Here is a 72,089-nt window from a genome sequence, read left to right on the forward strand (position 1 = left end):
GATGCACACACACACACACACACACACACATTTTTCATGCAAATAGTTGTTCATTGAATTTAGATCACATGGGCTAGGCATATGGTAATATTTATGATATACCCTGTTTTTCTCTGGGCTGGTGGGGGTTGGTGGCAACCACACTGGCTTACCTTTATCCTGTGGTATTCCTGAATCTTTTTATGTATTGTCATAATATGTGACACTCAACATGCCACAGTCTTGTCACTGATTTTTACAGTAGCATATATCAGATATCCGTCACATTGTTAAGAAAAAAAACATATTTCAAAGTGTGCAAATACAAGCTTATTTATGTTGCAGGACTTATGCTTTGTAAGATCATATGCTTTATCTCCCTCTGATGGGACTCTAAAAAGGTGCCAAAAGCCATGGATAGAGGGACAAGCTACACGTCACAGCAGTTGGTTATTTAGAAGAGTGCTGCTCAGAATGCCTGGTTAAGGGCACAGTCATGCATAAGTGTTTGGTGTACCTCTCAACCTGATGACATTGAAAATAGATATGAAAAACCCTTAAAAGTATGTACATCCAGCCCAAAATCTGGACATCTAGTTAGTACTCCATCATTCCCCCACTCAACCACTACCACTGTACTACACTCACACCACCACTCATGTCTCACCCTCACTCAGCTCCCCTCCCACCAACTCAAGAACCATCCCTATGCACCCCCCAAATATTCTATCAACTATATTACTCAAACAAAAAACGTCACTACAACTTAACATAGTAACCCTCCCACCATACCTATTACCCACAGAGCACAATCATAAAGTTTCCCTCATAAACAAACACATTCAAAAACTGAGAAAACTAATCTAGCCCTAAGTGGAGACATCCACCCCAACCCTGGCCCTGCCATCTCCAACCCTACTCCTCATTATCAGACTAGAAATCACAACTTCTCCCAAATCACAGCCAATAGAAAGCCAAGTGACCTCCTTCTACTAAGCCTAAATATTAGAAGTATATCCAACAAGGTCCATGAACTCCATGCCACCATAGACTTGTACTCCCCAGATATAGTCAACCTGACAGAAACCTGGCTAAAACCTCACATTACCAGTGAGCAAATACTCCCTACCGGTTATAGCATACTAAGAGTAGACAGACTAAACAAGAAGGGAGGTGGTATAGCTATAATATTTAAACAGCATCTAAACATCCAGATCTTAAAATCATCAGCTCCACAAATAGGCAATGAAGAAATAATATATACTAACCTCAAAATAAACCAAAATAAAACCATCAACATAATTGGATGCTACTTCCCACCTGGTCAAAACATCTCTCCACTAGAAAACCTCCTCAGCTGGACTACCCACCATCTCCCCCCAAGAAACTATAATTTTAGGTGATTTCAATATTGACTGGCAATCCTGTTCTGGCAACCATCCAACCCATCATCCAAACCTTCATGGCTTCACCCAACTAGTCCAGTCGCCAACCAGGATAAATAAAAACTCCAGCAAGCACATTACCCTGGACTGGATACTAGTCAGTAAGTGCCCCCAGTCATATATAGCAGGCTGCTTATCGGATAGCCTCAGTGATCACTCCCCAAAATTCCTACTCAAAAAACACCTATACCAAGTTAAGCCTGTCATCTACCAGCAAATACATAAAAAACTAAACTTTAACCCACTCACATTCACCTCATCCCTCAAATAATGTAACCGGCATCCTCTAAAGTACCTCAGTCTTGATGATGCAGTTTAATTTTTTAATACTACCTTCCTAAGCATCCTTAATTACCACGCCCCCATAAGACTTTCCAGAACCAAAGCACAACCCTCCCCATGGCTACAGAAAACCATTAAGTTAGAAATGAAAAACAGGGATAAAGCCTGGGAGCACTGGCGCAAAACCAAAACCCCCTCAACTAGACAGAAATTCCTAGAACTATGCAACAGAGTCAAAAAGCTAATAAAACAGGACAAATTCCAATACTACCACTCTGCCCTAGACTCCTCCCAACACAACCCCAAACAATTCTGGTCCTCCATAAACTCCATCCTCCAACCAGGTAAAGACAGTACCCCTCCTCCTAACATCCCTCACTCCTCAGAAAATATTGCTACCTCATTCAACACACACTTCACACAAATCATACTATCACTAGCTAGACAACACAACCCCCCCTCCCCTCCAACCCACACCTTCAGCTAGTAATCTCCCCACTGTCTTCTCTTTTTCTCCTGTTCCTACCTCCAACATAAAAAACTCTTAACTAAACTTAAGCCCACCAAATTAGCAGCGGACAACCTCCCAAGTGAATGCCTACAAATCGCAGCTGATGCTCTAACCTACCCAGTATCCATCTTGATTAACCAATCTCTGTCAGAAAGTTACATTCCCACACTATGGAATGTATCCCATATAATTCCCCTCCACAAAGATGGCCCCTCCACAGAAGTAACCAATTACCACCCATAGCTATTCTCTCTCCACTCTCCAAAATACTAGAGAGATGCATTCACTCTCAGGTCTTAGACTACCTCCTTACTAACAACCTCCTTTCCAATACTCAGCATGGTTTTTGACCAAACTGTAGCACCACCACTGCCTTACTCTCCTTTACAAACACTATCCTTCAGCATAAAAGCAATGGCTATCTCTCCTCTGCTACTTTCCTAGACCTATCTAAAGCATTTGACATGGTCCCACACAAACAATTCATCTCTGTCCCAAATAACCTATCCTTCTATCAATCAGTCACCAACTGGTTTCAGAGTTACCTGTCTGACTGCCAACAATCCGTTGTATGGCAGAATGACATATCTCCCCAACTACCTGTCTCTATAGGGGTTCCCCAAGGATCCATCCTTGGGCCCCTACTCTTCTCTATTTTCGCTAATAATCTAGCCTCTGCCACCAAACATGGCACACTCATACAATACGCAGATGACTCAAGCATCATCTGCTGAGCCCAGTCCCTATCCAAACTGCAAAAAAGTCACACAGGAAGCCTTTTCCTCTGTTGAAACTTGGTTATCCAATGCCCAGTTAATACTCAACCCAAACAAAACTAAACTACTCATCTTCCAACCCACCAAAGATACTCAAAACAACTCTCAATTTAACATCACAGCAAAAGACATCACCACTATACACCCAACAAAACACACCAAATTGCTAGGAGTGGAAATAGACAATAAACTAAAATTTGACATTCACATATCCATGACCATAAAAAAAGTTCACAAAAAACTAGGAGCGTTATACAGAAATAAGCAACTTCTCACCAAAGCAGCAAAGATTTCAGTAGCAAATTCCCACCTTATCTCTACCCTACTTTATGCCTCTCCATAATATACCAAACTAAGGCAATGCGATCTAAACAAGCTCAAGACCTGCTACAACAAAATTGCCAACTTCACCACAGGGGCATCCTAACATAGTCACCACTGTCTCTCACTTGCTGAACTGGGCTGGCTTGAACTCCCTCACCTCCTTCAATGGTATCAACTCACACTCGCCCACAAATTAGTAAACCATCCAGTAAAAGTCCCATCCCTCCAGAATCTACTCCAACCATATCGCACCACCAGACCACTAAGATCCAGCAACAAAAATCACTTACAGATCACTAAAGCCAATAACTCTGCTGGAGAAGCACTATTCGCTTGCGCCATAGCCAAATTATGGAACTCCCTCCCACCCACAATTACCTCCATACCATCATGCACAAACACTTCAAAACTTTATTAAAAGTGCACCTAAAAATATGCTGGCTATGCCCTTGCAACTCCCCCTCTATTATCACCCACCCCATCCACCCACTACCTTTCATTCCACCCCACTAACTACCTTGGTTATAGCAAGCTCGGATGTGCATAAGCCTAACTACTTATTATACAGCAGGAACTTCTTATTGTAACAATTGTTAATGTCTGTTATGTACTTTGTGGATGATATTCTAGTTGTCTACTGATGCACTATGTTCTTCATCTGTAACTATGTTTGTAATTGTTAATTGCTATGTTGATCAAATTGTTAATTGCTATGTAAATCCAATTTAACTACTGTCTGTATATTTTAACTGTGGAGCTTTTCTCCCCGGGCCTCCGCTGAAAATGGACCTACGTCCAGTCGGACACTCCCGATCAACAAATGTAAATAAATAAAAGTATAACATCTGAATATCAAACAACATTTAACTCTTCCTGTTATTATTAGAAATGTGGGACAGTAATCATAGACACATTTAAAAAGCAGAGTGGAAAAATTATGGAAAAATATAAGCACATTATCAAAGAGATGGTGTAAAATCTTCAGTCTTTAATGAACTGTATTGCAAAATTCTACTATACAAGGTCATTTACTTTTGCTTCTGAAAAAGGGATATGTAGGATGTAGGATATGTGTCCTCCTTTAAATTATTGGTGGCACTCATATGTTGGTCATGTAGTGTGTTTTTTACTATGCTGTACAGCTCTAAAAATCATGTGTAATGAAAGGGATTCGGAAAATTATGTGAAGGGGTAAATTAAGCTTGAAAATAGAGACATACCGCCACAAATTTATCCATATTGTGCAAATGTAAATCAGGCCTGAAAATATAAACATTCTTCCAAAGAAGGGACAGCTGAGAGGTCTGTTGGGCGTGTATATTCATTGTACATCCTCCATAGTCATGTGTCATTTCCTCATTCATGGAGTGGTAACCTATGCAGTTCATTTCTGTTCGCATAAATCCATTTGGCTTGCAGCTACATTTGACTTAAAGTCATACTTTTCTTTTTGCATGTTCTAAGTGAGAGTAGAAAACAGGACAAAATAATGCAGGAGGCAGAAATGTGCATTGAGAAGATGATTCAGACACTGAAATGATGTGGATATGTTCAGACAAAGAAAGTGTGGCATGCAGTGCATGCAAATGAGTGCATAATAATATTAAAATAAGGTTCGGCATGCAAATACTGCAGAGTGACTATGTAAATTATATCATCAAACATAATGGAGCAGTTCAGAGATGTGTAACAGATGCACATCGTCATGGTGCAGCCATATTTTGAACACAAAGAGTTATGTGCAGGCAATCTAAAATATCTGCAAAAGGAGCAGCTCTAGCTGAACAGAAAGTTAGTGGCCACTCTCACAGCCACTGACTATGCAGTGGAATGCCATGGCCCTCCACACCATAGATGGCATCACTGGCACCTTACCCACTAACACAAGACTGACCAGCAGATAATGGAATGCTTTTTCCATGTGCATAGGAAAGGCCATACAAGAGCTTGTCAAATGATGCTCCTACCAAGCAGAATCAGGGGGAATGCATGGTTAGCTGATCCTAGTGGAATTAGGATATGTGTAGCTTTAACCATCCCAACTACAGGTAGAATTCAGTGACATATGTGGGATACACTAAGAATAACACAAGTATCAGCATCATGTATCCTATGCCACTTCCTAGACATTATTCTGCACCATATGGAGGAGTATATATGGTTCCCAAGAACTGCCAAGGAGAGAACCATGCAGGCATTTTATAAAACAGCCCATTTTTCTGAGGGCTTTTGATCCTTGGTTTCACACACATTGCCATCAAGGTCCCAGCTAGTTAGCTGGTCCACAGGATGTCAGATACTTCAGAAAAGATGGTTTCTACTCCGTCAACTGCCAAGTGGTGTGCAATGCCCAGGACATTAGCTATAACATATCTGTGCTCCACCGTGGCACTTCAGATGATTCACACATATGGCATAGGTATGAGCTATACCAACTGCTTGTGTGTGGGAGATTCTCTGGAGTCATCTAGTTGGTATGTGTACACAACTGGGTATAGCACCAGTATATACAGTTACCATGAAAACAAGGCAACCATAGATACAATTGCCATAAAAACATGTAGCAAATCACTGTTGTTCTCTGTGATGTATCAGTTGTTTATCAATGAAGTAAATAACTATGATGTGCAATAGAGTTTTCCATTCATTGAAATTTAAAATATTGGACGAATAGAACACTGAATGCTTATGAGTAAGGTACATGTGGGTTTGGAAAACTAATGCAGAAAGTTTCAGATATTATGAAGGTTTCAGCATTTGGTGGCAGGAAAGTTTATGCAAGTGTTGGCAAGTTAGGATTAGACTAATGGTTAAGTAAGGGGAAAGATTTAGTGTAGTACATATGTGGGGTAGCACAGTGGTGCAGCAGATAACCTTGTCGCCTCACAGAAGGAGGTTCACCAATTCGATTCTCAGCTGAAGTAGCCTCTGTTTGGAGTCTGCATGTCCTCCCTGTGTTTATCCAGGTGTTCGGGTTTCCTTCCACATTCCAAAGACATGCAGTAGGTGGACTGGACACTCTAAATTGGCCATATGTGTGAGTGTGTGGTACGAACGAACAGCCATGGCAGGGCTAGCCACCCATCAGTGTGACCCTTAGCTGTAGATGATTGACACTGTTAAAGTAACACCTCAACCCATGTGTAAAAATAGAAAAAAGAAGCTGTAGATAGGTGCACGTAAATGTCTCCTAGCGGTCTTGTGTAGTAGCAGTTTTATGGAAAGGTTTTTCAAACATAAGCTGCAAAGTTAGTGTTGGGCATAGTGTTATGGTCAACAGGTATAAGAATGGTGGGGGCGGTTTGCCTCCCTCTTCACCATACTAATGGCTGCTAGCCCTAACCCTACACCATACCATTAAGGAAACCCTTTCAATAACACTACTACTACTACTATTTAGACAAATTACTTCTGAATGTGTGTGTGTGAGTGTGTGAGTGTGTGAGTGTGTGAGTGTGTGAGTGTGTGAGTGTGTGAGTGTGTGAGTGTGTGAGTGTGTGAGTGTGGAGTCGGGGGGTATTGATCAGATCATAAAAGAAATGTCTACTTCCTGATGCAATCTGTTTTATTTTTTCATTATGCTGATTTTCTAAATGCCGGCATTGATCACATCAGTGTCTTTACTTTAACATATTGACAAATCAACATATACTCTAGACAACGTATGACAGTGTGACTGCTGTATATTGCAGATGATGTCAAATATGCACTGAAGACATGGCTGATGACCCTTGTTTGAAAATGCCAGACCATGGCTTTGATGGCATATAACACTGCACATGCAGAAACATAGAACGCATTGGGCATTTTTGACTATCAGAAAGGATGCTTCGGCTGCCTTCATGTATCCACTGAGGCAATGCATTATTTATGAGGGATGTGTAAACTCATTTTTGCTTTGTCTGCCATGTTGCATAACATGGCTCTGTTGAAATAACTAAAGCAGCATGTAGACATCTTAGCAGTAAACACCATACCTGTAGGAGTAGCAGCTAAGGAGCAAAGTGGCCAGTCTGAGGATGAACAGGAAGCAATATAACCACATGCAAGACAAAGATAAGTGCAATACATCATGCCACTGTCAAGGAGATGGCAGCTGGTTCACAACTATGGCCCATAATATGGACAATACAGAATAAAATGGAGTTTGCAGTATCACAACCAGGCTATGGGAGGAATTGTATGGACTCCATACTGTGTGCATCGGACTTTGCCTTACCAATGTATGTTAGGGTTTGAGTAGGGCATTCTCATAATCACTTCCACAGCTGGGGCATACCTTTTAAATGTCCAGAAATTCACAGAATGTCCAAATTGTTGCCTCATATTTTTGATCTGTTCTTCCTAAAATTTGGTAAGTCACTGAGCAGTTAAGTCTCTAAATAATGACAAGTATTTTAATGTCAGTCTATATATCCTTCAGGAAATGCATGTTAGTGCAAAACCTGATATTCTCGCAACTTTCTAAATTTAGGACAGCAATATCTAATGCCTGTCCTTGCTTGTGAGCTTTTGTCCTCCATTATTTTTGGCTGTGTCAAAAATTCTAACTTTAAGACATTAAGAGATATACAACTGGTGGCTTAGTGTCAGGCAACAACAGAAGTACCGTATGGGTGAGGATCGTGGAAGGTGAATGTGGTAACCAAGCAATTGGTAACAGGATATAGGCAGTTAGGGATCATACGTTCTAGTGACAGAGTGGTGCTGCTTTGTCTACAAAGAATTCTAATACAAATCTACATTTACATATAAATTTCTACATTGAAAATGAGCTCTGTGGTGACCTACAGCCTCTGGGCTTCATTCAGTCGATGGCAAAAATGGAGTAGAACTTCAGCAGTATGCATGGATGTGTGTACATCCTGACAGGGTATACCCTATTGGGAGCTAACAGATATATGGCTTCCATGACTCAAATGATGGCCATAAACAGGAGTGATGTTCAGTCTCTCCACAGAGGATATAGAAGGTGTAGGACTATGAGAGTGAGTGATGATCTGGAGAGGTATTCCAGATGTGCAACCTGAAAAGCATCACTGGTCATTAACAAGAGAATGGCCATGCTCAAGATTAGTGGCCTCTGTGGCCACAGCAAGCAATAATGCTGTCTCAGGAATGATCTATTACTGGCCACCTCTCATTCAGATTCTCCCATAGACAGCATGGCTTACTCAGGTAAATCAAAGAGTAATTATCATGTGCCACATGGAAAATCACCAATGTTAGCCACTAGTGACCTGAATAGTACTGTCTACTCCATGTCATTGTGCAGACACTGCCACATACCATGCAGGTTTGCATATCTTCCCATGGACCATGCAGCTGTCTGTCCTGGATCACTGATGTGTACATCAATTGCTTAATACCAAGGTCAAGAGCAGGCCTGGAGTCAGGTCAGTGGCACAAGCCACCCCAACTTTCTCCTATGGGTTCATACTGACATCATTGAAAGTCCAACTTGCAGATATTGTGTGGGCTGGGAACTTGCATGTAACCTGTGTGGGGTTCACAGTTACAGGATGTCTGCCAAACAATGTTGAGGTTGTGGGCTGAGCCTGTCCCTCCACATGGGGCTTTTATGCAGCAGCTGTGTGTGAGCCCTCCTATGTTATTCATAGTGACAGTGCCATATGTGGCATTGCCCGCATTGTTAGGCATAGAACCTATGAAAGCATAAAGACAAGATTCCTGTGGCAATACTCAAACACTACTCCCACCATGGCAAGTGTAATGATGGAGGACTGCAGACTGCAAACCACAAATTGAAACAATAAGAAACAAAAAAGCTGTGAATAGCTGAAGAGCACATACATTCCTTCTTGACAAGTATGTTGCAGTTGAAACTGTAAGGTACCTGGATGACAGTTATGCAGAGGTATCGGGCTGAATACTCTGTGTCATATATGTACTACACTGTATAATATGAACATGTATTAGTTATTAATAAGTCGATTAATCCCAACTCATAATCATGCAGTTGTCGCCAGCCCAGATCCCATATCTAAGCCACAACCAGATATGAGGTTCACTCTTTCCAGACTGGGACACAAGGAATTCTTCAGATCTGTGAACTGCTTCTAGCTTTGTGCTTCACTTCCTATGGTAGTCATGTCCTACGCAGTAACCCATGCCTTCTTTTTTCCCATGCAATATCATGTCAGTTCCCCTTCATCTCACCTGCTGCAAAGACCTATTATGGTTGTCCACATCACTGATGTCATGAATCAATTGTCCCAATAAACCTAAACCACACTACCTTTACACAGGAAGTGTATGCTAATTTATGCACAGTGTCTGCAGTAACACCTCCATATCATGGACACCTACCAGCTATTGCCTCTGTTGTGGGCCCATGGCAAGATGTGTACATCGGTGGATTGCACATGCCAGTCACTGTGAGTGCATGGTATCCTGTAGATCTCATGTATGTATGAGTGCTGCCCCTATCCTCCAACTTACAACCAGCTGGCTGACCACTGTAGTGCTGTGACAGTTCTTCACTTTCCTATACACATTGCAGCTTAGAGCATTTTGTCAAAATACCCATCCCTATCATATCATAATGAGCACCTGTAGAACTCTGAACACCCTGTTTCCCTTCCTCATGAAAATACATTGCCATTCCTCAACCTGTGTACAGGGACCATAGTATCCTATGTCACATGGTTTCCTTAGGTGAACATTGACCGCAATGTGCCCCCCACAGCTGGACATTAGTGTCATGACACTACACTGTGTTCCCCAATTAACATACACCACTTTATGTGACATCTTGTCTTCTAAACAGTCCTAATTCCATAATTCCTCATCTTCAAGCATTCTTACACAAAATGGCACCATAGGTTCATAGGTATGTACTACTCTAATGACCATTATGGCCTTTTAAGCCTAGCCATAAACCCCAAATCTCTGACAAGTTATAATACCCCTGATAAGTATAAGCAGGGGCTGGGGAGAGGAAACATTTACATGATGTCTGTGTCCATTAGAGACATAGGTGCCAAACCAGGGATGAATTTCCTGCTCCCCATCCAATTTTCCAGGTTACATTTGAATTGAGTTAGTCTGGAACTCTGCTTCACATGAATGAGAAGCCTGTTCCAGGGAAAGGGTAGTTTCTGGGATACAGATCTGTCTCTCCAGCAGGTCCTATTTATTCCACAGGTAAGGGTTAAGTCTTTAGAATGGGTAATTCTAAAGTGCTTTATAGCATGCTAATAAGGGTCTATTAGAGTAGCAGTTTTGTTAATAAGGATGTGCAACCCACACTGAAGGTACTGCTATACTCATCCAAGGGACAGGGACAAATACACAACCTATCCTTCTGCAAAGACCCTCTGCTACTCATGGCGACATGGCTCTGCACATGACAGGGTTTTGGCAACTCCCCATTGTTGCACTATAATGCATATCATGTGACATCCATACATGTATCCTTACACATGGAGCTACCATTTTCCTTCTCAGTTCAACTTGTGTGAATGAGCATGGCTTCCTCAGGAGCTGGAAAGAGCAGAGCACCTTCCTGGTATCCAAGGATGAGCAAGATTTTCTTGTTCTACCTCCACTAGGACTTTGAGGAGCACCTGCTGGACTATTATGATGATCTGTTGTACAAGGTGGTGGCCTGGCACAAACTTACAGAAATGGTGAGTGGTGCTACCCAATTCTGATGAGCATTGCAGGCGTCGATATATGACCTCCAGTGGTGCCACTCTGACCTGCTTTGACAGTGGAAGGTATAGGTTAAGGAGTGAGAGTTAGAGTTGTATTATAAGCATTATTATTATTATTATTATTATTATTATTATTATTATTATTATTATTATTATTATTATTATTATTTCCTTTAATGTTAAAAGGTCTACCATTTTACTAAGTTCCTCCTACTTTGTATCTCAGTGGCCAGGGAGTGATGTGCCAACATGAAGGTGTGTTTCAGGAGGCAACACACCTTTCCTGGCATTAGGATGTATATACTCTGTGAACTACTACACTGTGCAGCTGCAATTTTATGGACTGTATATATGTGTGCTAGTGTGTTCTCTTGTTTTCAATTCCTTCTGCATGTCCAGGTGTGGTTGTGGAAAAGAAGAGTTAGCAGTCATTTAAGCCTTTACCATTTGACTATTGAACAGATCTAATGTTACATCTGCTCATAATGCAGCTCCACTTCTTTAGTATGCAGTAGTTTTATTGGATTACCAGCAGTATGCTGGCCAATTTGCATATCTGAGCAGCAAAGGGCCATGTGACATCATTGGCTGCTTGCTATTTAGTCTTATGCAGCCAGAAAGTCCTTGTCTGACTCCCAGCCACATAGTTGTTATGCAGGTTGCCATTAAAAACACTTATTTTTGCTCATAGACCACCTTACTTTGCCTTGCATGAAATATTAATGCCGGGTTGAAGAGAACTGTAGTGCTAGAGTTCTCCTTGCAGTTTACCTCCACTTACTCCAAAGACTTTCAATAAAGGCAATGTGTTTATGCAAAGATATGCTTGTTGTTTAGGTCAAAGATGCCTTAGCTTCCATAAACCAATATATAAAATTACTGGTTTACCAACTTTATCTGAATTCCATATTTTTTTTTGTCATAAGGTTTATAACTAGAAGATTTCTGTTATGACAAGTTGAGGATATTTATTTTATATAAAACAAATCACTCAAATGGTTTGCAGAGTAATTTAATACATCATACCTCTCAACTGTCCCTGATTTTCAGGGACATCCCTGATTTTGACTCAAAATTTAGCTCTGTCCCTCTTAATCCCTCCTAAAACTAGTGACTTTTGGAGGAAAGGTGGTGAATTACACTTAATGAATAATGACAATAATTAAGAGTTATAGACTTCTTTTACTTCAGAAAATGTGTATTAATTTATATGCTCTGATGCCGTCAATGTTTCAAGTTAATAGCACTAATATTTTAAAAGTGTCCCTGATAATCCTGATTTTCCCTTGACTTGTCCCTGATTCTGTTGAAATTTGTCCCAGAGTGGTTGAGAGGTCTGATACAGTTTGTAAAATATTATTAAAACAAGGAAAATTTTGTATTTTGCTTTTTTTGTTACTATTGCTAATATTTTGAGGGGGAGGGTGCTGTGTTGGGAGCCAGATTACTGAAACTATATTCCTTAATTACAATTAAGGAAGGAAAAGCTTTGTACAGGAAGGCAAAAGATGGAGCGACAACATTTAGCATACAATGTCAGATGAAGTCACAGTAGACATGTCACTCAGTCAAGATGAACCAAAGATTATGTCAGCAGATTGTAAGATAAACTGCAAAGTGTTGTGTGTAGTGTTACAGTGCATCAAATTAAGTTCAGTGGGCTTGTGTAAATCCTGACAAGGAAGTTAACATGCAAGCTGCTGTGTGACACCACTGAGACAGGATTATTCTTAGCAGGAGCTGCTCGACTTTTAACTCTAGGTACTGTTTCATGTGCCATTTGAGGCCTGATAGGTATAGTATTATTGAACTGATAAAGGAACTTGTTCCATAGCAAGTGTAATTTGAAACAAATGACCTTACATCTGGTAAAGTTTGCATCCGAGGAACATGACAGCCTTTGGTTTACCTGACAGCATGGTATGTAACTACAAATTTAAAAATTCTACCCCATCTTAAATGCACAGGATTCTCGAGTGGTCCTTGATAGTTTTTTGCAAGATTTGAAATGCATCTATAGACTCAACAGAATTTTCAGGTGATTCCAGTCTTCCTAATGGATACGATTCAAAAAAAGAAACATGATAAATGATGTTCATCCTACATTTTGTTTTTGTTACACTTTGTTATTAGTTAAAATTAAGGAGTCTACATTAAATGGTTTGTGTGAACTAAGAAATGGTATGCAAGAGTGATGAGCAGCAGCAATTTAACATGTAGGTGTGTAATGTAAGATGAAAGAGCTGTACAAGACAAGCACATATACTGTACACTGAACCAAGTATTACATTCAGCATCAACTCACTTGTTCTAAGGCCATTAGGCACTTCACAAGAGGGCTGGCTAGCTCATAGGTTCATAGGTTCATAGGTTCATAGGTTCATACTAGGCTATCTGCCCGAGGGCATTTACAAGCCTAGCCCATAGTTTTGTGGCTTACGCCACCCCTTTAGTATGGGGAACTATACCCATTATTTTGCTGTGCCTCTGTTGAGCAGTGACACTGAGGTAATCCCTGGGGTATATCTGCGATCTCCCATCCATTGGTCAAGATTTCTCTTGAACAAGGCCAGCGAGGTGCTCTGCCTCACATATACCGGGATTTTATTCCACAGCATAGGGAGTCTTTGGGTGATGAATCTATCCCTCCAGCACGCCCTATTAATAGCCGTGTCGAGGTCTAAGTCTCCCGCCTTGTGGCTCTGACGGATCTAGATTTTTTGAGGTGAAGCATATTCATCAAATCTGGGTTTGACATGGCCTTGTATGTTAGGCAAAGGTCGCCTCTGAGCAAGCGGTAAGCGACTGAATAGAGCTGGAGTTCTTTCAGTCGGGCAGCATAGGACAGATGTTTGAGACCCTTTATCCTTTTGGTGAGGAACTTTGTGGCCTCTCCAGCTGCTGCAACTGTCGGGCCAGATACATTCCGCATGGGGCATTGTACCCGATCATTGGTCTGATGAGTGATGAGTATAGGGAGACTATGACCTCCCTTGATCTAGATGAGAATCCCTTCATGATAAGGTGGGCAATGTAGAAGGTCTTCCTAACTACTTTAGCTACATGGGTGTCGAATGACAGACTACTATCAACCTGGGTCCCCAGGTCCCTGATAACTTCTTCTGTACTCAGTGGATTGCCACCTATTTGGTAGCTAGGGTAACCTTGTTTTTCCCGAAGGGTATGACTATGCATTTTTGGCATTTAACTTTAGGCCATGGCTCTGGCACCAGTTATCCGCTTCTGTGAGACCCTTCTGAAGGATATCTGTGTCAGATGTGTTTTCTACTATGGCCCAGTTTGCAGTCATCTGCAAACTTTGTCAGCCATAACCCTCCTGTGTTTGCTTGTACTTGGAAAAGTAGATGCCAAACAAGAGTGGGCCCAGGACTGAGCCCTGTGGTACACCACTTGTGACAGGCTTTGAGTCTGACATGGCGCCAGCAACTCTGACCCTGTGGGTTCTGTCACTCAGCCAGTTTGCAACCCATCTTGTGATGTATGGGTTAACATTTAAGCTGATGAGTTTTTCAATGATACCCGAGTGGGGTATTGTATCAAAGGCCTTCGCCAGATCGAGGTAGGCTGTATGGACTGCCTTTCCCTCATCAATGGCTTTGGTGACTGTTTCGAAAGTCAACCAAGTTTAGAAGGCATGATCTGCCTTTGACAAAGCCTCTGCCAAAGCTAGAAAGAAGTGATATCTCAAGAAACAGTTATCACTAAGACAACAGGACAAAAGGACAAAATAGTATCTAGTGTAGCCATACTGCAATACAATATACTATTTAGTTGTGAAGGGGAAAAATGTGTGTGTGTGTGTGTGTGTGTGTGTGTGTGTGTGTGTGTGTGTGTGTGTGTGTGTGTGTCTGTCTGTCCGTGACAGCCAATTCTGGGCTGATTTTGTGAAGGAGGTTACACTGTAAGCTTTTCAAGGCAACCAGTGGGATTTGCAGTTTAAGAATTAGTGTGCAGAGCAGCAACAGTCAGCATCTGGATAAGGGAGAGAAAAGCAGACAGACGTGCTGTCAACAGCAAGCGTGTTGTAAAGTTAAATGTAGCAATATGCTAGGAGAGGTATGACAGGCCAGACACTAGACATGAAATTCTGTGATAATTAATTTTGTGATATTAGTGTCATCTTGCATATAACCTGTATAAGTTTCACTTAAAAGGATCAATGCAAGTAGTGCATCATTTTACTAATCTTGGTTCAGTTGTAATAAAAGTCAGAATAAAGGCACAAACACATCAAAGAAAGAGGCAGAAAAGAAACAAATATTCAGATCTAAATCAAAAGAAGAAATACTGAATGAAATCCATACAAAAATGTAAATAAAAATGTAGGTGATAGCAAATGCGTAACAATGTAATGTTGTAGTATTACCTGTGTTAAAACAATACAGGTATTAGGGTGTCTCATCAGATTTCATGCTAACTGAAATACATAGCTCAAATGTCACTGCATAAGGTGCAAGAAAGCTATGCTTCAATGAGCTGACATAGCACTAAATAATTAATTATAAAACAGTAACTGCTGCTTATGCATTTTATATGCAACCCTAAGTATGTGAATTATTTTTACACGTTCATAGACAACGGGATATCATGGCTTTATGCTTAATTTAGTATAATGTTGAATATTTTTTGTGATCTAATTTCACACACTCATCTTTAACAGAAAAATATATGCATTTCATCTCAAACACATGCTACTTGCATAGACAGTGTTGTTATATGAGATATTTCCAAACACAGACAATTTTATAATATTTTATTTTACATGTAGTTGGGCTTAACTGTAAGTGTCCCTTTTCGGTTAAGAGATAATCATAATGATATAAAGAACTCCAGAGTAATTGTATTATGCTTGTTTAACAAAGAAATGTGTGCATAATACTGTCAATAAACAAAACACAGTTTATAGTTTTGAAACCATTGAGATCTCTATCCAGCATGTACCTGCGGAGTCAAGTAAGCATTGTTGCTCTTCATTAAACTGTATTGGCAATGTCTAGAAGCAGTTTTATTTTAAAGGAACTATATTTTACTGCTCTACCCCACATGATAAAGTTGCAAGTGATTTTGCAAAAAAAATAAATAAAGATTATAGGGTGCTGTTTGACTTTTTTGTTTTTCTGCATAACCACACACAATGGTTGGTATTGAGTGAGGCTTTACATACAAATGAAAAGCATTATGGGTAAGTTAAACTACTTTACTTCTTTGGAGGTGCTGAATCTTATTTATATTGTAGTTTCAACACTGCATCTTTAAGTGTTAATATTCAATGTGAGGTCCTACATCTGCAAGCACTAATTGAGAACTTGCATTTCCATGATGAAAGAAACTAGTTCTGTTGCATTTAACACAGAAAAACAGAAGTTTATACATTCATTTAGGTAGTTGGGCATTGAAGGTCCAGTCTTTTATGATGTCATGACAGTTTTTTTCAGCTCTGAGAAAACATTTCAGGGAGGAATAGCCTTACCAACAAAATAAGTAAATGATCTGTTATTTAGCACATACTTTAGAATATGACCAATACACTTTAAGGAAATATGGGGGACAAAGCCCAAAAAACAGGGACAACTTGTAAATATTGCTGCTATAAATATGGAAAGTTAGTTAAATAAAAGGTTTTGTGTTACCATGCATTTTCTGAAGGTTATGAATTCTAAAAAATGCCTGTCATTATTTGGTGATTTCAGTTCTCACTGATTTGCTACTAAAATCCAGAAAATCACAAATTTTATGAGGAACAGACCAAAAATATGAGGCAAAAATCTGGACATTCTGTGAAAATCTAAGCAGATGGAAGGTATGATAAGCATCTTTGCTACAGCATTTTGCTTTTGCCAGAAGAAAAAGCTTAAGATGTGTTTTAAAAAAGCAGAGCAGTACACAGCCCAATTTCTACAGCAGGGAACCACTCATGGCGAAGACTGTAACTGAGTGAACTAAGTCGTTATGTGGAGCTGCAAATGATAGTGCTAGATAACTGTGCAGCTTCAGAGATGCTGAGCTGTATTTCAATGAATTGTGTGTCAATGAGCTGCAAAAGTCAAGAGCTATTAGTACCAGCTGTAGAATTTAAAAGAGGACAGTTCCCATTATGGTGATGTATAGTCACCTATTCTCACCAATATTAAGGCTTTGGTGTTACCTTCTATGTATTTATGTTATAAATTTGTAGTTTTTGTTTGGCAAGATTTCGAGTCTTTGGCTGCAGGTGGAAATAGCATCAATGAGTAGATAAATGCACACAACAGCAGAAGGGGTCCTCTCCAAACAGGATACACAGGCCTATGTTGTCAACAAGTTATTATTTCTGTGGCAGGTATGCAACGACGATCCCAACAGTGTATATATATATATATATCAGTGCTGAAAGTTAGTGACGGGTCCAGCCAGACATCAAGGTATTTGTAAACTTGAACCTTGTCCACTGCGCTGCACTTTGGTCCTACAATGCCCAAAAGTCTTATAAATTTATTAAGTCACTTTTATTATGTATTTATTTTTATTTCCAGTTTGATGACTGGGGAAGTCCACTGAGCCAAGCAGAGCCCATTTTCAGTGGAGGACCGGGGAGAAAAGCTCTAAAAGCAGTTAACAGAATATAACATAAATAAAGTATGCAATATACAGTATACAAAAGCATAAATATACAATTTAAAATGCAAATACAAAATCAGGGAGTATACATTTAAAGAACACAAATGTTAAAATAAAGATAAAGTCAAAAGTAATATAGATAATATAATTAAAAGTACAAGTCATAAAGTATTTATACAAGTTTGGTGTTTGTTCTAACAATAATGTTAGTGAAGGGAGGTTTGAAAGAGATAACAGTGTAATTTAGGTGGGAAGAGAGCAGGAACAGTCCTAGTTTGAGGTAAGCTAAGAATGGAGGAGAGATTTGAAATTAGAGTGGTTGTGAGTACAGCGGAGGGAGGGGAGCGAGAGAATTCCATAGTTTATCTAAGGAGTATGATAGAAGCAATTGGCCAGGGGTTTATAGATTTTAAGGAGGTTTTGGTTTTCAAATATAAGAGTATGATTGGGGAGGTAAGGGGTTAAGATAGACAAAAGAGAGGGGCAGATAGATGGTTGGAATATGAGTTTGTTAGCAGTGGTGAGCTGTATGAATTTCAGGAAATTAGGAAGCTCAAGTCAGTTTAGGGAGTGGAGAGAATGGTAGTGATGGGTAGAGTATTTGGACCCTGTAGCAAATTTTCAGACATTGTTACAGCAGGCTTCCAGTTTGTTTTTTAGGCTAAGTTGGAGATGAGTAAGTAGAGGGGCACCATACATAAGAGAGGGGAGCAGATAGGAGGAGGCTAGAGTATATCTGGTGGAAGCGGTTAGATAGCGATTTTGTCTGTATAGCAAACCTAGTTTTTGGTGTGTTTTTTTATATTATTTTGGATGTGGATATTGAATTTTAAATATTTATCAATAGTGACTCTGAGTAGTTTGGTGTGAGGTACAATATTTATTTATTTATGTATTTATTTATTTATTTATTTTCAGTTTGATTACCGGGGAAGTCCACTGGGCCAAGAAGTGCCCATTTTCAGTGGAGGCCCGGGGAGAAAAGCTCCATGTGCAATACAGTACAATAAAGGTTACAAAATAGAAAAAAGGTTACATAATGATTGAGATGAAATACAAGAGTACGATTCATACGTTCAAAAAAAATAGCAAGCGTAATATACATCATGAGACAATTTAAAAAAGCAAAACACATTTTTTTTTTTTTTTTTTTTTTTTACTCTTAGGAAGTTCACAATATTTGCAAGCTTGAAGCTCTACAAGAAATTAGAATAAACTTAAGAGTATAGTAGAGCAGGAGGATGGAGAGCTTAGTGGGAAGAGTTGTGTAGGGGGAAAGCAGGAGCATTTCCATTTGGAAGATAGGAGTAGGAAGAGTTGTTTTTTGAATGATTCAATGTTAGGTATAGTCCTAAGAGAAGGAGGGAGAGAGTTCCATTTTTTACCTAGAGAGAAGGAGAGTAGAAGCTGGCCGGCGGGACGTTTGGGTTTATGAATGAAGATTAGGTTTTGGTGTTCAGATCTCAGAGATCTGTTTGGGATGTAAGGGGGAAGAATGTTCTTTAAGGCTGGGCATTTATCAGGGGAGAATATTAATTTGTGAGCGCAGGTTAGTTGGAGATAGTCTAGGTGGTTAGGGAGTTCTAACAAATTCAGAGATTGAAGGCAGAGGCAGTGGTGAGTTGATGTTTTGGATTTAGTGGCAAATTTGGAGATCTTATTATAGCCAGCTTCAAGTTTAGAGGTGTTGGAAGTGGACAGATTGGTTAGGATAGGGGCTCCATATAGAAGAGAAGGTAGGAGGTAGGTGATTGCTAGGGTGTGCCTAGAGGAGTTGGAAATAAATTGATTGTTCCTATATAGCATACCTAGCTTTTGGTGGGTTTTCTTTATGTTATGTTGAATGTGAAGATCGAATTTGAGGTGTTCGTCTAAGGTAATGCCAAGGAGGTTGCAGAGGGGACTACTTCTATAGCAGTGTTTGATTGGCTTAGGACATTGAAAGTGTTTTTGTCAAAGGAGAAAACCTTGGAGGGGAGGAAACTTATCATTTTAGATTTATTGGAGTTGAGGGAAAGGTAGTTTTGGTGCATCCAGTTCTCTGTAGTGGAAAATGCTATTTGAGTTTTAGTCAGTAGTTCAGGAATGTTGGGGGTGGCACAGACCAAGGTAGAGTCATCAGCGTATTGGATGACTGTTGTGTCAGGGACGACGGTGTGAAGGTTATTTATAAAGATGTTGAAAAGCATGGGTCCAAGGATGGATCCTTGAGGAATGCCAGTAGGTGTAGGCAAGAAGGAAGAGGAGGAGTTCTTCCATTTGACAGCTTGAGATCTGTCAGATAGGTAGTTGGAGACCAGGATAGAGTATTAGGGGAGAGATTAAAGTTGGCAAGATGAAGGAGAAGGTGTGTATCGGAGATGGTGTCGAAGGCTTTAGAAAGATCTAGCAGTACTGTGGATACAAAGAGTCCAGAGTCTCGAGCTAGATTGACAGTTTCTAGGAAGGATAGTAGGGCAGTTATGGTACTGTGGCCAGGACGGATGCCATGCTGGGTGGGAGATAGAAGGTGATTCTGAATTAGGTAAGGCAAAAGTTGGTGGTGGACACATTTTTCTAGAATTTTAGATATTGGTGAGAGGAGGGCAATGGGGTGAAAGTTAGAAATAGAGGTGTTTTTGCCTCCTTTGTGCAGAGGAAGAATGTAGGCTGAATGCCAGAGTTTGGGTACATATGATTCATTTATTAATCAGTATACTGATTGGGAGAGCAATACCTTCAGCTGCACATTTGAGGAAGGAGGAGGGTATGTTGTCTGGAGCATTTGAGCAAGTCTTTAATTTGGATAAAAGCTTTTTTATAAAAATGGTGGATACAGGTTTGAGATGGAAATTTAGGGAATTGTTATTTGGGTTGTTGGGTGTTGTGTGATGTGAGTTAGGTGGATTCTTATTTGGGAATGTTTTGGCTAGCTTAGCTATGGATTCAGTAAAGAAGGTGTTGAAATGGGAGCACAGTTCACTGTCAGTTAAACTAGGATCAGGGCAGGGGTTATTCCTAGATCCAGGATGGAGAAAGGAGTTAACTGATTTCCGGAATTGTTTAGGGTTCTTGTTGTTGTTAGACTGAAGTTTATTATAGTAGTTTTTTTGTCCTTGGTAATAAGTTTTTTTACTTGGTTGCAGAGTTGTGTGTATTGGAGCAAGGCAGAGGACAGTTTACTTTTCTGGTAAAGCTTCCAGTATTTGTCTCTGTGATGCATAATTTGTTTAGTTTCTTTGGAAAGCCAGGGAGCAGAATTGGCTTTGATTCGTTTGTTTCTTAGAGGGGCTAGGGAGTTAAGAGTATTTAGGAAGATAGAGTTAAAATGTTCTGCAGCGTTGTCGAGAGGGAGAGTGTTTAAGATTTGCCAGTTAATTTGTTTAAAGATGTTAGAAAAAATTTAAGGGTTGAAGTTGCTAAGGTTACAAGTTTGAATGTAGACATGTTGATGTTGGATGGAGCTTGTTGATCGATGGATGAAGGCAGGGAAATGGTCACTGAAGTTGTCAGGGATGGTGCCAGAGAGAATGATTTTGTATGGATGGGAGACTAGTATCCAATCTATGATGGAACCTGGAGGATGGTTTTTATTAGGGTGAGTTGTTGAATGGATTACTTGAGTGAAGTTATAAAGGTTAATAGATAGTGAAGGAGAAGGCATGTTGATTTTATTCCATTCAATATTGACATCACCTAGAATAAAGGTTTCATATTTTATTTCAGTTGAGGCCCAGTGAAGAACATCTTCAAGGGTGGAGATATTGTTGCCAGGGGAGATGTATATGGAAATTATGCAGATGTTTTTATGTTTATTCAATCTGAGAAGGCCTGTTGTGATTTCAGAATTTTTGAATTGAGGGGTATGGATTTGAAGAGGAATTAGGGAGAGAAGATTGGAGTAGATTAGAGCAGAGCCTCCACCTTTTTTATTTAAACTGTCACTTCTGAGGATGTGGTAACCAGGAGGTAAGATTTCTGAGTCAGCAATATGGGGTTTTAGCCAAGTTTCGGATATGGCTAAGATGTCAGGTTGGTTGTGATTAATCCAAGCTTGGACCTGGTGAAATTTGTTGTTAAGGCTCTGGGCATTGATAGTGAAGATATTAAGAGTGCTAAGAGGGGTAGTGGGTGGAGAAGGGAAAGGGGAGGAAGTCTTATTAATAGTGGGAGAAGAAGAGGTTGGAGGGATGGAGTAGTCTGTGCTGAGGCAGGGGCCAGGGTTAGGATGAATGTCTCCAGATAAGGCTAGGACATTACAGGTGATAAGTTTTGGCCTTTGGTGTTTGTGTGGTAAGTATTTATCAGGGGTTAGCAGAAATTTAAGAGAGAGAGTTTTTATAGAGATAGGGAATAGCTTGAGATGGAAAAGGTGCAGTGGGTTGGGAAGGATAAGGGAGGAGGATATGGTGTGGAAGTGAGAGAGTAGGGAGGATTGAAGTTGGGTGTTAGGGATAGTTTGAGTAGGAGGTAGGAATTCGGGAGCTTTATGAGAGTGAGCAGTAACAAGGTACAGAGGTATTAGTAAGAAGAGAAGGAAGCAGGAGAGTTGGATAGTGAAGGGAATTTGGGAAGGCATGTTTAGAAATGGGTGGGGTAATTAATGAGGTAGAGAAAGGAATTTAATATGCTAGTTGATAAGGGAAGGTGCAGAAATGGATGGATAGAGTTAAACTAGAGGACAATGACAGGGGAAAACTAAGTGTATAGAGGTGTAGGAATTGGAGTGGGAGGAGTAGTAGTGGGTGGGGAAGTAAGAGGAGGAGTATTATTTGATGAAAGAATTGGGGAGGGGTAGTTATAAGAGGACTGTGATTGGATAATAGAATGGGGGAGGGGTAGTAAATGAGAGGGCTGAGATTGGATGATAGATGTGGTAGGAGGGTAAGTTAGGAATAAATGTAGAGGCGTTGGGGGTGGTTGGAATTTGGGGGCAGGGTAGGGGAGCAGAGTGAGCCCATAGGGTGAACGGAGGGGGTTGAGACAGAGGCGTATGTTGTCAAGAGAGGCAATCAGTGAAGTAAGGAGAGTGCAGGTGAGTCAGAAGGTAAGAGGTATGGAAGAGACATAAGAGGCTTAGAAAGAATGGAAGTAGTATATTTGAGGAGTAGTCTGTGATGTAAGATGCCTTAAGACAGAGAAGATTGGAAAGCCAGTGGGACAAGAGAAGCAAGGGACTTGGGTTGATAGAGCAAGGAGGGTGTGGAAAGGTCAGTGAGCCTATGTAAGGAGATATGGAAGAGAAATGTGTAGACTAAAAAGGCAAGAAATCTGGTGTAAAGTCGCCACCTAGTGGTCAGCTACCTAATTACAAGTATGTAAGTCAGCTACGGTGGTACCTAGTTGAGGGAGAAAGGGAGATGAGTTTGTGAGTACTAGGAGTCTAAGAAAAAGAACAAGAGTGGGGAAGAAAAGGGGAAAGGAATAAATGGCTAAAATATAAGAGTAGGGGTAAGAGCAATGCTAGAAGAGGGGGGTAGTTTGGCTGCTGTTTGCCCTGACTGGGGTCTTGCCTAACCTAGCAGTATATAAAACACAATGTTATGGCTACAGTCTTTTAAGTAGGGACCACATACTTTCACTTTCTTTTCATGGAGGTCACCCAGGGAGCCGGTAGTGGAATTCTTTGCTCGGTATTAATTCCTTGGGCAATAGGCAGATTACATTCAGTAGGTTAGGTGCAGGGACATGTAGGACCTTGAAGGCTGGTACAAATGGAGAGAGAGAGAAACAGGTAGTGAGGAAAATAGTACAGTAGCTAGACAGCATATGCAAAAACAAAACGTTTACTTAGTCTCAGAATCATGTGAAGTTTCAGTAGGAAAAAATACAGTATTCTATTTGTGCAGCAGAACTCATAACAATGTAAACTTTTAGCAGGTATGTCTAAGAAATTACAAAATAGTAACACTTTAACATATAGTTAATGCTAGTTCTTTACATATTAAGAATGAAGCATATAGTTAATTCCAGTTCATAACTTAGCCAGTACTGACTCTTAAAGAGGGTGCAGCAGGGTAGAGATAAAGCTACTGGTCTTTAAATGTAATGTAAGCTTTAAACTAAGATAAATATGCAACTACTTCAAGTAATGTACCCACTGTAGAGGGAGTAAAGAAGATACACAGTGATTATGTGGTAAGCTAGCTACGTTCTAACTAAAGGGAAAGAGTAGCTCCAATGGTGTTTCTCGGCTCTGTAACACTAGAGGCTGTTTAAAGCTATGGCTCTAGCACTACATCATTTGGAGCTAATATATGTAAAAATAAATTGCAGTCAACATAAAGGTTATTTATCTACTTAGGCAGTAAAGGAAAGGAGAAAAAAAATACTCTGTGAGTTAGGAGCTTTCTTATACCCTAGACTTTAATAACTCCGTGGCAAAGGAGTCGCCGGTTAAGTTGCCACATGTAGAACGCTAGGTTAGTGTTCGCGGCAAAAAAGAAATAGTGTATTCCGGTCAATCCATAAATAATGTCAGTAAACAAGTATTGGGTATTAGGAAATCCGTTAGAACAGAGCAGTTCACGTAAAAGTGTGGAATCCTCTATTTGTGCACAGCACTAAAGTTACTGTGTGTGCAGCTGGTTTAATCTATTACAAGCACTACGCCACCCAGCAAGCAAACTCTACAGACAGGGTAGTAAATAAAGATCTTTGTATTCGGCTAAATTAGATTCTTTAAAGCTAGACGCTATCCTGCTGAACAAACATTATAGTCAAGGTAGCACGGAATGAACGCGATAAGCCTAGTACATAGGGCGGTTTCAACAAAGGTTACAGTAGTCAGTCGCAAGTGCACAGCTCAGATTAATTGCAGAATGTGCGACAATACAACAGTATGATACTAAGCAATTCAATGATATGCAGAATGAGCGACAGTTTAACAATTGTCATAACAATCAATTTACAGAATATAGTTGTTAAGACAAACAAACCAAAAAAAAAATTCAAACAGTTCTGGGCCAAGAGGCAATTGTAGTTCTGATTGAAATGGACACAGACACAATTGTACTTCAAATTGAATTGGACCCACTAGCAATTGAACTTCTAAATTGAAATGGACTCACACGCACAACGCTGTTAGTCTTTAGCGAGTGCGACCAAAAGATATCGATTTGAGTGTTATTGTGGCTTTTTATTTTGAAGGAACTTTTGTCTATGGTGAAATTTCTCGATGGAGAGAATATCATGATTTTTGTTTTGTTAGCATTGAGAGCGAGATGGCTGTTTAGCATCCACGTTTCGGTATTGGAGAAGGCTGTTTGGGTTTTTTGAAGGAGTTTGGAGGGAGAGTTTGCTGTGCAGATGATTGTGGAATCATCAGCATATTGGATCAGTGTAGCATTATCTATGGATTTCTAAAAGTTATTAATGAAAATATTGAAAAGTAAGGTGCCGAGAATAGAGCCTTGGGGGATGCCGGAGGGATTGTTGAGAAAGGATGAAGTGGAATTTTTCCATTTAACAGCTTGTTGTCTATTGGAGAGATAGCTTGTAAACCAGGCAATGGAGGAAGAAGAGAAATTGAGGGAGGAAAGTTGAGATAAGAGCAGAGGATGTGAGACAGTGTTAAAGGCTTTGGTGAGATCTAAGTAAAGGGTGGATATGATTTTCGCAAAGACGATTAATGGTGACAAGGAAGGACAGAAGAGCAGTGGTAGTGCTGTGGCCAGGCCTGAAACTATGTTGTGTTGGGGTAAGAAGATGATTGTTTGTTAGGTATGGCAAGAGTTGGTGATGAATGCATTTTTTGAGGATTTTAGAAAGAGGTGAGAGAATAGCTATAGGACGGAAGTTAGTAGTGTCTGTGTTATTGCCGCCCTTGTGGAGAGGGGTGACAAAAGCTTTCTTCCACAGTGAGGGGACATAGGCTTCTTGGATGCAGCTATCTTAAGGAAGGATGGAGATAGATTATCAGAAACCATACAAAACCAGAAAGACAAGCAATGGAAAACTATCAGTGAAGACCTGGGGCGGGGGGGGGGTAATTATACAAATTCTACTGGTAAAGTGAAGGAAAGTTGAGAAAGCAGAGTTTAAGGTTGGGAGTGTGTCTTCACATTGACTTTCTTATTAGTAGTTGCCAGTTTGTGCACAGATTAGAATAGGAAGATACATTAGCAATGAAGGGGCATCTATACAGATGCAAATAGACAGGTGGGGCTCAAGTGATATAAAATTAAGGCAAACAGCACTGAAACTGCTGCTCAAGGGTTATTTTTAATCACAGAGAATAGGAAGGATCTGAGTTAAGTGTATACTGTCTAGTGGACAGTTAGAATTACTGCACAAGCTGGGGGGGGGGCACACAAGGCTGAAACAGTCAGTATTATTAGCACGCTGAGAACTACTAAGTTACACTGCTAATATTAAAGCTGCACTATCATAACATATACATTTAGGATGGCTGGGTGGACTGACCCTGCTCTGCAGGCACAAAAGGTATATCCTTGTTTTAGCTTTGCAGTACTCATTCCTTCTTACACTGTATGGGTGGGGAGGTAGCCACGGACTGCAGAGTTGCCCCAGTGTGCAGCAAGCAGAATTCAAATGCTGAAGAGCACTTCTGTCCTGAGGGGGGAGACTAGTAATTTAAAAAATCTTTTGGTGCTAATAGGCATTATTTTTATATTTTAAAGATAAATTTTAAGTCATATATGCTTGTGTGAAGGTATGCTAGATTGTTTAGAGATTTTAATTTTAAAGGAGAATCCCAGATGATGGAAATTACCTTGACATCTACATAAAGAAGACTGAGGTGGAAACCAAGTGAAATGGTAAGACAGTTAATATATAGTATAAAAATCAGAGACCCCAAATAAGAGCCTGGGCATTCTCCAAACATTTGGAATGGGAGCAAAGACTGTTCCTGTTCAATCGATACACAAAATAATCTTCTAAAGCAAACTAACACCTTATGTGAGAGATGTAAATACACTGTGGAACTGGAGTCAATTCTCTCATGTAAAAACAAACTAGACATCAAACAGGTTATCAGCACATATGCTTCACCTCTCACGCAAACCTCACCTCTCACACAAAATAAGGTCACAACACATAAACCCACATATGTGGAGGTACTCACTAAAAGCCAACCAAAAGAACATAGAACTCTCAAATGCACACCACCCACACTCACCACTAAGCAAAAAGAAACCACTGCACATATCAACACACACACACACACACACACACACACACACACATGTGTCTCAAAAAATAAAACCCCTAAGGCAAAACACATCAAATGTCTTGGTCATAGATGACTCCATTTTGAGACACACATATGTCCCCCTCACCAGACTGGACAAAGAGAAGCTCATGGTCAACTGCATATCAGGTGCCAGGATCCAACAAATCATGTCTGCACTCATGTCATTCAGCAACAGATACTATAATGACTCTGTCATAGTCAACGTTGGAGTGAATGACTTGAGACATTCCTCTTTGGACTATATAAAAACAGACATAATGGAATTCTCTGATTATGTGTCCCAGACAAGTATATCCCTAGCCCTAAGCATTACCCTTCCCTCACTCAAGATGATGCCACAGTATAAACAAAAAATGAAGGACTTCAACAATTGGCTTAGCTTCTGGTGTCAGTCAGGGGGATCCAGTTATTGTCAGCCTGGGAGGATATGGTAGACAGACCTCATAGCTTTGCTAGAGTCTGCACCTGTCCCCCCCCCCCCTAGGCTTTGGATAAGGGCAAAGCCCCTTCCCTCCCCCATAGTGGGTTTTTTAGGCAATGTCAAAACAACAAATTTTCCAATCTAACAAAATCTAATTGAGACAAAATCAGGGTCATGCTGCTTACTGCTAGGACTTTAAACATGGAACTGCACTCCCAGAAAGCACTCCTCACCTTGGTGAATGATGACATCTGTGCACTTACCAAGACATGGTTCAAGGGGGCTGAGAACACCTTGGCCGTGCAAGGCTAAAATGCCTTCCACACATTCAGACCTCACAATGAGCGTGAAGGAACCAAAGGTGGAGGTGTAACCACCTTCATTAAAACCAAATACACTTTGAGAATGGTCAAACAGCATGACTCTCTGGAACTACACCATGTCCAATTAACTACTGAGAATGTACAAGTAAAACAAGCGTTTTTGGCATATTGGCAAGCTAGAAGGGCTTTAATGCCCGTGCTTGAAACATTTGTATGTATGTATGTATGTAAGTACCATACCACATCATTGCAAGCGATAGATCCCCCACCATGAACCAGGATAAGCACACTGCCTACCTCAATTTACTGGAATCCCTTCCCATACAGCCTGACATCTTAGTCATGGGAGATTACAACTGTCCTTCCATAAACTGGGGGACATACATAAGCAAAAACCTGCTCACCCATAGGTTCCTGGACTTTGTTAACACAAATGCTCTGGAACAGATATGTTTTGGACATAATACTCACCAACATGGGGGGGGGGGGCAGCATATTTTCCCATGTATGATGCCCTCCCTGGTTAGGTCAGACCACAAATTAGTCTCATTTGAAGAAACTACTGGAACTGACACCCTCACCTGAACAAAAATTACCAAAGCTAACTACAAGCTACTAAGAGATGGTATAGCTTCATACCACCGACAAGCATAGACATCAATGATCACTATGCAGAAGTGTATGCGAATGTCCTGTACAAACATTTAAGTGACTGCATAAACTTTGCTGTACCTGACTGGATCAAAGCCAGTTCTTCCTGTAAAAACAAACCACGATTGTGGACTTCAAGTATAAACAGGTTAACATAGCGACACAGGTTTAAAAACAGCAACGGAGATCCCCATTGCTTATTTTAAAGCTGTCTCGCTATGTTAAACCCATTTAACATAGCGAGACAGGTTTAAAAAAAAAGCAACGGAGAAAGGAAGATCTCCGTTGCTTTTTACACACTGTGTCGCTATGTTAAAGGAGTTTAACATAGTGAGACAGCTTTAAAAAAAGCAACGGAGATCTCCGTTGCTGTTTTTAAACCTGTGTCGCTATGTTAAACTCTTTTAACATAGCGAGACAGTGTTTTAAAAGAGACTTATACTAATGGAAAAAGTCCAGGCGACCGGACCTTTTTCCATTAGTATAAGTCGATTTACAACGTGTACGCTGGCCAATCAGCGTGCACGTTTTGGAATATTAATGGGGTGTCATGGTATAATATCTGATTATACACAGAGAATGCATGTTAAAAAACAAATTATGAAATTGCATGATATTCCAAAGTCTATTTACAGAACTATCTCATACAGAAACCCTTTGATTCTAATCCCACTATTCATAGGTTCATAGGATGGTACTAGGCTATCGCCCCTAGGACCTATACAAGCCTAGCCATAACAATTCCCTGGCTATTTCTTCACATACTATTTACTTCCCTGGACCCGTCTAGCAGGGTGACTGACGTGATCCCCGGGATGAATTTCCTTTCTCCCATCCAATCATCAAGGGTCCTTTTGAAAAGGGCCAAAGAGGCGCTCTGCTTGACATGTATGGGCAGTCTATTTCAGAGTCTGGGGAGTCTCTGGGTCAGGAAACTATCCCTCCAGCATGTTATGTTTATTGTAATGACAAGATTTAGATCCCTGGAGCATGTGGCTCTGAGGGATTGGGATTTCTTTAAGTGTAGCATGTCCAACAGCTCTGGGTTTGACATGGCCTTGTATGTTAAGCAGAGATTGCCTCGGAGTAGACAATATGCGATTGAGTGTAGCTGGAGTTTTTTAAGGCAGTCAGCATAGGGCATCTGCTTTAGGCCTGTGATTCTTTTAGTGAGATATTTCTGCAGCCTTTTCAGTTGTTGCAGATGTCTTGAGAGGTACATACCAAATAGGGCGTTGTATTCTATAATGGGTCTAATGAGGGATGAGTGCAGTGGGACAATGACCTCCTTTTTTCTGGATGAAAAGCCCTTAGTGATGAGGTGTGCCACATAGAAGGATTTCCTGACTGTTGTGGCATTGTGGTTATTGAAGGTGAGACCACTGTCCACCTGTGTCCCTAAGTCTCTTATCACACTTTTGGTGTTTAGTGAACTGCAACCTATGTGATAATTCACAGGTACATGTTTTTTCCCAAAGGGGATAAATATACATTTCTTGGCATTGAGCTAGAGCCCATGGCTCTGGCACCAAGCATCTGTTTCTGTAAGGCCCTTTTGTAGAGTATCCACATAATTATCCTGTTCTTGAAAATGAATTTGGTCTCTTCTTTTACTTAGTTGATGTTATTAATAAGTTACAGAGTATCCATAAATCATTTGCTAAACATGTATCTGGTAAAATGAAATCTGGTTATGAAGACAATACAACTTATTTTCAATCTTTTGCCATATAACAAGAGCTGATCTGATTTGAGTTTATAAATCCACACAAGATAGGCTACTACCACACAGGCTGGATTTAACTTTAATTTCCATTCATTACCAGCAAGAAATAATTTATTGTTAATTACACATCGAGGAATACATATTTTAGAAATTAATCTTTTTAATTTTAGAGCAGGAAGAAAATGGAACAAGACTGCACCTGACATAAATATCTTCAAATGGAGCATGAATATAAATATATATATATATATATATATATATATATATATATATATATATATATATATATATATATATATATATATATATACACACACACACATATATATATATATATATATATATATATATATATATATATAAAATATAATATTATATATATATATATATATATATATATATATATATATATATATATATGGGTCTAGTTTCATTTGTCGAAAGTACACCCTATGGAATCTCAAGAAGCCGACTCCGTTACAGTGAAAGTTCAGTTTCACAAAAATCCACTTTCGCAAAATGCACCACATTACTGAAGCACAGAAACACAAAAATAAATATTAACAACACATTTCTGCAGGGGAGCAAGCTCCCCTACATCCTACACCCCCACTAATTACATATACTAACTTCGAGATCGCACTACAGTGGGGTACATTTCTTTATCCACAGTGTACCATGATCTACATAACCAAGCCACAAATGCTCTACACCTTCCACTCCCATTGGAAGTGTAGATAACAAGTAAATAACGCCTTACCTGTTGTTCCACTGGACCCTGAACCATCACACCTAATTCATTAATGTACCTTTTGCAAAAGTGCCTTTTCGTGAAACTGCACTTTCGCTAAAGCGGAGTTAGCTTCTTGAGATTCGATAGGCTGTATTTTCAATGAACAAAAGTAGACCCCTATATATATATATATATATATATATATATATATATATATATATATATATATATATATATATATATATATATATATATATACACATACATATATATATATATATATATATATATACACATACATAAATATATATATATATATATATATATATATATATATATATACACATACATAAATATATATATATATATATATATATATATATATCTACACACACACACACACACACACACACATATATATATATATATATATATATATATATATATATATATATATATATATATATATATATTTATATATATATATATATCTACTACAGTAGATCAACTTACCATAATGTTGAAGACCAGAAAGCTGAGATGGAAATACATACTGCACAACAATGAAAATGCACATGATTGACAACCAAAACCGCAATAATGTAGTGAATGCAACTGAAACAGGTAAGTACACTATTTAAAAACTAGCACCCTTGCCACCACTGTAGAGCAATCTTGGAGTTGCTATATTTAAGTTGCAGGGGGCATAGCCCCCCACATGAGGGGTGTAGAGGGGCTTGCCCGCCTGTAAAAACTGTTCAGTGGTTTTATATACTTACCTGTTTCAGTTGCATTCACTACATTATTGTGGTTTTGAGTGTTGATCATGTGCGTTTTCGTTGTTGTGCTGTTCAGGTATTTCCGTTTCAACTTTCTGGTCTTTGGCATTATGGTAAGTCGATCTACTGTAGTAGATCCATATATATATATATATATATATATATATATATATATATATATATATAAAAGATGTTGATTCTTTAAAAGTAGAATGTATTGCAATATATAGCATTTATGACCTCCTTAATTATTTTTTTATTCGCTTAAATTTAGCAGAAGGTCCAGAATAGTAAAAGAGGCACTCCTTAAAATTCACAGATAGTTGTATAGCTCACTTGTTTGACCCATTGTAACAGGAATACATATTAAACTTTTAATAGATTAACCAGGGGTATTTTTAAGAGATAAGCAGTTGGTCTTATAATTAAGGGAATTTACATGGATATCTGATTTTATGTTCATTATTTTGGATGTTAACTCACTAGATACAGTTATACCCTTCCAGAAAAGGACTATGAGAGATTTTCTGAATAAATAATTAGATTTTTAATGTTTTTATTAATATCAGCAATATTTATGGAAAGAGTATGCTGACTGAGTGTTTTTGTTTCTTATTTGTATATGGCTCTAGGTTCAAAATTTCCTTGTAGAAGTCTAATAAAGCCTGTACGAAAATAATAGTTTTCTGAGTATATTTCCGCTGTTCAGTTTTAGAGAAATATTTATTTTTTTTCTCTATTAAAGGGCGAATGATATTGGGTGGATGATAAGTAAATGGATCAGTAGTTAGTGATTTTATTTATTGTGTGTTTATGCCTCAAAAACACCTTCATTTTGTGATCATGCTTAGTGCACTTTTCTGTATGCCATTTTTTGGTTGTATGATTTCTCCATGACCATTAAGCTCCAATCAACATTGCCTCATTTTTCTTCTGTTTTCCATCATCAAAGGGTGCTAAACATGGAAGAAATCATTTGTGGACCATAGGCTATCATTCTGTAGAGAGATAGGAGATTTTCTTCTGATTTGTATCCCTCTTCCTTTTGGCTGTCAGACATAACACAGATCCAGTTACTCTAGACTAATATATGGAGTACGTGCTACAACATGCCCACAATGCTTAGCTGGAGAGTGATGCTGTCATTTGTAGGCTTGCATCCCCATGTCCCTAGTTATCACACTGGGTATCATTTTACAGTCTGCCCCCTCAGGATTCAGACCTGCACTAGGAAGCTTACAATCCTTTCCCACTGTGACGGGTGAGACAATGTCAAACAATAACTTCCATAGTCCTTCCTCACTGGTTGCTCAACTTCCAGGCCACAAATCAGTGCTGAATTATCTGGGACATAGCCAGGAATGTGTCCCTGTACACAAAAGAGAGATCTGTATACTTTGTACTGTTATGTTCAGAACCACAGCAGATGACACAGGGGAATTGAATACAAATATTATCAATATTGTGGAGGATAAAAGTCACTTGGTGGGTGTAGGAAGGTGGGTGGACAGTGAAACTTTTCTTATTATGTATATATGCATTGGATAGTTTACTTTGGATATGCATTTGTTTAACAGCTGCTGTTCCAGTGTGGTACACATAGCACCTACTTCAACAATGTAATGTAGAATATTTTGAGTTTATATAAGGACTATAATTAGTGGAAGGGAAGATTTGAGTTTGCAAGGCAATGTCATTACTGGATGCTAGGATTTCTAATAAAATTGCCTTGCTGATTGATGTAGGCCAACACTGAATGTACTGGCATATGTTACGTTTATGAGGTTGTTTTTGATGTTTGACTAGTTACAGACTCTACGGAGTTATTAATTACATTTAGTCATTTTTATACAGAGTATTACAATAGTGCCTTAGCTTCTCTTTATGAAAATAAAACAGCATGCAACCCTTAGGAGAAGAGGATGTAAAAACAAACAGTAAAATTAGCTCACAGCTGCACCAACCTTCTACATTTCGTTATTTCAGAGTTTGAAAAGTGCTGCACGTTATTTACTCCTGCCACTTAATGGGTGTCAGCAGGTGAAATTATGTGTTTCAACTCAGTAAGCTCAACAAGAGTCTTATATGTCCTCACCATATTGCTCAACATCTTAGTGCAAGAAATCTGGACAAAGCCTGATAAAACAGGGGAACAAAGGCCCAAAAATACAGACATATTTTAAAATACTGCTCTTATAAACATAAAAAGTTGCTAGAGTAACAGAGTTTATTTTAACATTCATTTTCTGAAGGAGTTGATGTCTTTAACTGAAATGTATGTCATTATTCAGTGACTTCATTTATCAGATCATCCCATTGATTTGCTAGAAAAACACAAATTTTATGAAGAACAAACCAAGAATATGAGCCAAAAATCTGGGCATTCTCTGAAAATCTTTACAGTTGAGAGGTTGGTCCTCACACTGCAGTTCTTGGAAATATCCTTACTCTTATCTACCTGCTTTATTGTTCTATTTAGATACAATAATTATCACTTTGCTCAGTTTATGATCTTAACTCATTAAATTCTAGTGGTGTCTCCAGATGTTTCACCAAGAATCATCCTAGAGATGCCTTCAGGCATCAAATATTGTCTGTTCATAATTATGTTAATTGCAAAACCATACTGTACACAAACTATTGAAAGATTTCATCTTAAAGTTTACATGATAGGCAATACAACTGAACTGACACTTAAGCTCTGTCAGGTCCAGCTAAAGAGATATGAAATGCTGCTCATGTACTATTTATACATATTGATAAAATGTTCACATTTCTCTAAATATCTCATTATCCAATTAAGCATCTCATTTTGAGATCCATCATTGAAGAGGCTGTGTCTTCATCCTAAGATATTTTAATTAATCCATGTTTTCAACAGAAATATTTAATGATTCATATTCCACATAACTTGGATAACAGCGCCATCAGTGTCATGGAGAGCAGATCCACTGGATAGGTATAACCAGGAATACACTATACACGTCACTGTCTACACTTTTTAACATAGTTCAGTTATTTTGTCCAACATTTTAAATTAAAGGCATTTACTATCATTTACTAAATTATTTTATTAAATGACCTCTTTTTTTCTCATTCATGAAAAGGTATGATATCCAAAACATGCGCTGTCTAGGGTGGGCGTTGTTAATCCTTGGATAGTAAGGACTATACTTGGCTACACTCCTTGACCAGCATGAGGCTGTCCAAATGGCTCATTTATTAAAAGGAAAAAATTAAATGTGTATAGACAAGTAAAACTTCATCCACCCAGTAAAATATATTATCTCTTTCATTTGCTTCCTTTGCAGTATTTGTGACTGAATTAATTTAAAAGAACGAGAGGAGAAACATCATGGCAGAAGTACCTTCTAAAATGCCATGACTACAGTAACATTCACTCTCCTCCCAGACAACACACATACTTACACACAATACACACAAAACCCATTTATATCTATTTTTTATTTTTCTAGATATCTATCTAGATGCATGCATACATGCATAGCAGACTTTCATTTTAGCCTATAGCTTTGCTTTGAGTAATTTCATATATCACTCCTAACTTATTTAAACTGTACTGAGAGATACCTTAGCACCAGAAGTCCATCATGATTGACATTCTTAAAGGATCCAGAGATGGATGAGTTACCAGCTCTGCTTGGTTAACTCACTCTAGTACTCTATAGCAGCCTGTCAAGCTTAGCAGGGGAAGTGGCTTTTAGAACTACATGGCGATGTATTCTGCTAGTTAAAATGTATTAGTTGCCCCAAATGTCTCATTTCTTTTTTGGGTGTGTTGTGCTCGAAAACTCCTCAACTCACAACTGTCCCATAGAAGACTTCAGTCTAGTCCTTTGCAGTTCTTATTTTTTTGAACTACACAAGCTTAATTTTATTACTTAAACAGTATAAACTAAGCTTTTGATGTGTAGTGTTTTGGATAGTTATTGAAAGGTCTATTAAAAATCCTTAGAAAGGTTCAAAGACATTTACCAAAAAATGTGTCTTTAAGTATTCTAGATTCTTACAGAAGATGTAAACATTTAAATTTATTCTCATTTTCTTATAGATATATTCAGGGAAGACTGAATTTAGCCTGTAAAATATTTAATGATCCTATTTTACAAACCATGTTTAATGTTGAACTATATAGAAATAACAACAACTCACAGATGTAATAATATGGCATTTTTGCAAAATGGGAAATTCTGTATTGCAACATATATTACTCTAAAAGTTGCACATCATTAAAGTGCTATACCTTTATATATATATATATATATATATATATATATATATATATATATATATATATATATATATGATAGTCTAGAAGATCAGAGTGCTTAATGAAGAATTTGGGCTCTTGGGCTGAAGAATTTGGGGTCTTGGGCTGTGGATAAAGTATATGGAGTACTACTCAGGGAATCCATGCTCCTAAGTGGCCTCTCGGCCTTAACACGGTATAGGAACTTTTGAATGGTGCTAAGTGGTATGTTCTAGAACTAGAAGCAACTAAATATTGCTTTTCGCACTTCTTGTGTAAATTTGTCTCGTGTTGGTTCATCTACTTCAACAATCAAAAAGATGGGTCATGATAAGATATTATCAATATTCTATAAACAGTCACATACTTTCTACTAATAATTACATAATAGACCTGTGGGTTATGGTCGAGTGGACTTTCATCTATGAAACTAACCCAATAATAACACAGTATTTTATTGTTATGCAGGGAATGCTGCATATCGTTTCACTTAGATATGTATTTGTCATGATTTTGTCCTATGCATAAGGCCTTGAATAGGCCCCACATCAAGTATTAGGCATTTTTTATGTGTATAGTATTAGGAGTGTAAGAGGAAGGCTGAAAAAGAGCAGGTCATTTTTACAAAGAAGATCTGCAGTGCATTATTTAAAGATGAACTTGGTTGAACTTGTTCCCTGATGATATAAGTTGATTAAAAGAGATGTGATCCTTCTGTAAATGAATTATTATAATGATATTTTATCTAGTACCCTTGAGATTAAATTTATAACCCGCCAGTGATCAACTAGAGATAACCACTAGATGGCACACACTGATAATTTCAACTCATCTGTTAAGAAACCTTTTTTTATCAGAGCATTCACTTTGTGGAACTGTCTTCATCATGAAGTGAGATTAACTCCAACACTACTGAAATGAAACTGAGTCTTCAGATCATCTGTCTTCCTGTCTTTAGATCATCTGTCTTCCTGCATAGAAAAGCAATCTAATGGCCTCATGGAAAAGACAGATTGCCCTGTTTCAAAAATAGTGCCCATTAAGGAAGTGATTACTTTGATCACAAAACAGGAGGGTTCCTAAAAAAATGGATTTATTTGTATCCCACCTGAACTTCCAAATGAAATAATATTCTGCTGTAGAACTCTTCAACCAAGCTTTCAAAAATTTGCATTCTGAACGAGCTGTCTCTAATGCCATAAAGAAAGAGTAATCCTAGTAACACCATGATGGCCAAGACAACACTGGCTCATCTTTGTCCTGTACATGATGATGGGTTCTGTCAAAGAAGGAAACCTAGCACATCCAAAATTCAGGGAGCTGTATCTTACAGTTCAGGTCGGATAGCCTCAGCTTGATTCCTAATACTGCTCTGCTCTCTTCCAAAGTAATTGGCATCCTTAAAAAGACAGAATCACACAGCAATACAGGACCATACCTGAGGAAATGAGAGAGGCTTTCTTTATAATTTTCAAAGAGTGTTTCTATATCTTAAAGTTGTACACTTTCCCAGCTTCTACAGTACTTTATAAACTTAATTTATCTCAAATCTGACCTTTTGCTTCATTGAGATTCAGATTTCTGTGGTTTTAGCTAGTCTTTTTTTCCCATTTACTTTACAGGTATAGGTTCATAGGTTCATAGGTGTGTACTAGGCTAATGGCCCTAGAGCCTTTACAAGCCTAGTCCATAGGATTATCCTGGCATCATGCCACCCGACCTTAGTTCCCAGTGCCTCTGTCGAGTAGAGCAACTGGAGTGATCCCCGGGGTGAATTATGGTGTGGAGGGATTTGGATTTCTTTAGATGTAGTATTTCTAACAGAGCTGAGTCAAACATGACTTTGTAAGTCAAGCAAAGATTGCCTGTAAGTAGGCAATATGAGACAGAGAATAGTTGGAGTTTTTTGAGTCTGTCCGTATAGGACAAGTATTTAAGGCTTAGGATCCTCTTTGTGAGGTACTTTTGTGGCCTCTCCAGTTGTTGCAGGTGTTTAGTGAGGTACATGCCAAATGGGGCATTGTACTTGATGATTGGCCTAATGAGGGAAGAGTAGAGGGAGATAATGACCTCTTTCTTCCTGGATGCAAAACCCTTAGTAATGAGATGTGCCCCATAGAAGGACTTTCTGACCACAGTGGCAATGTGGTGGTCAAAAGAGAGGTTGCTGTCAACCTGTGTTCCCAGATCTCTTATAACACCTTCTGTGTTCAGTGGACTACCATCGATGTAATTCACAGGAGCTGGGTTTTTCCCAAAGGGGATGACGACACATTTTTTGGCATTGAGCTTAAGGCCATGGTTCTGACACCAGTCGTTGGTCTCAGTGAGGCCTTTCTGTAGGATGTCAACATCACTTGCGGAGTTAATAATGGCTCCCAACTTGCAATCGTCTGTGAAATTTCTCAGCCAGAGTCCCTTCGTGTTGGCCTGGACTTCTGAGAAGTTGACACCAAACAGGAGAGGACCCAGGACCGATATCTGTGGGACACCACTCATGACTGGTCATCAGTCTGACTTGGAGTCAACTACTTTCACACTGTGGGTTCTATCTGTGATCCAGTTTGCAACCCACCTAGTGATATAGGGGTTGATGCCTTGCTTAGTGAGTTTTTCTATGATTCCTGAGTGGGGAATGGTATCAAAGGCCTTGGCCAGATCAAGGTAGGCTGCATGAACCACCTTGCCTTCATCCACAGTTCTGGGGACTGACTCAAAGAAGTCGGCCAAGTTGAGCAGGCATGATCTACCCTTCACAAAACTAAACTGTGTGGGATCCAGAGTTTGGAGATTCCCTATATCTTTTTATTTATTAGTTCCATGATGATGCATTTCATAGCTTTGCATTTCAGACTTCTCAGGCTAATGGGGTGATAGTGCCCAGGGTCTGTAGTTGCTCCTCATTTGTGGAGAGGTTTGACTATAGCAGTGCGCCATTCGGTAAGGACAAAGCCTGAGGTGAGGCTGTGATTGAACAGAGCACACAGGTGAGGTGCCAGTTCATTCTGTAGTTCATGTAGAACACAGCCAGGGATATTGTCAGGTCCCACAGAAGCTGTATTATTGGCCTTGGACAGTGCTGTTTTAACCTGTGCAGCAGTAATACTGGGTGTCTGGCAATCTACTGGTATTGTGATTGGTCCTTTGGGGGGGAGGGGTAAAGTTGGCACTGAATCTGTCGGCTAGTATATTAATAATATCTGTTGGCTCAGTATAGGAGGTACCATTGTGAAGTAGCTCAGAGCAAATCTTGGTATTGCCGTGGAGATTCTTTACATAACTATAGAAGGCCTTGTGGTTGTCTTTTCTATCTGCTGCAATTCTGTTTTCATAGCTACCTTTAGAGGATTTGATGAGAGATCTCAACTTTTTGTTGAGGCTGATAAGGGAGTTTTTCCAGTCTTTGGACTTCACCTTATTCCACATCAGTTTCCTCCTTCTGTTGTAGAGTTTGTTTATGGCAGGGGACCACCAGAATGGCTTCTTTTTTTGGAGGAGAGCGTCTTGGTTCTATTGGGTATGGCGGGATCCATGCATTTATGTATGTGTTTGTACAGTGCATTGGTGTATGATTCGGTGGTCATGCAACTATTCTCCATTTGCATGGGTGATGTGAAGTTAGCCACCTCTGTTTTTAGGAGCCCAAAGTTAGCTTTGGAGAAGTTTTTCATGGTGGTTACCTTTGTGGGGAGGGGGGGTGTGGATTTCCAAGGTGATTAGTTTGTGGTCAGATCTAACCAGGGAGGAGTTGACTACTGGTGTAGAGCAACAGTAGCCCATGTTAGTAATGACCAGGTCAAGGATGTTGCTACCTCTAGTGGGGGTAAGAATGAGCTGGTCCAGGGCATTGGAATTAATGAATTCCAGGAAACGTTGGGCAAGTGTATTGGTACGTGAATAGTTTTCCCATTTAATGGAGGGGTAGCTGAAGTCACCCAGTATGAGAGTGTTAGGTTGGACCCTAATATTCTCCAGGATGCTTAGGGACGTGAAGTGTGAGTCTTGGGATATGGTTGGGGATCTATAACAGGCTACAACCTGAATCGCTGTCTTACCCAGTGTTAGCTACACCTGAAGTATCTATGATGCTTTTTGTTGGTCTACCAGTCTGGAGGTGTGTGCATCCTTTATGAATATGGAAACACCACCGCCTTTGGAGCTTTGGTCCAAGTTCTGGGACCAAAAGGTGTGGAATGAGTTATAGTCTGGTAGTGCAGGGGTACTTTCTGCTGCCTTGAACCAGGTCTCTGTTACAGCACAAATGTCGATGTTCTCCATTTTAAGGAGTGCTTTGAGTGAGTGCATTTTGAGAATTAGACTTCTAGCATTGAGCAGCATGACCCTCAGATTGCATATTTTTGTAGCTGTTATGGTGGTGATTTGGTCTTTGGAACACTGCCTAAAAAAGGCACTATAGGGGTGGCAAGAGCCTTGGCCAGTATCCGGAAGCCCAGGGGTGACAGATGCAGGCCATCTCTGGCAAAGCATCGAGGTCTGTCAATCATGTCATCCCAGGCAGACAGATACTGGATCCCCTTAGAATGACATCAGAAACTTAGCCAATTGTTGAAATCAATCATTTTCAGCTTGTACTGTGGTATCATTCTGGGTGATGGTAGGATGCTGCTCAGGGCTAGGGTCATATCCGATGGAGCTACATAATCCAAGAGCTCCTCCATGTCTCTTTTCATGTAGTCCAGGGAGGTACGTCTCAGGTCATTCACACCCACATGTACAATGACAGAGTCATATTTGTACCTGTTGTTGAGAGATCTGAGTGTGTGCATTATGTGGCAGATCCTGGCACCCAACGGGCAGCTGACTGTTACTTTCTCCTTATTCAACCTAGTGAGTGGGACATCAGTGTGCCTCACTATCAAGTCACCTATGATTAGTGTGCTGGGCATGCTGTTTTGCCTTAGGGGCTTTGGTTGAGTGGCACACTGTTTAGAAGAGTTATGTGTCTCGTGATCAGTACTGTGTTGTGGTGGTCGAGTGCATTTCTGCCTTGGAGGTCTCTGCTGTTTGGGTAGATTTTTATTGAGAGCCTCCGTGTGTGTGGTTTGTGTTTTTATGTGAAGGCAGTGCTGGTGTGTGTTCTGGAGGGCTATGTGTTCCATGTGGTGTGGTGCAAGTGTAGACCTTCTCCTCTTGATCAGCTATTCCGGTCTTGGCTGGAGAGTGCGTGGATCCCAATTTGGATATATAAGTGCATCTCTCGCAAGTCTAAGTATTGAGAGGTAAGAGGAGAGGGTTGTCGGTGTACATGAGGTAGTTGCTACATTGCCTCATGAATGCCAAGTTCACCAGGTTAATAGGAGATAGCACAGGGAAATGACCTTTAGACATGCCTGGAGGGGTGGACATTAATAATAAGTACTGGAGCTGTTTCCTTGTAGAACATTTAGTGCTGGTAGCACTTTTGTGTGCTACAATAATTGCTACAAGAAGTCTGGTATGGTAAAGTGTTAGACTAATAAGCTACTAAAAGTGCAAGAGAGGAGAGAACTAGCAGGTCTAAGGGAAAAATTGAAGAGCAGTATTACGGAAAATTTATGAAGCATACTTAATACCTCCTCTTCATAGATATCCTTTATCATTATCATGGGTTTTAAATCTCCTGATAGAGAAGCTCAGTTTCACTGTTTTGAACCATACCAATAGCAGATTTGTAGTCTGTGTCCTGGAAGACTTTGGCCCAAAACTATTTCAGAGTTATATACTCTGATGTACACTCAGCATAACAGGGTCTTCAAGAAAGAATCACACATAAAATAAATTCAGCATCTTTGAGATGACTGTGCTATGGCCCCCAGCTATGCTAGGTAAGTATTAGCCTGCTGGAAAGAGTATGTTGCATACAAAGTCCATACTGGGCTAAAGTAGTAGTCCACTGTAATTATTTTAGATAATATTATTAATTATTTTAGATGATATTATTTTATCTGGTGAGGTGGTACTGCAGAATTAGCATTGCTTATTTAATATTTAAATACTTCTACAGCTTTTTTTAGTATATTTGCTTAAAATGTAATTTGTTTAGTAATTTAAATTTGAAAAATGTACATTAGCATTTATAACAAGTTGACAAGTATGTCTAAAATCCCACAGCCGGTAACTCATTTTTGCATTGTAAAAGTGTGTACCCTGAGAATATCAAAGACTGCATAACTCGCTAGAACTCCTAAATAAAAATCAAATTCATTCAATTGAATAGTTAGATTTTTTAGACCATGAATATTTTAAGACATTTCCACTTGACATTATTACAAATAGCAACACTTTTCCACTAACAGATTGAAATAATAATGTAGCACCTACTGAGTCAGAATCTAAAGAAGATTGTAGCCATCCTATTGTGCTTTACTACCATCTGGGATGATGAGTATAAAAAGGGAAACTGGATAACACTTAGCACACATTTAGAAGTGAAAGGGGTAATAGTAAAATAAATGTTACATTTATGTTAAGGAAAAATCAGAATTTAACATCTGCTTTAGACAATGATTCTTGTAACAGAAAGTCCCAACAAAGCAATAATACACATGGACATGAGACTTATGCTTGTAGTCATTGTGTATGATAAATATATATACTAGACAGCTTGTGATATTTTAGTAGTGTTGTGAAAAGTACTTACAGCCATGAACAGCATCTCTCTCTTGCAACACTACACAGATATCTTAATGAGTTCTTCAGTTGTAATGATGATTATATATGACATCCAATCATCACCTTGGTATTTGTAAATATAAATTTATATACCAGATAAAACATTTTACTGGCTAAATATATTATAAAAACATGTGCTGTGCATTAGAAAGTGTGGCACTTGATATTAGGGGAAGATTCCGTGAAAATAAAATGAAAATAAAATGGATTGATAGGTATACTGCTGGTAAATGTTGTTACATGCCAATGAATTTCCTTGTTTAAATGAAGTATTGGCAATTCTCTTACTTTATTCAAATGTAATTTGGACACATGGATTGTTAACTGCAACTTCACCCCCAAGTTAGTACCTTTGTCCATTACAGATAGGGTAAAATGTAAATGACCCAACATATCCATCTTCTGCCCATCTCTGGATTATTTGTACACAAAATATAATGGCTAAAAACTACCATGGGGATGTAAGGCTAGGCTTCGTAAGATCCAGACAGATCAATTGCCTAGTAAGTACATATGAATCAAGCTGCAAATGTAATTTAAAAGCTAAAACATTAATGCATTAAACTGTGGAGTTTTATTGTTATAACTTTATTATGCATTGGTATATTCTAAGGTAATGTTTAGTTGATTTGCAAAGTGTGGGCATATGAATGAATGTGACATTTTTAATAGCAGTTTTTGTATTATCAGACTGTAGCAGTTGCACTGTTATATTACAAAACAAAAGCACTTAGTGTTAATGTTACTGTTATTTTTTATTTAATACTCCAGAAGTGATGACAATCATTATTTACTTATGTTTAATGTGAAGATGTCTGTTGAATTAACACTATCCTTATTATTGAATCTAAGGTGGAAAGGATTCACAATTTATGGATGTACGCAGGGTCTTGAGGTTGCATACTAATAATGCCAAACTTCTCTGGCAGTCAGATACATTATTTTCTCCTCTTTATGTTTGAGGGTTGGCATAATGGTTAAGGTGTTTAACTCTCAGATACAAAATACAGTCTGATTCTCACATTTGGTCACTGTCTGGATATCTGTGAGGCATGTACTCGTCTGCAGACTGAGTCTCTATTACTTACCTATAAAGTTAAAGGAAGATAGGACTGGTGTGAAGCACACCCTTTACAAATGTCCATTTCTATTGTCTTTGCTGTGACAAATACGACAACAGTTTTTCTGAGTAGATTTGGTGTCACTCCAATAGAACAGCAGCTACCAGCAACTTTTTCAAAGGAGTTTTTGTTTCATACTTTTGTGAAGTTGTAACTTAGTCTTCAAAGTATACTGTTTTGACCTGTCACCCTATAGAGGGAAGCTAAAAGTACTGATTGGTACTTTTTAGTAGATCCTTTAAATCCTGTAACAATGGCAAAAGTGATGTACATGTAGCAAATGTACTCACCATAACACTAAAAGTGTGAGTTGGAAGCCATTGCCACAAAATTATGCTTTATACTCCAGTTTATTACCTGATTCTATCTTATGAATGTCTGGAAAAAAAAAGAACAGATAAAGCAGGCAGGGCTCACAGCTTTTAAACTAGCAGGGGCTGCCACTGTTAGGTTACCCAAAGTGAGTCCAATGCTAGGTTTCGCACACAGACTTTTTATTTTATTTTATTTTATTATTATTTGTTTTGACCTATATAAATCTTTGGATTGCTGCCCAGTGAGTTAGCTAATTGAGTATTACTAACAAAACTGTATTTTCTCTTCTTCCTTTTCTGCATTTGACTGATTAGAAATTCAATTTTTCTTCTTCTTTCGGCTTTTCCCGGTTAGGGGTCACCACAGCAGATCATCTGTCCACTCATGATTGGCAGTGGACTTTTTATAGTGTCGAGTTGCCAGCCCGGCACCCAACCTTCCACAGAAGGCACACACATGCACACACACCCACACACTCACACCTAGGGCCAATTTAGAGTGTCCAATCCACCTACTGCATGTCTTTGGGAGGAAACTGGAGCACCCGGAGGAAACCCACGCGACCACTGGGAGGACATGCAGACTCTGCACAGAAGGCACCCCAGCCGAGAATCGAACCAGATAACCTCTTGCTGTGAGGTGGCAATGCTAACTGCTGCACCACCATGGCCGCCCCACTGATTAGAAATAAAATACTTTTTCTAAAACAGCTGTAGTTGAGAAAGTAAATAAGAAAGTAGGTGGAAGATAGGTGAGGAGACCAACGTATCTTCTTTTAATTATTTATGTGTGTTTTGTTGACAGGATTAGTTCCACTTGACCTATGGAGTATTTTCAGGTGAAACTCAAGCTGGGATTCATACTGACTAGTGGTAATTTGGCCAATCCACCAGGAAAGTGCATGTAGTAAGGAGAGCATGGTATTTTTTGAAATGTTATATTTAGAAGGGCAAATGAAGAAAAGTAGACAGAGAAGGAAAACAAGATTAGAGCATGACTCAGAGCATGGCATTCCTTGCATATTGTTTCAAAGGAAGGTATCAGTTAAAAATAAGATGAAATGAAATGCAAACTTAAGCAGGAGAGCAAATGTATACATGTAGGATATGAAGTGGAAGAGGCATTCCTGGGAATTTAAAAATGCCATGTCCACAACTGTCGGCAAGTCAACATTGTTTACACTGCATATGCAATAAACCCCAAAGTTAAATTACAATGCATGTAGTCAAGTCCAATAAGCAGCTCCTTGTCACTACCACAGCTGGGACCAGTGGGAAGTACGTTAGACCACCTTGTGGACAGAGTAAAGTAAACCAGCTATGGTGAACATTGACCTTGCATGAGTGCCCAGGTTAGTCATCATGAAAGTGAGCACGCATATAGTAATGATAAGGTGCTGATAAATTGTTGTAACTCAGTGCAACAGGTATGCAGATAAATGTCTTATGCAAGAAATAAAGTCTAGGATTTCCAAGGGTGGAGTACAGAGGGGGTAGTAGGGCAACATAAAGAGCAGACACTGACTAAAGGCTGCAAAGGGAGTGACTGAACAGCACAGAGATGGAGAAAACAGTGGGGAAGAGACTATGACACATACACACTGACAGCAATCTGAAACACTTTAACTTAGAAAATGTGAACATTAGGATAGATGGGATACAGTAAAGTAACAGGATGTGCAGCAGTCCTGAAATCATCAGTTTTATCATTGTACCTGCACTATAATGTTACCGTCATGAAAAAATAAAATATTTAACCATGATGGGATTTGAACCCATTATTCTCATCAGTGATATTTTACCAAGCAGTGCATTAACAGATGGGCTATATCAGAAGTCATATAGTGTTACTGAAACACATGCCTACTTTTGTAGACTAGAAGCAAACAACATAAAACAGGTTACAAGGGATTTGAGCCCATTAACCTCTTCAGTGATATTTTACTAAATACTGCATTAACAACTTGAGCCATAGAGATGTTATACTGAAGGTGCCAGGAAAACACAAATCAGGGAAATATTACACATTTGTAGACTGGAAACAGAAATTTCCAAAAAATTATTCTAACTTGAGGGATAATGAATAATGCCCTGTCTGCTGTGTGTATATGGGATGTATCTTCAGTTGGTCAACTAACATGAATGTCAACATCGTAAAGGTAAACAGCCCTACATGGAAAACAGAAAATATCAGCTTCTTAGTACACATGTACCGAGTTTGCTTCTTGGTGCATACAAATATTACTTCAAATCAAAGCATAAACAACACCCCCATGTGGTGGGCTGTGCCTCCCATACCCCTGGCAAATTATTTATACTAATTCTGAGATCAAACGATCTGCCAGGAAAATAATATTCCTCTTCCAAGGAACTGTCAGTATCACAAAACTGTCGACTACCTGCATAGTCAACAAAATGTGGTTGATTAAACAGATGCTGACCATACCAACGGAATCCATCTATGAATATGATCAATGCTATCATCTACAGAGCAGCAACCATGGCACAGAAACATAGGGTAACAGATGGTGGACTGTCAACTAAACAACATTTTGCAGAGATGCAGGAGTTCCTGGCCACATATAAAGGCAGAATCTCCTACCCGGGTTCCAGAGTGTGATACAGGATGTTAGGAAAGAACTGGGCAAGCCCTGAAGAGTTATAACTGCATATGCCCCAGGTATGTGATCCTATTTAACTGTGTCAATATTTGTAAGGTTGGTGGGACTCTAGATCATAGAGGTTTGCTAGATCCTAGTAATCAGATGTCTGAATCTGCCAATATCTTTCATGGGCAGAGAGGTCCACACGGAGTAGATGGTAATGCTGCTCACTGTAGGTATAGTTACTGCCCTCCTCCTGAAGTTGGTGTGTCAACAGCTGCAATTCAATGTATGTGAAGGACCATAATGGAGATGCAGTTTAGTGCTACCACAGCAATAGCCAAGATAGTGAGGGTGATCCAGGGTGCACATATCTTGAATGTGTGATTCCTTGCATAGACTTAATCACAGACTGGGCCATGCAATGTCTTCTCTTGGTCATCTGGTATTGGTAAGGGGTGATCGCTGTTGCTGGTCATCTGCTACATCTACAGATGTTAGTCAAAATAGCCATGTATATGCAAGATTCCTCTCTTACTGTGCTAGCACTTCCGCAGCACTATCTCTTGTGGAGAAGTCCACTCCCAGGCATGCATGTTCCTATGATCATGGCAGTCATCATGCTGGCAAATCTAGCACACATCAGATGGGGTCACTTGGTACCTAGAACAGTTTTTTGAGAGGGTGTACCATGGCTAGTGGCAGGGTATCTGTTTGGAGAACAGAGGATGCTGTGGGCATTCTTATTATGAACTTACAATGTATAAAGTTTCCATTTATCTGGAAAATATCACACATGGAATAGCAGCTATATAAAAGCTATAATTACTTTTTCTAGTAGCTTAAAAATCAATTTCACATTTTGTTAGAATGTCTTTATCAAAATATTAGATATGGTTTTCTTTATCCTGAGCTACAGTACTAAAATGTCAGAAAAACATAAAATCTACACATAGCCAAATCATATGTGAAGCACCACAGTGGACTGCAGGATTTACTCAATCACTCACTCTGGAGCTGTAAAATACTCATCTCTTTTCCTTATTGATTACTTAAAAAATACTTCTGATTAAAATCAAAGGTAGGATGATGTTCCATCTTTCAGCTGCAGCTTTCTTGATCCTATATACAGAGAAAAAGCTGTTGGAGTTGACACCAAAACCGGTCTGTGTTTTTGTAAACCAGAATGTTTTTGATTGTGATTGCAAATATTTGTTTGCAATAGTACCAAAACCAGTCTGTGTTTTTGCCAACCAGAATGCATTTTATGTGATCACTCATATTGTTTATGTGATAATGTGAGGTATTGCCAGCTATGCCAGGAGAAGTAGGGCAGTAGATGTATAGCATATGCCAGCATACCTAACTGGCATTTATAATGAATTACATGCCATTTGTATATCAAACTGATTTGTACAGGTGCTTGTGTTAAAAATGTATTTGTAAAGTTGCTTGTGTTAAAAAATGCACCAACAGTGGGTCCTGGTGGACAGAAAAGAAATACAGCTGCATATCAGACTGTATTGTAACTCCTGAAATTAATATATTGTAATAGAGGGTACTGGAGGAGAGGAGGTTAATCTCAGCCCAGTTAACTTTGAAAAATTGCCTGAAATTAAATTACCTGGTTTAGGCCATAAAGATTGCAGTCAGGGACAAAATGTCTGTGAAAACCAGGACTAGGAATCCTACTGTATTGCTCTTGGTGGTGAACTAATTGCTACCCTGGAAGGATGGAAGCTTTTGGAATGGTTTTATAGCTTCCAGATGCTATAACACATCTTATCAAACCTCTATGTGTGTGTATTATGGCACATATGTGCTAGATTCTGGTTCAGTTTCTAGTAAAAAGGGTAGTGTCAAAACCAGAAGTCAGATGACCACATGTATGTGATGTCATCCTGTAATCCAGCACTGAAATTATGTTTTAATGCTAGATGAGACAGAAGTTTCAGGGAAGTCTGTTTGTAAAGCCTGACAAGAAGGAAGGCCACTGACCCACTTCATCTTGCCTTGCTTTAGTAAGTAAACAAGGAATAATAATTCTTAGATCAGTCAGGAAAATATAGTGAGATTGGGTTAAGGACTGTTTTTCTGTATCTGTGTGAATCTATCCATCAGTGTTATTTTTAATTATTTCCCGTGACTGGAATTCTGCTGTTTATTTAAATAGATATTTAGTATTTTCATGTTATTTTATTATTATTAAATGTATTGACACTTTTCATTGTGGCTGGACTTTTAGAGAATATTTTAACCTTTGAAAGTACTTATATTTGTTTGGTGACACTGTGGCCTCTCCTGAAAGCCTTGCATTAGTCATACACTGCCATTGGTAGTAGTATTAATTTTACTCAATATAATTGGGTATCCTTGTAAGAGCCTTAGGGTAGCTGGCTTTGGAGTGTTCTGGTGGCAGTATCTACCTTATAGTCTGGACAGAGGGGGCATTTCTGGTAAATTTGTGCCAGCCTTTCCCAGGTGCATGTGTGTGTGTGTGTGTGTGTGTGTGTGTGTGTGTGTGTGTGTGTGTGTGTGTGTGTGTGTGTGTGTGTGTGTGTGTGTGTGTGTGTGTGTGTGTGTGTGTGTGTGTGTGTGTGTGTGTGTGTGTGTGTGTGTGTCAGCTACTTGGAGCAGGGACATACAGCACTGGTTTCACAGAGGGTGGTGGAGAACTTGGCTTGGAACATTCAGCTGAGGATTCAACTCTACAGCTGTTGTCAGTGTGGAGTCTTATTTTGGGCCTGGTGAAAGAAAGGGAAACCCATCCCCAGGACAGGAGTGTGTTGCCTGTGTGTTCTTAATGGTATTGTACTTGGTGCAGAGAGCTGCATCTGGAAATACTGTGTGTATCTATTTATGTTTCAAGTGAACATCTCTCACCAATGTCAGTGGTGAGGATTGAGGCTCCTGTATTACAGGACCAGAGGAGGGGGTGGCACAATTTATAATTGCTGGCTTTTTATCTTGTGGATTTTCTGAATTATTGATTGAAAATGTTTTTCAAACTAAGAAATACTTCACTTGTTGTACTGACCACCTTGTTGGTTTATATATCCTTGATTGGACCAACAAGAACAGAATAACAAGACAATGGTAACAGCAAATAGAATGCTGTCCCTTAATGAGGTATGTTCCAGAAGCAAAGAAGTAATGCTTCAGTTATACAGGTCCTTGGTCAAATGATGCCTTGACTACTGCAGATCATGTAAAGAAAAGGATTTCAGACTTGCTGGGAGGAATTCAGGGAAAAAGCTAACCGAAATGAGATGAGGGGAAGGAATACAACTAAAGTCTAGAAGAGCTAAAGCACTTTTCACTTGAAACCAGAAATGATATGGGGATTTGGTATTAATGCAATAGACCGTGTCAGGAAGATGTGAAGAGTTCATTCTGAAGATGAAGGATGGGGGTAGAAGAGCGCATGAGTAGCAAATTGTAGGGGCTAACTACCCTCTGGTCTCCAAATGCACTTTTTCTTGGTGAGGTTGGGGATTCACAGAATAGACTACCAGAATAGATGGTGGAGAAGATATCCACAGAGGCATTCAAGGGAACACTGGATGGGTGGATAAAGGATAGATGGGAAAGCACTTAAAAGGGCAGACTAAGTAAGCGTATAGTTTTCTTCTCCTATTAAACTAATGTAACATCTAAAATACATCTGTTTTATCTAGATGTAGTCCACATATCTGTCTTGGAGCCTTTACCATTCTCACCATTAATTAGTGACCACCAGAAGGCTATACCACACCAAAATGTTGCCACATATTCAGCTGACATATTACTGTTCTCACAGCCATTTGTTGTGTGAATGTATTTTATTTCTTCCTGCAAAAAGCTGTTAACACTAACAAGCCCAAATCAGAAATATGTTGGATAGCCAGAAGTTAGCCAACCCGTCTCCTTAATAGTATTCCAAATGCTGACATCAATTCTCAGTATTTAGAGGGAAGGCTGAATCACTTAACTCTGCCCTTTCATACTGAATGCATTGCTACAGAAATCCTAACCAACTAATATTTGGTCGAGTAGGTTATGTTATACTAGAAATTGCAGAAAATCAAGACAAAAAAAAAACCTACTGTCTTTCACCACATGGAATATGTTATCTCACTTTTCATCTGGGGAGTCCATACAAATAGCCCCTGGCTTCAAATCTGCACAAACAAAATTTACATTCATCTCCCTCTCAAGCACTTGGAAACATCATTCTATATCTTTGACGAATTAAGTAGCTACACAGAGAAGACAGATATTCTTACCTGTTTTTAATTCTTTATTATACAATTTAATCTGCACATAAACATATCTGATTTCAGACAGTTTTGCATTAGTTCTTCCAACTGTTCTTCAGGTATAAAAATAATAACCTTATGCTTTCATCGAAAGCCTTGCTGTTATGGGAAATGGAAAAGTCACATCTATTTGTGGCTCTGGTTTCTGCAGCTCTGCCAGCAGTCTTTTGAGATTCCTCATATTCTGTAACTTTTCATTTAAAAATTATACCAGCCCCTCTATCTGGTCAATGGATGCAGGATATTTCCCCCCTTCTCCTGTTTCTAACTCACTTCTCATAGTTACAAAGTTCTCTAAAAATAATGAATAAAAACAATGAATGGTTCTGAATCTTACCTTTCCTTATCTGTTGTTTTAGACCTTTGGCCTGCTACCCACTGTTGTCCACACAAAGCCCTAGTAAAATTCCATGCTTTCTCTGCAACTCCCTGTAAGCCAGATCTTGCATACGTAAGTAATGCTTAAGTTACGCACCTCACATGTGGAATACTTGAGTAAGTTAAAATGCTATGCAACTTAATTTAGATAATATTGAATGGTTATATAATGAACTTATGCTGACCACTCTGAAAATTTATTTTGTTCATTTTATTATTTAATTATGAGATTGACGTGTTCCTGTGTTGACTGCTTCTGGATGAGTTTGTGACTGTAAAGGGTTTAAGAATAACTGATTGAGTTCACAAAAAATAGATCATATCTGAGAAATTGAGCTATGGTAATAAAATTATTCTAGATCATGGATCTAATCAGTGAGCTGTAAATTCATATATCTGGAAATGACATTATTGAGTTTGCTGCTTTTTTTTTACCCAGCATGCAGAAACAATCAGATGATATTCCTGTAGTATAATTCACCAGTGAAGTATTCTTACAACAAATACTTGGGAAAATGTTTCTACTTAAAACAGAACCATGGGACATGAAACTGTCATGGAATTATGATGCTATATTGTTCTTAGAGTTTTCAATTCAGATTCACATGTTTGGTTCTATGATGTATATTACCCAGGAGTCATTCCAGCTGCAACCATGTGAACAATGCTTACAACATAGATCACAAAGACGTATATCAGCTGTGGATTATGCTCGCTAGTGCTGTTTCATAAGCAGCAGTGTATCATGCGTCATATGTTAAATGTCATATTCTATAACATTAGGACATCCACAAAGAGTGCTGGACATCTCAAGGAACACATAAGCAAATCTGCTTCTTCTGCATTCCTTTTGTGCTCAGGTAGCCATTTAGTGATGTAATAAATTACCATAAGGAGGGCTATAGTAAGTGACTAGTCTCTTTCACTTAGCTAAAGCATTGGGCAAAGCCAAATCCTTTTCCCTCATTTAAATAGTTAAATATACTATGCACCAACAAAATGCCATTTTGCAGTTATAAAATTATTCTCAGTAAATATGATAGATAGTTCACACATGCTAATTATGATGATTGGTACCTTATCCATGTTGTTTTCTAGGATAATTACCCATCTGGAAGTAACCACTGATCAAAAAGAAATTTACATTTTTTTCTTCCAGAATTTGTTAGAAAGATCATGACAATGCTTATTTGGTGCCTCAAACTTGGGAAGAAATATGTTCTATCATGATTAACTTGATCTTTGGCAGACTTGATCTCTGACAAAAATGACCTTTGTGTCAGCCTTTGAAATGCAAAACCATTATTTTTTTTAGTTCTGGTCACTGCCAGAGTTTTCCTTTTCTACACTTGTTAGTATGACTGTCTCGTTCTTTTAGTTTAGTTTTTGCTTTCAAAATGTTAACTTAAAAGCAAGCAAAATGAACAAAACGCACTATTCTGTTTGACTTCAAATGATGTTAGGTGATTAAAAAGAATAATTGCTAGGTTTTCCAGTTTACTATAGTGTGATGGATTAGTTGATTATATCTTGCCACAGTGTATGCATGCCTTGTCAGAGTACACTATATGCGAGTGTAATTGCAGTTAATACTGTGTTAGACAAAATCATATAGAGTGTGGCCTCCAAACAACGTACAAGCTAATAAGATGAAATGAAAGAATAACATGTTTTTCTAAGAAGAAATACATGTATAATAAAAAGGATAAGAATAATTCACAGAATAACTACATTAATCTGTAAGTGGAAAGAGACAGAGACAAGAGCAAAACTGAAATTTTGGATCTCAAACATTTTGTTCACTGAAGTTTTCTTCTCCATTTAGATAGTTGGTATCCAGCAAAGGACTTTCAGTGTGTGTGTGTGTGTGTGTGTGTGTGTGTGTGTGTATTTGATTATGTGTGAGAGAGAGAGAGTGTGTGTGTGTGTGTGTGTGTGTGTGTGTGTGTGTGTGTGTGTGTGTGTGTGTGTGTGTGTGTCTGTGTGTGTGTGTCTGTGTGTGTGTGTGTGTGTGTGTGTGTGTGTGTGTGTGTGTGTGTGTGTGTCTGTGTGTGTGTGTGTGTCTGTGTGTGTGTGTGTGTCTGTGTGTGTGTGTGTGTGTGTACGTACGTGTGTGTGTATATGAGTATGTGTGAGAGAGAGACAGAGAGAGAGTGTGTGTGTGTGTGTGTGTGTGTGTGCGTGCGTGCGTGTGTGTGTGTGTGTGTGTGTGTGTGTGTGTGTGTGTGTGAGTGCTTGCTTACATTCTCTACAACACATGATTTACATTTGTGGGCATGGTGGAGGGAGAATTGTTTTGGCAGGTTTATGCACCTTGGGCAGATTGTTTGTAACATATCAAAAACATCTACAATGGAACTTACATTACAGCATAGACCATAGCACTGTGCATATCTATTTGATCTGCTTTCTCAACCAAATCATGTAGAGTTATTGTCAAATGTGCAGATGAGTTGCATATTAAGGAACATTTCACTCCAGTGCAGCATTAAGTAATCATGGCCTAAGCCAAGGACTTCAGCTAGCAGCCGCCACATGAGACTTTTTCTAGCATCTGTCCTTGTGTTATTTCAAGAGTCTGTACCTTCTACAGAGATTGGAGATTGAATTAGGAATCCTAAGTGAATTCAACAGGTAGAGAGTCAGTAGGTCATGCCTAGTATAGCCAGGGTGGTAGATGCATACTGCTCAACCTCTTAGCCCAAGAAATCTGGACAAAGCCTGACATAATGGGGGGACAAAGGCCCAACATTAGGGACAGATTTTAAATATTGCTCTTGTAAACCTAGAAAGTAGTTAGAATAACAGAGTTTGTGTTAAAATGCATTTTCTAAAGGATGTGAAGTCTTAAACTCAAATGTATGTCATAATTTAGTTATTTCATTCCTCAGATCATCCCAGAAAGCCACAAATTTTATGAGGAATGGACTAAAAGTTTGAGGCAAAAATCTGGACATTCAACAAAAATCTGGACAGTTGAGAGGTATGGGTAGATGTTTGCCTTATAGTCATAGGGAAATAACAAACAGCTAAGGTGCTACATAAAATTTTAAAAGAAGTGCTTCAACACTAAATTGTAGGAAATACATTTTGTTCTAAGAATATGACAAGACGACATATACAAAATGTTCTGAGTAACTAAATAGAGATCTAAGTTTTGTGGTCATGCCATGAACTAGATTCAAGGTTATAATACCTCAACAATCACAAACAATAGAATATTATTAGGAAATGCACTTTTGGGACAGACTGGTAGCTCAGTGAAAGTCAAAAATAAAATTGCCATTTTGGATGCATAAGTTCAAAAGAACTATAACTACAATACTATGTTAGGGGTAATAGATTGACAGTTCCAAGTCTTGCCAGTTAGTGAAAATTGATTGTTGTTTGGCTATACTAAATTACCTACGTGTGTGTGTGTGTGTGTGCGCGTGTGTGTGTGTGTGTGCGCGCGCGTGTGTGCGTGCATGTGCATCTATGTGTATGTATACAGATATAGAGATAATTATAAAATGAGCAATTGAACAAACAGAGATACTGCTTTATAATTTTAAAATTTTAATTATTCAGCATGTTTTGAAAATAGTTACCTTTTGGATACTACAGTCATTAAACTATAGACTTCTGTTAATTTGAATTGACTACTTGTAGAAAATCAATGTTTACCAGTGCATGCTTACATTATTATACTAACCATCCATCCAGTATGAAAACAAATGTTAAGGGTCAGCTGGTTAAGTTGTCATATTTCGTTTTTAAAAATATTATATTTCTGCACAAATTAGTGAGATTAAAAAATGTTTTGGATAGGAGTTTTTAAAAATATTATATTGCTGCACAAATTACTGAGGTTAAAAAATGTTTTGGCTAGGCAACATCCTGAGCCATTGCTTTATTCTATTCTAAATGAAATAGAAATTAAAAGAAATGGCTACTTTGTTCCCAATTTGTTAGGCATCTTAGGGTGAAACTAGATGATGGATTGAGTCATGTGAATTGTAATGTCTATGTCATTTCATTTTTCAACTGGCAAAAATGTTATCAAGGTGCTCATTAGTAAACATTGGGATGTATTAACATGATTAGGAGATTCAAGTTGCATGTTAGCTTTTGCGTTTAACAGAAGTATGAATATTAAAGGTGCATGGGAAAAACAATCCCACATCCAACAAACAAAATGGAATGTTTACATGTGGCACTTGCCAGTAGTGTAAATGTATTCATGACACAAAATACATGGTTTTAGGTAATGTTAGCATATCAAGTGATCATTTTGGTTGTGGAACATGAGAGGTAGTTTTGTTTGGCTGCTTACCTATCTAGTCCTGAGTTTTGTGTTGATAAAACTATCAATACTTTAAGGCAAAGAATCTAACAACATAATTATGCAATTAGGAAGTCTACTTGGAGAATTCTCTGACAAACTATTGTTTGAATTATGAGAACTTCAACAAATATTTACTTTTTAATTTTAGAAAAGGTACATGTTAACCCCATTAATGAAGACTGGAAAATGATGATGCTATACGGACAGAAAGAGTTATTTTGGCAAATGAAGTTTAATTCTGATAAGAAACATTGTCAAATTATACTAAACGTATGTTAAAAGGTAATCAGATACCTGATATTTATTGTTTATTTATTCTGTTTTTTGTATTGTATTTGGTTAGCTATCTCATGATTTATTGTACAATGACGTTATTTAAACAAAGGTTTTACCATTTTCTTGTTCATTCTAATGAACATTGTTTTCAGTCAATGCTCATAACTCAGACACATTTAACATTTTTCCCTCAACTTTTCAGTATAGTATCTATGGATGACCACAGCTCAAAGTATAATACTAAATTTATGCAGTTCAGATTCAAAACATGATTTATGAAAATGACTGCAAAATGACATTCACAAACTGGAATTATGCAACAGAGCATAATAGCTTCTCAAAAAGGTTTCTAAACTTACTCCCTTGAAAATTCTATACCAAACTTCCTTAAAAAGTTGTTAACTTGCACAGCAATTGGCGAAAATAAGAGTATGAACTATTTTACATTAAAATGTACTTCTAAACAAAACATACTATATATAAATGACTAACTGGCCAATTCAAACTGGAAAATAAATAATGTCAAGTAAAGTAGTTGGGGTGTGCACTGTATAAGTGTTGCTACGTGCCCAAGGACTGATGGAACTTGTCCTTTGAACTATTCTGTCACAACATTCCTGTGTAGAAATTAATATATTTGCCAAACAACACACCTTATTCTTTGCATATTTTGTATTTATCCTTAACCTTTTGGCAGAGGTTATGGCTGAAAATAGTAAAATAGGTGCCAGTTCACTTACCTGGTTGTCAAATAATAAAATAAATGCAAACTCAAAGTGCCACAGAGTTTTATAGGGTGATTATAATAGATGGTATTCATAATCTGCATATTGATGGATATCCTGTTGATAGAAATGCTCCCACAACAATGCAAACTATCTCAAAATTTCCAAGCCAGAAGTTAAAATTCAAAATTAAGGTAGAAATGCAATGGTACAAAACTGCCAATACCTTTGATATCAAGAAAAAATATGACAACAAAAAAACTTGACAAAGAACAGAGGACAATATAGAACCAGAGCACACGTGTACAAAACTAAAAGATTTACTTGCCACTTTACAAAATAAATAAATAAGTTATTTCATGTTACACAAAATAATTCATCATATTCATGCAATGAATGATCTTTTATCTAATTGTCACCACTGACAGCATTCACAGAATAAAACATAAATGGGTGCCAAATATGCTAAGTTCTGAATCAAAGGGCAGGAAATGGAATGCACTCACTTACATAGCCCATACCATAATTATTAAAAAGAAAAAAAAGAAAACAAATCAGCATTATGTGACATTAAGAGCCTTTTACACTGGTGCCTGATCAAGTGCCACATCAGGAAAGCAGTATGTTGTAGGCAATAAGATTTCTGATTGGAAAAAAAATTCAAGTTTTGCTGCATCGTTAATACGATGATTCGTTACAGCAGGGCTAGCCACCTGGTGGCATGACCATTGATTCTAGGTGATTATCACTGCTGATATGTCGGCCCAACCCCATAAACAAACCGGGAAAAAAACGTGATTGATATTGATTCCATTTGAGGCCTACATAACATGATTACTCCAAATGGGTTTCTGAATAATTTTGAATGATAGTTACGCTTACAGTTGCTCACAAGCTTCACTTTGTTAGGCTTTTTAGATAATTGTGTCTTCCAGTTAGACATAAAACTATTACTATTCAAGCTGACCCTTGCAAGATATAATACAGAGTGACTTAATCTGGAGTCCTTGTCTGAGAAATAATGATTTGTTGTTTAACTAATCATCCTTTGTACCAAAAATAAGCACGTATTTGCTTTTTTAAGTCTTAAACTTCCATCAATAGATGTCATGCACATATATTGAAAGTGATGCTTACAGGAAAGTACATGGTTACTGATTGCAGCTTATTTAAACTTCAACACAAAATAAAAAGTCTATATTTAATTTACATAAAGTACATGGTGTGCTTACAGTGATTGGAAGTGTAATTTATTGTTGCCTAAGTAAACCTGCTTTGCTTGAAACAAAATAAAATAAATTAACTCAACCTTTGTGGGACAAAGCAAGAATGCTTTTCTAGTATTGACTTCTCTCTCTCTTTTGTACTAATTAGATTACCATGTGTCTCACTATTTCTGTGCTCTATACAAAATATTACAATTCTTTTCAAGTGAAATTCAAGTAGTTCTTCTTTAGTTCAACTCCATAAAAACTATCAGAATGCCTTTTTACTAAAAACTAAATTATAGGAATTCTGATCACTTAAATAGAGCAGAGCAACAGGGAGGCCAAAGGTAATTGTATCTCCATTGTAAATTTTATTATAGAAGCACCTCTTTTTTTTTTTCTACAAAGGATAAATAATGTTTTATATACATTATGATAAGCTGGAATGCACAATGCCACATATAATAAGGAACGTACACTCCACTCATTTATGTGCACTCTAAGACACCATTACTGGGTTAACTGCACAAAGGTTTGTTGACAGATGAATCACTGTAGTTGCTCTGCTTTTTACAAGCCCAGTGAAGCATTGGCTTTGACTCATATTAACCAAAATGTGGTTTGGAAGGCAACAAGTGACATTTTATTATCAGAATGTGTACCTGCTCTGTTCATAGGTGTTTACTAGGCTAATGACCACAAGGGCCTTTTTAAGCCTAGCCATGCATCCCAAATCTTTGACAAGTTCTGATGCCCTTGATAAGTGTAAGCATGGACCTAGGAGATGAACCATTTACAGGTTACCTCTGTCCATTAGAGATATAGGTGCCAAACCAGGGATGAATTTCTGGTTTCCCATCCAATTGTCCAAGTTGCACTTGAATTGTGTTAGGGAGGAACTCTGCTTCACATGGATGGGGAGCCTGTTTCATAGACGGGGTAGTCTCTGGGATACATACCTATCTCTCTGGCAGGTCCTATTTATTTCACAGGCAAGGTTTAAGTCTTTATAATGGGTAACTCTGGTGCTGTTTGTTTTGTGGATATGCAGGAGGTCCATCAGTGTGGGGTCTGACAATGCCCTGCATGCCAGGCACAGATCTCCACTCAAAAGCCTGTAGGAGGTGGAATACAGGGATAGGGCCTTGAGGTGGTCTGCATAGGGCATATTACTTATGCTCAGTATTCTTTTAGTGAGGAACCTCTGTGGACATTCCAATTGTTGGAAATGCCTGGTTAGATACATACCAAAGGGGGCATTGTACTCAATGTTAGGTCTGATGAATGCCGACAACAGTGGAACAATGACTTTGTTGGGCCTAGATGCTATACCGTTGTTAATAAGTTGCACAACATAGAATGATTTTCTCACCAATGTAGACACGTGATGATCAAAGTCTAGATTTCTATCTATGTGTGTCCCTAAGTCCCTGACTACTGGATCAAATCTATGAGGCGTGTTGTCAATATGATAGTTATCAGGGATGCGTGACTTCCCAAAGGATACTATTATGCATTTCTTGGCATTTAGACACCATTTGTTTGTCTGCGTCAGCCCCTCCTGGAGAACATTTGTGTCAGTTTGAGATTCATTGACAGCTCCTAATTTACAATCATTTGCAAATTTAGTCAGCCAGAGACCACTGACATTGGCCTTGACTTCTGAGAAGTAAATGCCAAAAAGGAGCAGTCCAAGGACTGATCCCTGAGGGACTCCACTTGTGACTGGCCTCTTTGTAGAGGTGGACTCCCCAGTTCTAACTTCCTGGTTCCTGTCTGTGAGCCAGTTGGCTATCCACCAGGTGGCAAATGAGTTTGTACCTAACCTCTTGTGTTTGTCAACAATACTTGAGTGGAGTATTGTGTCAAATGCCTTGGCCAGGTCAAGGTTGGCAGTGTGAATGACTTTGCCCACATCCATTGCTTTGGTGACCTTCTCAAAGAAGTCCACCAGGTAGAGTAGGCATGATCTGCCATTAACAAAACCAAACTGAGTTGGGTCCATTGTCTGGAGGTTTACTATATCTCTATTGATCATCTTCATGATAATTCTTTCATTGGCTTTATATATAAGACTAGTGAGATGTATAGGTCTGTAGTTTCCAGGGTCTATAGATGGCCCACCTTTGTGCAGAGGGATGACTGTTGCTTTTCTCTATTCATGAGGTACAAAGCCTGTTTGGAGGCTACAGTTAAATAGTAATTCCAGATGCCCCGATAGGTCATGTTTCATGCTGTTTAGAAGGCATCCTGCAATATTAACTGGGCCCATTGATACAGTGTTCTTGGTCTTAGAGAGAGCATTAAGGATCTCTTCCCTAATGATAGTAGGGGGAGTTATATTTGATGATATTTTCTGAGGGAAGGTTGAGGGGGAGAGAGCGGTAAAGTTGGAGATGAATTTATCAGCCAGGATGTTTGTTATATCTTCTGGCTCAGTATAGCTGGTTCCATTTACAATGAGCTCTGCACACAATTGTGTATTGCCTTTGAAGTTGCGGACATAGTTAAAGAATGCTTTGCAGTTGTCCTTGGCTTGGGAGGCCAAACATACCTCAAATTTGGCTTTGGTAGACTTTATTTGTCCTCTGAGTTGTTTGTTTAGTTTGCTGAGAGTGCTTTTATCCTGCTGGGTGCTGCACTTTCTAATTTTTGCCATGATTTTCTTACTCGTGTTATACAACCCATCAATTTTGTGATTCCACCAGGGTGGCTTGTTTTTTTGAGTTAGTTATGTACTTCTTCCTGGTGGGTACAGCTGCCTCTATGCAACTATTAACATGCTTGTACAGGGTTTCTGTGAACAGTTCTTCATAGGCAGAAGTGTTCTCAGCATTTATGAGGGCTTGCAATTTTGCCAGGTTCTTACTTAATAGCAGGAGGTTAGATTAGAATAGTTCCTGAATATTTCAGGTTTAGCTGGGAGTCCAGGTTTTTTTTTTTATTTCAAAGAAGACTATTTTGTGGTGTGACCTTAACAGGGAAGGCATTACAGTAGGAGGTATGCATCAGTCTTCCATATTAGTGAGGACCACAACCAGTATGATTGCACCCCTGGTTGGTGTATTGACTGTCTGGTTTAGACAGTTTGTGTTTACAAAATCCAGGAATCTATGTGCACGTACATTTGGTGTTGTATAGGATTCCCAGTTAATAGTGGGATAATTAAAGTCACCTATGAATATGGTATTGGGTTGGATGGTTAGTGTTTCTAATCAGTTTAAATACATGGTATGGGTTTCCTGGGTCATAGAGGGGGACCTATAGCTTGCAAGGAAGTGGTATTGGATTTTACCTATGGTGATTTGAACATGGATCAGCTCAAGGGCATTGTCCTGTTTGACCGGCCTTGAAGTATATTTATTTTTGATGTAAATTGAGGCACCTCCACCTTTAGTCCCTGACTGTAAAGTAGCTGGCCTAAATGTGTGGAAGGCTTTATAACCTTGCACTGTTGGTGTGCTCTCTGCGGCTTTGAACCATGTCAAAGTGACTGCACAGACATCAGCATTCTCTAGGCTTCTAGGGAGTAGACTTCTTTGTTTAGACTCCTAGCACTGAGCAGTAAGACCTTTAGATTTTCTTGTTTTTGATTTGCTATGTTGGGAGTACTTTCAATTTTGCATTGCCTGAAAAAGGTACCATGGGGGAAGACAATGTTTTAGCTAATATTCGAAAGCCTAGAGAGGAGAGGTGCAGACCATCCCTGCCAAAGCAGCATGGTCTGTTGACCATCTCTTTCCATGCTGACAAATATTGCACCCTCTTAGAATGACACCAGAAACTAAGCCAATTATTAAAGTCAGTCATTTTTTGCTTGTTTTGTGTCATCATCCTTGGAGAAGGAGTTTTACTGTTACACTTCTTCCCATACTCCTTGGCATCATCTGTCTTCCCTTGTTAATGCCATGCTATCCTAGGTTAATAAAGCAGTAAGGCTGTGTGGCATCCCTCTCCCATTGTCTGAATAAAAGAGTATGGAATGGTACATGAATTCTGTTTTAACCTTAGCTTACATCAATTGCCAGTCAACTTCCCACTTAAGATCAAACACCTAACTTTAATGTTGTCTGTTTTTTCTGGCTGACAACACACTTCATCTTTCATCCAATCACATACAACATTGTTCATTAATGCTATGTCCTCCCAGCTCTTCATCATTACCATTTTCTTCTAGCTGCTTATATTACTTGCACATGACATCTACCTGCACATCAATAATTGTGTGGCCATCTGAGCCCTCCTTCTGTAATCATCAATGTGTCGCACCTAACTCTGCACTATATCTGTTCTCTGCCAGGAATGTTTCTCATTCCATCACTCAAACTACTCTTCTTCATATGGGCCTTGTGCTTAATCAATTGTATGTCTCTAAACTTTTATTTCTTTTCAGGTCTTTCTCACTGCTTATTCCTTTCCTTTAATGCCTATGTCATCAATCAACAAATGATTGTACGTCTCCTTTCCAAAACAATTTCTGGTATAATGGCTCCCTGTAGCCTTATATCACCAGAGGAAGCAGTGTACACCCGCTCTCTCAGTACTTTGCTGCAACAGACTTTCTTACCCTTGTCTCTAATCAGCTTCTAGGCTCATAGCAGGCTTGCAGCCAAGGAAAATATCAAGAAGCTCAGTCATATCACCCAGTGCTGGTTCTATACTAGCAATGTTACCATCAAGTAGACTTGTCTTTGGTAAAAATTTATAATCAACCATCTACCCATCCAGTCTGGTATTAAAAGTTGTTAGGAAAGTACGATTTCATAGGTAAAACCAATAGGTAATGCTTGGTTCAAATGCAAGTGGCACATAAGTTCTTGCTCATCAGCTTGCAAGAGCAATCTTCCTGGAGCATCATGCCTTAAGTAGTGCACTTCGTATCCCACCAGTAATATACTGCAATTTTATCTTACCACAATAAGAGCTCACATTTTATTGCCTGGCTATAGTGAGAAACTTTTTTACATGGGTTCCTGTCTTTTCATTGAGTCTTCATTTCATATAAGTTAAAAGGCTGAACTCATTTCAATAAAACTCATCTGACGCCCATGCCATGGCCCAGCAATCAAGGAGCCTCAATCCTCACCACTAACACCAGTAAGGAGTGTCTCATATAGGAGGAAAGGATAACAAATGCACACAGTAAAGTGCAATTTCCCTTAAGAGCACACAGAGATCACAGTCGGTCCGGGGCTGGTAGCTCCCTTGCTCTCCAGATCCCCAGTAAGACTCCACACTGACACAGCTATAGGGTCCAGATCTCAGCCTAGTGGGCAAGCTAAAACCTCTAGGCCCACTCTTTCCAACCAGTGCTTTGTGTCCCTGCCCAAGTAGCTGACACACACACACACACACACACACACACACACACACACACACACACTTTGAGAAGAGTTTATACAACCACATAGACACTCCTGGGGAAGGTTGGCATAGGTTCTCCAGCTGTGCCCCTTTTTCCCAGACTATACGGTAGTACCAGCTGCCACCACCCACTAATATTTATCAGCTACTCAAAGGCCCTTAAAAGGGTGTCCAATTATTACTGTGCAATATTATTATCCAATTGATAGTATAGCCCTGGGCTAAAGCTATTGAAGTGGCTTTGTACAATTTTACCAAAGGCATGCAAGTACTCTAAAGAGCTTAAATTATCTCTACAAAAACAGCCATAGTTGAAAGGGTTTAAAATTATTTAATAACAAATAGTCAAAACACAAGACAATACTTTTTACTACACAGTGCTAGTCAAGAGTTCAGAGATCACAGAGAAATACTTAAAATAATTCAGTAGTACAGTCCTGACATCACAGAAAAACACAGTCTAATATTTCTAGTTTCTAGCTATTTCTAAGAGCAAACACAAGTCTAAGATAACTTACATATAGAGCAAGACAGTGCTGATTAGTTGGATGGTCAAGACAAAAATGCTTAATGCTCTCTGATTCTCTCTGTTTTTAAAATCACATTCCCGGTTCACATTACATCATTTTTCACACTTCCCTGGGTTCCCACTACATCATTCTTCACACTTTCCTGGTTCCCAAGCTAACAGCAACTACATTTACATTCTTCGCCTCTGGGCAGAAACCACAGCAATAAAGGACATTTATGCATGCAAATTCTGGTCATTAACTCTGGTCTTAAAACAATAGCAAGAATTTACTTGGTCAGCAGAGTGCACTGTTGTTACATTTTTGTACAGCATTTTTTCCATTTAAGACAACAAGCCTGTAGCTTACATTAATATTTACAAATGACATAATTATCTATAAAATTCTATCTGGCTAGGCTGGCAGCCTTCACCTATCTTCACCCAATCTTCACATATCCCCCCCCTGGAGAACTCAAACTAGTTTTTCAAGTGACCCTTGAGAAACGTTGCTTGAAGGAGTGAGGTCTATCTGAGTATACCTTACCACGCTCCCTGTCTTGAAAGCCCATCTGCATTGGCATTGCTAATCCCACTGCAGTGCTGCAAGGACATATCATATGATTGCAACCCCAGGCTCCATCTTAGCAACTTGGCATTTTGCTGGCTGGCTCTGTTTAGCTATGTTAGGGGGTTGGGATCTGTCATAACAGTGAATTTCCTTCCATACAGATAGGGCTGAAGTTTCTGCAGTGCTCACACTATGGCTAGACATTCCTTTTCTACAGCTGCATAGCATTCCTCCCTGGGTTGGAGCCTATGACTGAGATAAACCACTGGGTGCTCATACCCTCTGAAGAAATCTGGCTAAGTACAGCCCCCACCCCATGGTTCAAAGCATCTACCTGCACAACAAATCATTTGCTGTAATCTGGACTGGCTAAGACAGGGGGTCCAGGTTCTGGAATGCCTGCTCATATGCTGGGGTCCACACTACCTTATCTGGCCTGTTCTTCCTTGTCAGGCCTGTGAGGGGAGCAGCTATGGTACTATAACTGGGGACAAACTTTCTGTAGTACTCTGCTGTCCGTAAAAATGCCCTCACCTGCGTTTTAGTAAGAGGTGCAGGCCATGCCTGAATGGCTTCCACTTTGGCAGGTTCTCGCCTTATCTTACCACTCCCCACTCTATGTCCTAGGTAGGAGATCTCTGCCATACCCACCTGGCATTTGCTCGACTTAATGGTCAACCCTGCCCTCTGTAGTCTGCCCAGCACCTCCCTGACATGCCAAAGGTGCTCTGGCCAGGAATGGCTGTAGATGGCAATATCATCTAGGTAAGCAAGGGCAAGCCCTCCTCCTCCTGCTAGGATATGATCTACCAGCCTCTGGAAAGTTGCTGGGGCATTCTTCATCCCAAAGGGCATCTTTGTGAACTCATACAAGCCATAAGGCATCACAAAGGCTGATTTCTCTCTAGCACTGGGAGTTAAGGGCACCTGCCAGTAACCCTTGGTAACATTAATGGTGGTAAGATACTTAGCGCCACCCAGCTGGTTTAGGGCCTCATCTGTCCTAGGCATGGGGTAAGCATCTGACTCTCTGTGACTATTTAATTTCCTGTAGTCCACACAGAACCTCTTGCTGACATCCTTCTTTGGCACCAGCACCACTGAGGAGGCCCAGGGACTGCTGGACTCTTGAATCACCCCTAGTTCCAACATCTCCTGTACCTCCTCCCTCAGAGTCTGTTTGACTCTCTCAGGCACTCTATAAGGGGCCTGCCTAATAGGCCTTTGGGGTCCTGTATCCACCTGGTGCTGCTCCAGGTGGGTGCACCCTGGTTTCCCAGTGAACATGTCCCCATATTCCTGCAACACTGCTTAGATTTCTCGAACCTGGGTAGAGGATAGCTGCTGGGACATTGCTACCTCTTACACTGAGGAGAGCAGTCCCCAGATCTCCATCAGACTCCTCCTGCAATCCACTGCCAATGCTCAGCACAAGGGCCTCCCTATCATGGTAAGGATTCATCATGTTAACATGGTACAATTATTGTCCCTGCCTTCTGCCTAGCAGTTCCACCATGTAATTAACATCACTTACCTTTCTTACCACCTTGTAGGGTCCCTCCCAAGCTGCTTGAAGCTTGTTGTGTCTGACAGGAATGAGAACCATTACCTGCTGCCCCACAGCATACTCTCTAGCTCGAGCATTCCTGTCATACCACACCTTTATCTGTTGTTGGGCTTCTGCCAGGTTCTCCTGGGCCAAGACCATGACTTCCCTGACCCTTGTCCTGAGGTTTAGGACGTATGCCATAACAGACTCCTTGTGAGACTTGCACTTACCTTCCCACTCATCTCAAATTAAATCTAGAGGTCCACTCACCCTATGCCCATACAGCAACTCAAAGGGTGAAAAACCTGTGGATTCCTGGGGAACCTCTCTGCAAGCAAACAACAGATGGGGCAAATATTTGTCCCACTCCCTCTTAAACTGATCTGCAAATGCCCGTAGCATGGACTTGATTGTAGAGTTTAACCTCTCAACAAGACCATTAGTCTGGGGATGGTAGGGGGTGGTCTTCATGTGCTTCACCCCACAGGACTTCCGCAGACAAGCCAGCAGGTCTGACATGAAATTGGCATCTCTGTCAGTCAGTATTTCTTTTGGGAAACCTACCCTGCTGAAAATCTCTAACAACGCATTTGCCACCTTCTCTGCCTCAATAGAGGACAAAGCCACTGCCTCAGGGTATCATGTAGCATAATCCACTACCATGATGATATACTTTTTCCCTGTGGAACTTGGGGTACTCAGAGGACCCACAATATCCATAGCTACCCTCTGAAATGGCTCCTCAATCACAGGCAAAGGCATCAAAGGAGCTCTCACCTTGCCTCCTGCCTTGCCTACCTTTTGGCACTGCTCACAGGTCCTGCAGTACCCTGTTACATCTCTGGAAATTCCAGGCCAATAGAAGTTCTGCTTAATATGCATCTTTGTACATGTTATGCTCATATGACCTGTAAATGGAATATCATCGGGCCCATATGACCTGCAAATGGAATATCATAGGCTATGGCTAGAAGTGCCAGATGGTAGGCTCTAGGCACTATGAACTGCTGTACTCTCTCACCTTCTAGCCCTCCCTCAGGGGTCCACTCTCTGTACAGTAACCCTTTGTCCCAGTATACAGATTCCCCCTTTCCTTGAGAATCAGGTGTCTCCCTAGCTACCTGCCTCAGGCCTTGCAATGTAGGGTCTGAGAGCTGAGTCTGTCTCAACTCTCTCCTTGTAACCCTTCCCAGCTCCCCTTCCACAGGAAGCCTGGCATCCTCTGACAGTGGTGCCTCACTGTCAGCCCGGGTACTACTACTCACCTCTACCTTTGCAGTCACTCTGTCCAAGGGAACATCACTACCCACAAGTAGCTGTGGCTCACCATCAGTCTCACTGCTACAGGGTAGCTCCCTCCCTGAAGTAATCACCTCACCAGTCCTGGCTACAAGTATGTAGTCTGTCTGAGTCTCCCCCAGGCTACCAGACCCACATGCTTGTCTCCTAGCCTGACTGCGTGTAACTGCACAAACACATGGTACTGCCTCATCCAAATTCTTCCCTATCAGGACATCTGCAGGATGGTAGTTTGGTACCCTTGTTGTCTCAAGACAACCTACTATTGGTATTTTGTCTTTCCTTTTGTTCCCCACCTTGCCTCCGTGGACACCTGTATGCCACATGGCCCCACTGGTTGCATTCAAAACATTTAACCCTAGCTCCTGGATGTGTACCTGGACTAGTGGCTTCCACTGCTACTGGCAGTTTCTGTTGGGGCAGTCTGTGCTGCCCACCATGGGTTCCTTTAGACACATGAGCAGTACTGAGGGTCCCTATCCTGTGCAGGGCTGCCCCCTGCTTGCCAGGTGTAAGTCTCCCTTCTTCCCCAACTCATCTGAAGTGGCACATTGTCTATCAGCCAAGCAGATCCTCATATCCTCAGGCAAAGTGCTAAGGGCTTGTTCCCTCACCAAAAGGTCTGCCAGACATTCAAAAGTGGTGACCTGACATCCACTCACCCACCTATGGAAATAAGTGCTCACTTCAGCAACATATTCACACACACTTTCATCTGCCATGCGTGTATGCTTACAAAACTTTTTCCTATACGTTTCAGGTGTTAGCTTAAACAATTCTAACAAGTGATTTTTAACAGCAGTATAATGAAAACATGCAACGTCAGACATTTTTGACAAAGCAGTTACAGCGTTACCATGGAGTAAGGGGGTCAGGAACCATACCCAGGGCCGTTGGTCCACACCATACTATTTGCATACCTTCTCAAACAATATGAATGAAACTGTTAAAATTATCCCCCTCTTTAAACTGCAGAAGAAATTTACTGACCTTTTGTGCTTCTGGGGTCCAGTTACTCCCTTCTCCATTACCTCCATGACTCTGGTGAAGAGTCAGCATTTCCCTCTCATGATTTCTCTGCTGCTCCTTTTCCTCAGCTTCCAGGCATAGCAGTTTCTCATTCTCCTCAGCCTGTAAGCTCCCCAGTCTCTCAGCTGCATCTATCTCCAAATGCCTGGCCTCCAACTCAAGTCTCTTTAGCACCAGATGGATTTTTAAGTCCTCTGCAGAAAGGTTGAGCTGTCCATTCTCCGAGGGTATTATATCTCCTCTGCCAGTCTGATTGTCCTCCTGGTTATTGTTTTCTGATGCAGCTGTAACCAAGGTTGCAATCAGGACTGCCTTAGTCAGGTTTCCATGTACCAGTCCCCTAGCCTGGCACATCTCAGCCAGCTGGCTCCTTGTCAGCTTTCCATACTCCTTTGCTGACATGCTGCCTGCTCAACATGGTTAACTAAGCTAACAAAAGAAATAAAACAATTGTGATCTGAACTCTGAGTATTCAGTGCACGGCTGATTTAGAGCACAAAACACCTTCAGAGCTCACTGTACACAAGCTACAGGAATTCACTCTACCCACACCACTACAAGCCAATTAGTATTTGCCAAACAATTAGTATGTGGTGTGGATATCCAACCACTGCCACCAATTAATATGTGATGCCCGTGCCCTTGCCCAGTAATCAAGGAGCCTCAATCCTCACCACTAACACCAGTGAGGGGCATCTCATATCGGAGGAAAGGATAACAAATACACACAGTAATGTGTAATTTCCCTTAAGAGCACACAGAGATCACAGTCAGTCTGGAGCTGGTCTCTCCCTTCCTCTCCAGGTCCCCAATAAGACTCCCCACTGGCACAGCTATAGGGTCCAGATCTCAGCCTAGTGGGCAAGCTAAAACCTCCAGCACCCTCACTGTCCAACCAGTGTTTCGTGTCCCTGCCCAAGTAACAGACACACACACACACACACACACACACACACACACACACACACACACACACTTTGAGAAGAGTTTATACAACCACACAGACACCCCTGGAGAAGGCTGGCACAGGTTCTCCAGCTATGCCCCTTTTTCCCAGACTATACGGTAGTACCAACTGTCACCACCCACTAATATCTATCAGCTACACAAAGGCCCTTAAAAGGGTGTCCAATTATTGCTGTGCAATATTATTATCCAATTGGTAGTATAACCCAGGGCTAAAGCTATTGAAGTGGCTTTGTACAATTTTACCAAAGGCATGCAAGTGCTCTAAAGAGCTTAAATTATCTCTACAAAAACAGCCATAGTTGAAAGGGTTTAAAATTATTTAATAACAAATAGTCAAAACACAAGACAATACGTTTTACTACACAGTGCTAGTCAAGAGTTCAGAGATCACACAGAAATACTTAAAATAATTCAGTAGTGCAGTTCTGACATCACAAAAAACACTTAGTCTAATATTTCTAGTTTCTAGCTATTCCTAAGAGAAAACACAAGTCTAAGATAACTTACATATAGAGCAAGACAGTGCTGATGATTTGGATGGTCAAGACAAAAATGCTTAATGCTCTCTGATTCTCCCTGTTTTTAAAATCACATTCCTGGTTCACATTATATCATTCTTCACATTTCCCTGGGTTCCCATTACATCATTCTTCACACTTCCCTGGGTTCCCAGGCCAACAGAAACTACATTTACATTCTTCACCTCTGGGCAGAAACCAGAGCAATAAAGGATATTTATGCATGCAAATTCTGGTCATTAACTCTGGCCTTAAAACAATAGTAAGAATTCCTTCATCTAGATTGGCTGGAGCCGACTTTAGATCAAAGGGTCACAACATATTTTACTTGGTTAGCAGATTGGACTGTTGTTACATTTTTGTAACAGCATTTTTTCCATTTAAGACAACAAGCCTGTGGCTTACATTAATATTTACAAATGACAGAATTATCTATAAAATTCTATCTGGCTAGGCTGGCAACCTTCACCTATCTTCACCCAATCTTCACAGCTCGTTTCACTGGAAAGTGTAGATGTATATTACAAGTATGCAATGGTGTCATTTTCTATAATAAGAGTTACCAGAGAAGTGAATCTAACAGAGTATGTGTGTTGTGAAGGTCGGCATCATGATGTATGCCCAGATCTGTAGATGTCTGTGTTTGATCTCCAGCACTGACTCACAGTGTGTGGTGCAACCATGGAGTTAGTATATACAAGTAACAGGGTGGGTGGCTTTGTCTCCCTGTAAGAACATGTTTTAGGATAAATGCACTATCTAATCTCCTTCCTATTTCTTTAGGTGTACCTCAAGGCTCTATCCTAGGCCCCCTTCTATTTTTTATCTTTATTAATGACCTCCAATCAGCTATCCCAAACACTACCTGCATACAATATGCAGATGATTCTACTATAATCTGCACTGCTAATTCACAAACTGAACTCACTCACTCACACAAAAAGCTTTTACCACTGTTGAACAATGGTTCTGTGACCGTTGCCTACTCCTTAACCCTAAGAAAACCAAATTGTTATTGTTCTCACCTTCCCGTAAATCTGCCCCACTCAACTTCACTCTTACTTCCACTGATAGCACTCTTATTTCTCCAGATTCAACTACTAAACTCTTAGGAGTAACTATTGACAATAATCTCAGCTTTGACTCTCACATCAACAACACAATAAAATTAGTGAATAAAAAAATCGGATCCCTTTACAGAATCAAACCCTTCCTTACACCTGAAGCAAGGACCACCTTAGCCAGATCTCACCTCATCTCTACTCTTCTATATGCTTCCCCCATATACACAAATCTCTCCAAAGACAACCTCAAGAAACTATCAACATCTTACTATAATATTGCTAAATTTGCTACAGGATCTCCATTTAGAACTCACCACTGCCTGAACCTAAGACAACTAGGTTGGCTTGAACTTCCAAACCAACTCATACTTCAACAGTTCTTAATAGCTCACAAGATCTTATACCAACCAAATAGAATACTTATACTCTCTAACCTCATCACACCATACAATAACCTGAAACATTTACGCTTTTCCAACAAACTACTGATTAATATAACCAAACCCAATAACTCTGCAGTTGACTGTCTCTTTTCCAACTCTGTTGGAAAAATGTAGAACAAACTACCCTCTGATATCTTATCTTTGTCCTCTCTCCCACTTTTTAAAAGACAACTGAAAATTCATCTCAATAAACACTGGCTATGCTCCTGCAACAACTTGGATTAACTCTGCTTCTTCCTCTCTATCTTTTCTTCTTCCATAATTCTTACAATCTCTGCTCCCTATACCCTTGATAGGTCTACCTTTATATAACATCTATATAGATATATGTTATCTCTTACATACTGTATGACTATTGTAACAAAAAAAAAAAAAATTTATAAGACATTTGTCTATTATACTTTTGGTTTTTGCTCCGACTATATTGTGTATATCGTGTATTAACTAGCTCTGTCTTCACATTTTAGTATTGTATTGCCTATCTCTGTTTAACTTGTTATAACCATTGGAGCTTTTCTCCCTGGGCATCTACTGAAAATGGACATATATCCAGCTAGACTAGCCCGGTCAACAAATGTAAAAGAAAAATAAATAAATACATATTTGTTGTGGTGAAGGTTTTCTATGAAATGAGTTTTCAGAGAAATAGGTTCATCCATTTGAGTTTCAATAAAATGAAGATTTGATGACATGACAGAGACCCTTTTTTACACACATTATTCCTTTTTCTACAGCAAAGGAATTTGCTTGGACACTAAATAAGGAGTAAAATGCCAAACAGTCTCGGGACTGATAAGCTTTATCTCATTACAGCATACCCAGACCCCAACCTAAGGCTTACTGCACCCACTAATGCATTAAGGGCTACATGGACTGTTCATGTTCTCCCCCTACATACCCATGGGCTTTCCTGGCTTCTCATTTCCTCCTTCTACCCCTAACTGCTGGTTTACGGGTACTCTAAATTCTTCATATATATTGTGACCAGGACTGAGCCGTAATGCATACAAGAAGGACCATTTATCTTACCTGGTTGGCAAACAAATGACCAAATCAATACATTATATTTAATAAATCTCCCTCCACAAGGGATGACAGCATACATGGCATATATGCCAAGAATCAGATTAATGAACGCAG

The sequence above is a fragment of the Protopterus annectens genome, chromosome 8.part0 (genome assembly GCF_019279795.1).
Source record: "Protopterus annectens isolate FY-2018-M chromosome 8.part0, PAN1.0, whole genome shotgun sequence".
NCBI classification, from domain to species: Eukaryota; Metazoa; Chordata; order Ceratodontiformes; family Protopteridae; genus Protopterus; species Protopterus annectens.